The sequence below is a fragment of the Hylobates moloch genome, unplaced genomic scaffold (assembly GCF_009828535.3).
Source record: "Hylobates moloch isolate HMO894 unplaced genomic scaffold, HMol_V3 SCAFFOLD_13, whole genome shotgun sequence".
In the NCBI taxonomy this organism is placed as follows: Eukaryota; Metazoa; Chordata; class Mammalia; order Primates; family Hylobatidae; genus Hylobates; species Hylobates moloch.
In genome coordinates this window covers 65,602,016-65,674,104 of record NW_026652288.1, presented here as the reverse complement: position 1 = coordinate 65,674,104, position 72,089 = coordinate 65,602,016, and the positions used below count along the sequence as shown (strand labels likewise).

Genomic DNA, 72,089 nt, shown 5'->3' with positions numbered 1-72,089 from the left:
ACATGAAAAAGTAAATAAATGGGTAAATAGAAAGGAATATTATATATACATAAATATATAAGTATATATATAAATCTTTTAACATTTTTATAAAATGTAAGATTGCATAAAATGATAATTATAATCTTATATTGAGTTTGAGTTTATAACCTTGAAGTAATATATATGACAATAATAAAATAACAAAAAGAGGGGAATGCAGCTATATTGGAGCAAATTTTTATAATTTTACTAGAATTACATTCATATTAATTTGAAGTAGATTTTGTTAAATTAAGATGCATATTATAATCCCTAGAGCAAACACTAAAAAAATTTACAAAACTCAAAACAATGTCATAATTTTTAAAAACTAGCAAAGGAATAAAAGCAGCACACACAAAAATATCCATTTAACACAAAAGACAGTAAAGGAGAAACAAAGGAAGAAGAAACACATGGGACATGAATAAAATAGTAAAATGGAAGACAGAAATTGAACCATATCAATAACTACATTAAATATGAACAATCTAGATGCTATTCAAAAGTCAGAGATTGACTGACTAATGAAAGCAAGATCTAACTATATGCTACCTACAATAGACACATTAGATTTAAAGATAAAAATAGGTTGAAAGTAAAAGGATGGGGGAAAATGCCATAAAAACAGTACCATAGGAGAGTTGGACTGACTATATTAATAGACTTTAAGACAAGACATGTTACTAGAGACAGACGGATGCTTTATAATGAATATGTAACAATTATAAATGTATATGTACCTAACAACATATACATTTGTATTTAGAGCCCCTAAATACACAGTGTATTATGTATTTAGAGCCCCTAAATACATAAAGCAAAAGTTGATAGAATTAAAAAGAAAAACACGATTCAAAGAGACTTCAATACCCTATTTGATAGAAAATTAGTAAGGATATAGAAGACTATCAACCAACCTGATACAACTGACATTTTTAGAACACCACACCTAATAACAGCAGAATACACATTCTTTTTAGTGTACATGGGACATTCTCCAGAATAGACTGGATGCTAGGCCATGATACAAGGCCCACATTTAACAGAATTGAAATCATACAAAGTATGTTCTCTGACCACAACAGAATTAAATTAGAAATGAGCAATAGAAGGAAATTTGGAAATCTCCAGGTATTTGGAAATTAAATAACATGCTTTTAAATAACCCATAGGTTAAAAAAGAAATCATGAGGGAAATTAGAAAATATTTTGAGTTGAGTTAAAACAAAAACACAAAATCAAAATTTGTGGCAGGCAGTTAGTGCAGAGAGGGAAATTTATAACATTAAACACATACATTAAAAAAAGAGAAAAATCTTAATCTAAGCTTCCACCTCAAGAATCTAGAAAAAGGAGTAAAATGAACTCAAAACAAGCAAAAGGAAAGAAATAATAAAAAGTAGAAATCAATGAAATTGAGAGAAGAAAATAAAAACCAATAAAAATCATGTTCTTGGAAAAAAATCAACAAAATTGAGAAATCTTGAGCTAGACTAACCAAGAAGGAAGAGAGAAATAGAATATTTTCAAAATCAGAAATGAAACGGTTCATCACTACCAGTCCTATGGAAATTAAAGAGTTCACAGGACTACTATGAACAAATTTACATTAACAAATTGGAAAACTTAAATGCAAAGATTCTTAGAAAGATACAAATTACCAAAACTGACCTAAGAAGAATGAGAAAACCTGAATCTACCTATAACAAGTACAGAAATTCATTTAATAGATAAAATGCTTCCCATAAAGAAAAGCTTGGGTCCAGACAGCTCTGTATTCGTTTCCTATTGCTGTATAACAAATTACTGTAAATGTAGAGGCTGAAAATAACACCCTTTTATTAGCCCTCAGTTTTGTATTCCGGAAGTCTGACATAGTGAGACTAGAAATCAAGATGTCTGTCAGACTGAGTTCTCATCTGGAGGCTCTGGAGAAGAATCACTTCCAAGCTCACTTAGGTTGTTGGCATAATTCATTTCCTTGACCTCGTAGGAGTGAGATCCCCATTTTCTTGCTGGTAGTCCCTCAGGGGCTGCTTTTAGCTCTTAGAGGCTGCCTGCATTCCTTTTCATGTGGCCTACTCCATCTTCAAGCCACAACAGCTCATTAAGTATTTCTAGTGCTTCAGATTTCTAGCTTTCTCTTTCTCCATCAATCAAAAATCTTTCTGCTTTTAAAAGGTTCATGTGGCTAATCTCCCTTTCTTTAAGTCAACTGTTTCATATAACATAAGCTAATCAGAAGAGTAAAGCCCATCATATTTACAGTCCCAGGGCATCTTAGAATTCTGCCTGCTGCAGCTTCATTGGTCAATTCTATCAACTGTAGTTACAATAGCCAAAACAATTTTGAAAAAAAAGAATAAATTTGAGGATTTATACTATCTGATTTCAAAACTTGCTATATAGCTACAGAAATCAAGACACTGTTGTATTGGCATAAAGATAGGCATATAGCTCAACAGAATAGAATTGACAGAAATAGAGTTTATATTTACATTTAAAGGTTTTACATTTATAGTCAATTTTTGACAAAGTTACCAAAATCGTTCAATAGAGAAAGGATAATCTTTTCAACAAATAATTCTGCATCAATTGGATATCCATAGCAAAAGATAAATTCATACTGTTGTTTCATACTATATACAAAAATTAACTCGAGGGATCAGAGACTTACATGTAAAAACTAAATATATAAAATTTCTAGATGAGAACATAGGAGAAAATCTTCATGATATTGGGGTAGGCAAAGATTTCTTCTTAGACTCAATGTGAACCATAAAAGAAAACTTTGATAAATTGGACTTTGTCACAGAAAACTTTCTGCTCAAAATGAAAAGGCAAGTCACAGACTGGGAAAAGATATCTGCAGTACTTACATCTGATGAAAGATTGTGTATAGGATATACAAAGACATTCATGTTGGCTGTGATTGTGGTTACATGGCTGTATACTTTCTCAAAACTCAGCAAGATTTATTTAAAATGTGCATTTTAGTGAATATACCTCAATAAAGCTGATTAAAATATATTTAAAAGATATTTATTTATTTTTTGAGATGAGTCTCGCTCTGTTGTCCAGGCTGGAGTGCAGTGGTGCAATCTTGGCTCACTGCAACCTCTGCCTCCCAGGTTCAAGCAATTTTCCTGTCTTCCGAAAAGCTGGGATTACAGATGTCCGCCACCACACGCAGCTAATTTTTGTATTTTTAGTAGAGACGAGGTTTCACCATGTTGGCCAGGCTGGTCTCAAACTCCTGACCTCAGGTGATCCGCCCACCTTGGCCTCCAAAGTGCTGGGATTACAGGTGTCAGCCACCGCACTCAGCCTAAAAGGATATTTTAAATAATATTTACATGCTTTGATTAGTCTCCTTGGAGCACTGCAGCTTAACCATTTTTTGCTTTTTCACTCACTCAGCTTTTCCCCCTGGGGATAGGTAGTTTTTTAGCTAAGTGGAACAGAGGGACGCAAGGGGTTCAAATAAAAGATATATAGCCCTGTGGCATCTTATCAGAATATCAACATATTTGGAGGCTAGACTGGTGCAGTGGCTCATGCCTGTAATCCTAGCACTTTAGGAAATCGACGTGGGCAGACTGCTTGAGCTCATCAGTTCAAGACCAATATGGGCAACATGGCAAAACCCTGTCTTTACAAAAAATACAAAAATCAGCCAGGTGTGGTGGCATGAACCTGTAATCCCAGCTACTTGGGAAGCTGAGGTGGGAGGATCGCTTGAGCTTGGGAGGCAGAGGTTGCAGTGAGCTGAGATCCTGCCACTGTACTCCAGCCTGTGTAATGAGAGTGAGACCCTGTCTCTAAAAAAAAAAAAAAAAAGAAAAGAAAAAGAGAAAAAACATACATATATTTGGAGGCTAAAAGGAATCTGGGTTTTGGAGCTAGGGAACTGAGTTTCTACTGTGATTACATATCAAAAAATCCTAGCTTTACCCTTTGTGAGCCTCAGGTCTCTACTTGTCTACAGTGAAATGCCCTACCCATGGCTCAGCGATTTGTCTTACTCACATCATGTGAAGGTAAAGAGCTCAAGAAATGTTGGCCACTCTTATTCTAAAGAAATTCTCATGTAACTAGACAAAGATGTATAGAGAAACAATTATGATTACAGAAAAAAACTGAGTGCCATCTAAACATCCATGAGTAGGGGACTGTCGTGATATGACTTATTATACAACACTATGAAGCTATTTAGAAGAATAAAGACAATCTCTATGTTCTGTCATGAAAAGATGTTCGTGATTACCATAGATTTGTAGAAAGCAAATTGAAGAAAAATATGTTTAGTATAATCTCATTTATGGTAAATGAAAACACAAAATGTGTGTATCTCAATTATGTGCAGAGAAAACTTAGCAGTTTTACTCTGCAGAGTGGGATTGCAGATGATAGGGGAGATTTTGCCTTGTTTTTTTTGAAAATTAACTTCTTTATTGAAATATTTCAATGAGCATGTGCTACTTACTTCTTTTGAAGTTTTCTTTTTATTATACTTTAAGTTCTAGGGTAGATGTGCACAACATGCAGGTTTGTTACATATGTATACATGTGCCATGCTGGTGTGCTGCACCCGTTAACTCGTCATTTACATTAGGTATCTCTCCTAATGCCATCCCTCCTCCCTCCCCCCACCCCACGACAGGCCCCAGTGTGTGATGTTCCCCGTGTCCAAGTGTTCTCATTGTTCAATTCCCACCTGTGAGTGAGAACACGTGGTGTTTGGTTTTCTGTCCTTGTGATAGTTTGCTGAGAATGATGGTTTCCAGCTTCATCCATGTCCCTACAAAGGACATGAACTCATCCTTTTTTATGGCTGCATAGTATTCCATGGTGTGTATGTGAGCATATGCTACTTATTAAGAAAATACACAATACACCTTTTTTTTTTTTTTTTTTTTGAGATGGAGTCTTACTCTGTCATCCAGGCGGGAGTGCAGTGGTGCCATCTCAGCTCACTGCAAACTCCGCCTCCCAAGTTCAAGCGATTCTCCTGCCTCAGCCTCCTGAGTAGCTGGGATTACAGGTGTGCACCACTAGGCCCAGCTAATTTTTGTATTTTTAGTAGAGACGGGTTTTCACTATGTTGGCCAGGCTGGTCTCAAACTCCTGACCTCAAGTGATCCGCCCACTTCAGCCTCCCAACGTGCTGACATTACAGGCGTGAGCCACTGGGCCCAGCCAGAAAATATACATTTCTAACAAATAAACAATCAGCACCCATCCTCTTGAACTGAGAGTGTTCTGAGTGAAGTCTATTTGGTGTTTTGTGGATGGAGACTTACCTTTCTTCATTCCAAGGAGTGTATATTGTCATATATTGTTCTCTTTTGCCCATCCCAAATGGCCATCTCTTGAATCACAGAGCTGCCTAATGAAATCAAGTAGATGAATCAATGAATAGGAATAAATTGGGTACAGTTTCAACATAACTTTTTCCAGAAAAGGAGTTCTTTCTTCCTGTGACCTCTAACCTATTTAAGCACAATGGGGAGAAAAATGTGGGCTATGGCCTCCCATGGGCTGGAATCTAGTTCTACCACTAATCTGATCTGAGATCTTGGGCAGGTCACAAGCTCTCTGGATTCTCTGAACCTGTTTCCTTATCTGTCAAAAGAGCCAAATACTTGCTTTCCCAAGGCTTACTAGGGTAGTTGTGAGGTTCTAAAGAGATAAAGGAGGAAAAATACACCTGAGCCCAGGAGGTTGAGGCTGCAGTGAGCTGTGATCGTGCCACTATACTCCAGCCTGGGTGACAGAGTGAGACTCTGTCTTAAAGGGAAAAAAAAACCGAGGAAAAATAGATTTTTTGTCAGGAGTGCTGTAAAACTTGGTAGTGTTATTATTTGGAGAAGGTGATTAAACCTATCTAGGTGACCTTGGATTTATCACAGGTGCTATTTCCTGGGCCTAAAAATTGCCTAGTCTTTTTCCGAAGCTTTTGGTCAAAAAGCAGTGAGGAGAAAGAGCATTGCTTTAACCAGATGCCTAGAAAGGGGTGAGAAAGAAAGCAAGAGCCAGCATTTTGTTTTTTTTTTTTTTTGAGACGGAGTCTCGCTCTGTCGCCCAGGCTGGAGTGCAGTGGCGCGATCTCGGCTCACTGCAAGCTCCGCTTCCCGGGTTCACGCCATTCTCCTGCCTCAGCCTCTCCGAGTAGCTGGGACTACAGGCGCCCGCCACCACGCCCGGCTAATTTTTTGTATTTTTAGTAGAGACGGGGTTTCACCGTGGTTTCGATCTCCTGACCTCATGATCCGCCCGCCTCGGCCTCCCAAAGTGCTGGGATTACAAGCGTGAGCCACCGCGTCCGGCCAAGAGCCAGCATTTACTGCATGTTTGCTGTGGGCCAGATCCAAGTTACGTGATTTACATATTTTATATTGTTTGATCCTTACAACAAGGCTATGATTTGGTTATCTCAGGCTACATTTAGAGATCAGAAAGCTCAAGAATAAAGAATATGTAAGATAGGTGTGAACCCTCATTCATTCATTTAATAAGAGTACAATCATGTGCTGCATAACAACATTTAGGTCAACTGTGGACCGCCATCAGTGAAGTCACAGGGCAACGCTTTACTCACATGTTCGTGGTGATGCCCAATGTAAACAAACCTACTGTGCTGCCAGTTGTATAAAAGTCTAGCACATACAATTATGTATAGCACATAATACTTCATAATGATAATAAACAACCATGTTACTGGTTTATGTATTTACCATACTCTACTTTTTATCTTTTACAGTGCAGTCCTACTTATTAAAAAAAAAAAAAAAAGTAGCTGTAAGACAGCTTCAGGCAGGCCCTTTAGGAGGTATTTCAGAAGAAGGCATTGTTCTCATAGGAGATGAGTGCTCCATACATGTTAATTGCCCCTAAAGACCTCTTCCAGTGGGACAAGATGTGGAGGTAGAGGGCAGTGATATTGATGATCCTGATCCTGTGTAGGCCTAGGCTAATATGTGGGTTTGTGTCTTAATTTTCAACAAAAAAGTTTAAAAAGTTAAAAAATTTTAAAATAGAAAAAAGCTTATATAATAATATAAAGAAAATATTTTTGTACACTTACAGAATGTGTTTGTGTTTTAAGCTAAGTGTTATTACAAAGGAGTAAGAAAGTTAAAAAATTTCAAGTTTATAAAAGTAAAAAGTTACAGTGGCTGGGCATGGTGGCTCACACCTGTATTTCCAGCACTTTGAGAGGCCTAAGGGAGAATCTCTTGAGGCCAGGAGTTCGAGACCAGCCTGGATAACAAAGGGAAAACCCCCATCTCTATAAAAAATTAGCCAGGCACAGTGGCGTGTGCCTGTAGTCTCAGCTACTCGGGAGGCTGAGGTGAGAGACTGCTTGAATCCAAGAAGTGAAGGCTGCAGTGAGCCATGATCATACCACTACGCTCCAGCCTGAGTGACACAGCAAGACCCTGTCTCAAAAAAAAAATAAAATAAAATAAAGCCCGGTGCAGTGGCTCACGCCTGTAATCCCAGCACTTTGGGAGGCCGAGGCGGGCGGATCACGAGGTCAGGAGATCGAGACCATCTTGGCTAATACGGTGAGACCCCGTCTCTACTAAAAATACAAAAAAAAATTAGCCGGGCGTGGTGGTGGGCGCCTGTAGTCCCAGCTACTCGGGAGGCTGAGGCAGGAGAATGGCATGAACCTGGGAGGAAGAGGTTGCAGTGAGCTGAGATCGTGTCACTGCACTCCAGCATGGGAGACAGAGCAAGACTCCGTCTCAAAAAAAAAAAAAAAAAAAATTACAATAAGTTAAGATTGATTTATTATTAAAGGAAAATGTTTTAAAAATAAATTTAGTGTAGCCTAAGTGTACAGTGTTTATAAAGTCCACAGTAGTGCACAGTAATGCCCCCAGGCCTTCGTATTCACTCACCACTCACTCACTGACTCACCCAGAACAAATTCTAGTCCTGCAAGCTCCATTCATGGTAAGTGCCCTATACAGGTGTACCATTTCAAATCTTTTATACTGTATCCTCACTGTATCTTTTCTATGTTTAGGTACATAAATACTTACCATGTGTCACAGTGTAGTATCAGTACAGTGACATGCTGTACAGTTTTATAGCCTAGCAGCAATAGCTATACAATATAACCCAGGTGTGTAGTAGGCTAGATCATACAGGTTTGTATAAGTACAGTCTATAATGTTTGCACAATGACAAAATCACCTAACGACACATTTCTCAGAATGTATTCCTGTTGTTAAGCAATACATCACTGTACTAGGTACCAGGAATACAATTGTGAATAAATAAGTAGAAGTCTCTACTCTTACAGAACTTACTCAAATGGGGCCCAGTTTGAAGTTTCCCAGCTGTCAAAGGGCAATGAGGGGATTCTGATTCAATTTTATACCACTCAGCTTCTGTCTCTAAGTACTGGCACCCTCTCACCCCAAGTTTCCTAGGCTCTTCACTTTAAACCCCCTATGTAGGGCCCAGAGCCCCTTCTCCTCCTCCCGCTGGACCTCCCCTCCTGGGGCTGACATTCTCCTCCTCCTCGTAGAACTCCCTTCTAGGGGATGACATTCTTGAGTATCCTGGGGTAGAAGATTGTTGTAACCTTTTTTTCCCTCCCAGAGTGTGATTATCTGAGCAGAGGAAGCCTCCAGGAAAGCTGCATTCCCAGATGAGTCAGCTGTCATCACAGCCATTACCTAATGCTGAACTGGGATGGGTTCAGGAAGCTGAAGTCAGTGAATATAAAACTAAGACTCACAGGTTTGGAACTCAAGGTTGCTGGAAGCAAGAGGCTGGCGGTGTTTCCACAGCTATTGCCAAGTCTCTACTTGTTCACTCTCTCCAGAGAACAGAACAGGGAGGTCTTTTAAAGTTCCATTTTAAAAGAAGCTGATATTTCTGAGAAGGGACTCTCCCTTTACAGTTTTTCTCAGTGAATGCTTTAGCACGAATAGACTACTCGGGGCAGGATGGAATAGGGGGAGGGGAGAAGAACAGGAGACAATGCTGGCTGGAGAATGGTAGGTAAGAGGAGTCATTAATAGGAGGGTCCCACAGACCTAGGTTCTCGTGCTGACCACCTAGGTTCTTAAGCTAATGTCCCAACACTGAAACCTCTTAGCGGGTTCCTTATGGGAAAGACCATGAAGATGATAACAAAATTGGTCTCCATGGAGAATCAAGACACAGATACCAAAGGAAATAGAACACATCGGCACCAGAGTTGCTGATCTGTATTGCCTTGCTTAGAAGTATTGTTGCATGTTGGCCGGGCGTGGTGGCTCACGCCTGTAATCCTAGCAATTTGGGAGGCCAAGGTGGGTGGATCACCTGAGGTTAGGAGTTTGAGACCAGCCTGACCAACATGGTGAAACTCTGTCTCTACAAAAATACAAAAATTAGCTTGACATTGTGGCACATGCCTGTAATCCCAGCTACTAGGGAGGCTGAGACAGGAGACTGGCTTGAACTCGGGAGGTGGAGGTTGCTGTGGGCGGAGATCGTGCCATTGCACTCTAGCCTGGGCGACAAGAGCAAAACTCCATCTCAAATAAAATAAAATAAAAAGTATTGTTGCATGTGCTAAATGTTACCTACCCCATGCAGCCTTTCTTAGTAAACTTCCTGGTTCATGGTCAGATTGTAAGGAGAGTATGTCTAGTCTCTGTGTGGCAGAAAGTAAACCCACAAAAATCCACTGCTCATTTCTGTAACTCTTCACTCTCTGAATCCGTGGGCTAATTGACCTGCTCTTCTTACCTGCAGTTGCTTCTTCTGAACTAGCCCCTTCTCTGCCCAGATATGGGCTTTCCACCCCTATTCCCTCAAGATACTCTTCACTTAGAAGTTACTTCCAGACTCAGCAGTAAACAGACAAATCTTCAGGTCGCCATTTCCTGTTATCAACTTTTTGGGGGCTTTTTCCTGGCTTCTCTCTACTAACACCTGAGTCATAGCATCCAAAATCAACTCACTGCATTCTCTTTTCCTTCTTCCCAGAATAAAATATCAGAGTAAGTCTTCCCTAATTATGCCCTATTTATTTTTATTCCTTTGTAGGTACTCAACTCATTATTTTGAAAACTGGGAAATAAAAGGAAAGAACTAAGCCTCTCCCTTTCTTATATAAACTGTACCACAGGGTAGCTGAATAGTTGGTAAGGGCAAGTCTCTCTTTAGGGAAGTATTTCGCTAATGAGTGAGAAGGGATAATAGAATTAATAGGCTAATGGGTCTAGGTAATGACTATCAATGCTTCCAACATCACAAAATAGAGACAGACATTATATGATGGAAGTATATACCATCATTTATGAATTAATCTTGACAAAATGTAAATCTGATTAAACTTCTAGAACTAATTTAGGAAATACAGGGACAGAGGATTCTATAAGAATGCAATTAGGAAAACTCAGACTTCAGAAAAAGCTATGGGGCAAATAACTGAGATTCTTGAAGAATTTCAAGGTGAAAAGAGAGGTATGGGGAGCCCACATATTAAAAGAGACTTTAGAGGCATGCCAACCAATTGCAGTGTATGGACCTTATTTTGATCCACATTCAAACAAATACACCATAAGAAATTTATGATAATCAGGGAAATGTGGACATTGAGTAGATTTTTAGTGATATTAAGGAATTGTTCATTTTGAGGTGGGGTGATGGTATTTTAGTTATAATTTTTCTTTAAAAAATCTTTGTCCTTTAGAGGTATACTCTGAAATATATATGGATGAAGTCTATGATATCTTGGATTTCATTCAAAATAATCCAGAGAATCATGGATTCTTTCTAAGTATTGGCATTCTCTCACCCCAAGTTTCCTAGGCTCTTCACTTTAAGCCCCATATGTAGGTCCCAGAGCCCTTTCTCCTCCTCCCCCTAGAATTCCCCTCCTGGGGCTCACATTTTCCTCCTCCTCTTAGAACTCCCTTCTGGGGGGTGACATTCTTGAGTATCCTGGGGAGGGGAAATGAGTGGGAGTATAAATAATGCAAGATTGGCTATGAGTAGCTAATTGTTTAAGCTAGGTGATAAGTACATGGGAGTTCATTATACAGTTCATTGTTGTATATGGTTGAAAAATCCACAACAAAATGATAAACAAAATTGTAAGGTAACCACTGGAAGAATGTATATGGAATGTATAACTTCCCAACCAAAAGAGGGATCAAAAATGAATAAGAAACAACTGAATGAATGCCAAGAAAAGGGAAAAAGGGTGTGTGTGTGGCGGGGCAGTGGCCGGTGCGGGGGTGGGGTGTCTAGAAAGCATTTTAAGGAGAAAACATGAAATAAGATGGCAGAAATACATCCAAATATGCCACTCATTAAATAGACATGGATTAAATTTTTCTATCAAAAGACAGATTGGGTTAAGAAATTAGAAATTCAAGCCAGAAACAGTGCTGGATACCTGTAGTCCCAGCTATTTGGGAGACTGAGGCGGGAGGATTGTTTGAACCTAGGAGTTCAAAGCCAGCCTGGGCAACATAGCAAGACTTCATCTCTATAAAAGAAAAAAATTGGGAACACTTATTCTATTTTATGGAATGAAGTGTTGCCTGGTTCAAAAAAGAAAATTCAACTATATACTTTTTATAAGGGAAACTCTTTATTTAAAAAAAAGTGAAGTTAGAAAATTAAGAGATAGAAAACTACTAGAGTAATGAAATGATCATAAAGAGAAATTAGGAGTAAAGCAGTTCAGTAAGATATGGGATAGAATTAGCAACAAAGTGACCATCAATGACCTTGACAAGAACAGTTTCAGTGGCACAATGGGAGCTAAAGCCAGACTGCGTTTGTGATGAGCTGTACGTGGAAGAGGAAAATGTGGAAAGGAAGAGGAGGGAGCTGAAAAAGCAAGTGGAGGGAACACATTTTCAGTTAGGGGAGGTGGGCTACTCATTTATTGGCCAGTTATTTATTGAGCCCGTATAAATACTGATGTGAAAAAGCCATAGGAGAAGTCGAAGTAGAAGAAACAGGTAGGGGGGGAAGATATTCCTGGGGAGGAAAGATGCTGAACATGATGAGACCCCAGGTACCAAGGGAAACATTAGCAGCAGACAAGAAGAAAACACATTATTTTATTTTATTTCTAATTTATTAATTTGTCATTACACAAACAATACATAAATGCATATTCAAAAACATCAAACATTACAGTTAAAGCTAATGCACGCTACCAAACTACTGTTAACAGTTTGGTTAGTATCCTTCCAGACCTTCTCTCTATATAATACACAAATATGTACTTGTAGAAGTACACTATACAGTATTTGTGTGTGTGTGTGTGTGTGTGTGTGTGTGTGTGTGTGTGTGTGCGCGCGCGCCATGTGATTTAACATCAATAGTATCATGTGTATTACAGGTACTGTCTTTCAATTTTTCCCTCAAACTTTTAACATTGTCTCCTGGAGATCCTTCCATGCCAGACATGTAGGACTCTCTCTTTTTCATTGATACTTAATATTTCATCATGTGTACCATAGTCCATCCTCTTGATGAGTATTTTGGTTTTTCCAGTTTCATAGTATTACAGTAGTTCCCCCATCATGGAGGATATTTTCCAAGACCCCCACTGAATGCCTGAAACCACGAATAATACCAAACCCTCTATGTACTATGTTTTTTTATGATCTGATAATAGAAATGACTAATGGGCAGAGAGTGTACACATTGTGGATACACTGGACAAAGATATGATTCCTGTCCCAGGCAGGATGGAGAGGGATAGTGAGAGATTTTTATTATACTATGCAGAAAGGTTTGAAGTTTAAAACTTATGTTCATTTCTAGAATTTTCCATTTAATATTTTTGTATTGTGGTTGACCTTGGATGACTGAAACCTCAAAAAGTGAAACTGCAGATAAGGGGGTCTACTGTACAAGCAAAGGTGCAACTGACATAATTGTACAGGCTATCTTGTGAACACATGTATGTTTCTTTAGGACATTAAAAGTTGGAATTGTTAGGTCACAGGGTATGTGTCTTTTAAAATTTAATGGGTGATACACAATTGTCTTTAAAAGAGGCTGTGCCAATTTGTATGCTCACTAGCAATGTATTCCTGTTTTTCCACACCCTTTCCAGCTTTTGATTTGTATGCACGCTAAACATTAGCTGGATCTGAGATGGTTTCTTGTGTTTTAATGTGCACTTTCCTTATTTTGCTGAGATTGAGCATCTCTTTATAACCTATAAAATGCACATAAGCAAAGTAAAGTTCTTTGCTTATGTGCATTTTCAAAGGGACAGGGTATATAGCTTCCAGTTTCTAAAAGGGAGTAACCAAAAAGTAGAAGACTAACTGCTAGTCTAGCTAGAATTAATTTTTGTGAAAGATCTAACTTTATATTTCTTCTAAATCGTTATGCTATCCCATACTATTTGTTGAATAATCCATTTTTTCCTTACTAATTTGAAATGTCACTTTTATTACTTACTCAACATATATTTGTGTTTCTGGATTCTCAGCTGTATTAGAGATTTATTTTTGGCATCAGTCACCTGAGTTATTCTTAACTTGGTTCATTAAATGGTAGCTGATTTTGTCAGCCAATAAGTGTGTTGCTTATGAGACAATAGACAATATAATTCATGACACATGAATCCTATTCTAGTTAACTTTGATTTAAATCAATTTCATTATCTACAACTTAGAGTATTAAAAATGTGTAAACTTTTCTCAGATTAGTTCCTCTTTTTTAGGGAATACTTCACAGGCTCAATGTCGAGGTGGGAGGCTTTTCCGCTCCTTCTAAAAGTATTACTTGATGTTAAAGCTTTCTGGTGATTTAAAGTTGTTTCCTGGCAATATCAAAGGATTTTTACATGGGATGGCAATATTACTGTTGATTTATAAAAATCTTTCATTTAACAAATGATATAAGGTTCACAAACTATAACATATACTCTGAATAAACAATATGGCACTTTAACTTTTACACTTACACTGGACTGAGCTCATTGGAGCACACAAATCATGTCCCATTCATCTTTCTATCCCCAAACATCCAGTACAGGTTGCAGCACCTAAATTGAAATAGAATTAAATTGCATGTCAACTTTTTTTTTTTATAAAATAAAAAAAAGAAACCTAAATTTCTTGCAAATGTCACTTTTAGGGTTTTACAAAGTCATACATGTTTCTTTTTATTAGCCACTGACCTGTTATTATTTCGTCTCAAGTGTGGGGAAAATGTTCCCTTGCTGTCTCTGATCTTCCTCAGGTATGACCTATCTATAGATACATTGCATGCCTGTGAAATGACAGCAAGAACTGTGATCTGGATAACATTTGGATTGCAGCAGGCAAGAGTATTTTACAGTTGTTATATGGAAATATTGTAGGCATGCAAAAGAATGAAGAGATGAACTTAACTTTTTTATGGAAAAGTTGAACTGTGGCATTTGCCTTGTTTAAAAATTCAGTTGTTTTTATGATCTAAGTTAGCACACCTTTCCCTTCCCTCCAAAGGGATAAATATGGCTTCTGTGGACGATGTCGTAGTCTGTAAACTTAGATACCGTGGACCCATGACAGTAGACAATGGGAAAATTCCCCAAATTGCCTAGTCTATCAGTTTCCCTGCTGAGAATGAAAAATAAAGCTAACTCACTCACCATCCAGGTACGCTGAACAAATTCGACAACTAAGTGGACTGCGCCAGTGCAAAATACCAGCGTCTTACTTTGTCATCACCAATCTGAAAATCTGTCTTGTTTTTCTTATTTGATGATTCCATGGTGGGGTTCGGCAGGGGGGGGGGGGGGGCGGTGGGCAAGCAAGAATGTCTGTGAACTTTTAACTTGCTTCAGAGTGCCTCACTTAGCATTTTCATCTATGAACACAGTGTGTCATATCAATTGTACTCCACAAAAGATATAGTTACAGTAGCACTTGTATAAAGTAATCCTTGCAACCTATGAAGGAAAGCCATACATTTAAAGGGATCTTGCTGTAGAAATTCTATGAACTGGTACAGAAATACAGGACAAAGATGTATCCTGAAATGTTGAAAAGGAGTAAATAGGGTGCAAGTATACATCACTAAATAATAAACTATTACTATTGCTAGAAAATAGAAATATGGATTATTAAGAGGCTTGAAGCAGAAGGAGGTGGGAGAAAAGGTCTGGTTTTGGATAGGCAGGAGACCTAGAAAAAAGAAGCCTGCAGGACTGACCTATGTCAAAGAATTAAAGGCTAAAGCCTAGCAAAACCTATTCTGCCTTGGGCTGTCAGTACCTACAGTGGGGTCCACAACCTATATTATCCTTTCCAGGGAGCAAGGAATAGATTTTAGGGAAAGGCTTTGGAATCAACATCCTAATCCTAGTCACCATAAAAGGATTCCATTTAGTTTACCTTTAGGGTAGAGTTGACAGAGAGGCATAGTGACAGCAAAGGTTCCATTCCCCCACCCTTTTGTTAAATTCTTGAAATTCCTTTAAGGAAACAAAGACTTTCATTTCACAGATTTATGACTGTTGGAAGGAAAAGACCGAGTCAAACTTTCAAGTATGAGTTGGGACTCTTTAATCTTTTTTTGAAGGGACAAGAAAATAGGCAGCTGGGTGCGGTGGCTCACGCCTGTAATCCCAACACTTTGGGAGGCCCGGGCGGGCGGGGGAGATGACTTGAGGTCAGGAGTTCAAGACCAACCTGGCCAGCATGGTGAAACCCTGTCTCTACTAAAAATACAAAAATTAGCCCAGCATGGTGGCACATGCCTGTAATCCCAGCTACTCAGGAGGCTGAGGCAGGAGAATCGCTTGAACCTGGGAGGCAGAGGTTGCAGTGAGCCGAGATCTCGCCACTGCACTCCAGCCTGAGCACAGCAAGACTCTCTCAAAAAAAAAAAAAAAAAAAAAATAGGCACCTGATACCTGATACTGAGAATGGGATGTTCATTGTGGAGAGGACAATGATACAGAAAGACCCAAGACAAACTTCCTTCATGACCTTCACAAAATGGCCTATGTAATTTTGCCGTTTCATCATTTATTTTCCGGATTGTCATCCCTCCTAAATTATTTCTCATTTTCCAGTTTCAGCTACTCTAATCTACCTCCCATTTGCCACTGGAATTGTGCACATCCAGCATAATTTGAGCACAGTATCCCATTGCTTAAAACCATTCAATAAATCATTCTTGCTTTCTGAATAGATGCCAAACTACTAGGTCAGTGGGGAAGTCATTGCCTGCCTATCTCCAGTGCAATTCTGTGGCTGCCCTAGGAGCCTTGTTTATACTTTTAAGCCATTGTGTTCTCTTTTCTTGTGCTTGGAACACCCTTCCCTCTGGCTCTTATGACCTTCAAGACTCAGGTGTCATGTTTTTGAGGAAACCTACCCTGACAAAACCATCCCTGACTGTATATAGTAATAAGTATTTCTCACTGCATCATTAGTTGGCTTATTATGTCCTCAAATTGTCAATTTTGAGGGCTGGGTTTTGTCCTCTTCATAGGATTATTGAAGAAAATTGAGCCATGTCACAAAGTGCTTGCCACTCAGCCATAAAGCTTCTTTTAAAAATGTGATTTCAAATCTTAAAAATTGTTTCCAGACGATTAGCTATTTCTGGTTCTGCAAAGATAAATTTTCAAGAACAGAGATATTCTGGTTCTATTAAGACTTTTTTTTTTTAAAAAAGGTCCATGAATTACTGGAGTTTGCAACTTAGAGTAATATAATCATTCACCTGTGAAAATTCTTGTGAATAATGGCAGTTGTGATCCCCAATCACTGGAGGCTTGATTATAAAACGTTATCTCAATACTTCTAATTAGCATAGGATATTAGAAATAGAATTAGAAAAATTCAGCTATTTTGGACAATCAGGAGTTAAGGAAACTGTATATTTAATGCCTCCTAACCCCTACTATTTGGCGTGGCAAGCTGTGAGATCACATTGGAACAAACTACATTTTATTTGGGGAAAGTTAGGTTTGAATTGTAGACAATTATCATATCAGAAAAATTTCTACTTATGATTTACCAGCTAAATTAAAACAGAAAAGCTTATGTGGGACCTTGCTCTATGGGGATTACACTGACAGAATTAGATAGATGGCATTCCTGTAAGACTGTGCCTCCAAATTGGGATCTCAATCAGTTAATATTTACAACTATTTGGAGCAGGAGACTAAATCTCCAAAGCTGAATTGGAAGTTACTTAAGATCCTAAACAATCAGCTGGGGGAAGGGTTGAGAGCAGGGATAGTTTGGATTTTGAGGGAAGGAGGGGATGATGGGAAAGCAGAGGGCAGACACGACAATAATTCTGCATTTTTGAACAATGCACCATGAGTATCTTCTCCTGTCGTTACACTGGAAAGTTTATTATTTAAGGCTCTTGATATATATTGCCAAATTACTTTCTAAAAGTACACAGGAAAGCCTGTCTTTCTATGTTAAGTCCTGCTACTTAGGACACTTATTACAATTCGCTAAAAATATTAATTTGCATTTCTTAGGTTACTAGAGGTTGAACTTCTAGAAACTGCCATTTATCTCTTCTGTGAACTACCCATGTTTTCTCTCCTTTTCTACTGTTTTTCTTAATATAAAAGTAGTAATAACTGCTGTTACCATTTTAAACCTTAACATATTATTCATTTCCCTGGAGACTATTACTTTGTTTATAAAGTGTTTTTCCAGCCCCAGAATCAAAATGGAATCTATTTTCACAAAAATCCCAACTCTTCTTCTAAGACTAGTTTTTCTCCACCTGTATTAAATATCACATGTCAGTTAGTTAGCACTGGAGGGGCACAGCCAGCAAACCTTTTTGGTTAACAGTCCAATAGTGAAGTTTCACATTCCATTAAGTATCTCACCTGTAGCAGCTCTACTTGGAATCTTACTACACATCCTTAGGGTTGCTTACTCAAGCCTATGTACTTAGTTCCTTGAATTATTTATAATGTTATTCATTAACATTTTGTTCAATGTCTTGCAGCACAACTAGAATAGAAAATATTTGGCAATCTCATGTACATCCCAATTTTATGCCTTGTTTGTGGCTAATCTGATTAAATTTTTACTTCAAATAAACACGTCTTTTAACACAGAGAACTAACTACTGGTTCTCATTAACTGATTAGCTAGCTGGCTACAGATGCAGTGCATGTTAATTTCTACAGGCACCTTTCTGAATTCAAGTAAAAGTTTTGGTAGACAAGGATTTCCTACTAAAGTATCACTAACATAATAGGAATATTGAGTACAAATATTGCTCACTATTCTTGCATTCTTTAAATTGTTTTACTTTGAAAATTTAAGAACTATCAGTAAAGTCATTATTAACAGGTCTTTAAGGAGTATTTTGAATTGCGAAAATACAAATCTAGTCAAATTTTGAACACATATAGAGCCAAATATTTCAACAAAACTGCAGTTTAATTTCAGAAAATGTGTTAAAATATATATTTATACATCAATTTCTGACATACACTTAATGTGTTAGTATACACAAAATGATGCTTTCTTTTGAAACTGTATTTATGAAATGTACATTTTAATTTAAATACTCAGTATACACTGCACTTAATCTGCATGTTGCATTTATTAAATACATTAAAATCTGCAATGTAACAAAACGTTTTCTGCATACGAAATTCAAAACACCATTTTAAATGAACAAAAGATGGCTCACTTTTTTTTTTTTTTACAACTAGTGTATTGTACACTAGCTCAGCTCCACCAAACTACCTGTTCTTTCTCTTTTATTTGACATTGTTCACAGACTAGTACATATTACAATAAGAGTGCTGGATAAAAACATGAGGTACGAAAGTGGTTCAAAGATTATAGGTCATGCAGATCATGCTAGACAGTAAAGAAAATTGTGACTGAGAAAACACTAAATAAAAATACATAAAGAATGTGCATTATAAAAAAAAAAAGACAAAAAAAAAAAACAAAAAAAAACTCCATTACACAGCTTTGCTTCTTTGGTTACAAAGTAGGTTGAACAATTTCACAGCTTTTTATTCCCACCCGAAAAAAAAGTCATACGAAATGTTGAAAAGCAGAGGAATCGTGGCAATTTCTCTTAGAAAGTAGAAACAAATGAACAAAGTTTTCTTCATCAAAATAGCCCAATTATTTATTATATCACAATAACTGGTGACTACCTGTACAGTTGCACTATGTTCTTCATACTTACTTACACTATACAAATTTACATTCAAGCTGGGTCTTTACTACTGAAAATAAATACCATAACTAAATTGCCATTAGTGTTAGAAATATGCCAGGATTCTTTTGTTCAATTATTGCCTAAACGTTTTATCTATTAAATGCAATCCTGTCTTTCACTTCCTTTACTGATACTTATAATTATTCAAAAAAATTAAAAAAGTTCTGTGACATTGTTCATGTACATTATGAAAATAGCAGCCCTGTAATAAATAAAACACAAATAAATGAAAACTTATGTAGGCAAATGTTACTGAATCAGAAAGAAAAGTGGCTCTTTAGATGAACTGTTATTTATAATGTGATAGGAAGGCTCAGGGTAAATCCATGGGTAATAGGAAACATGGGAGAGCCACCAAAACTCTTAAAGACCCCACTCATGCGCACCAGGTAAAATGCAGACTTTGCTCGCTTTAATAAACCCCATCTATTATTCTCCTTGTGTACTGATGACACAGAACTGGACATCAACAGCGCTGCATGACATCTCAGAGAGAGGAAAAGCTCTTGTAGAATGATTGTCTAATACTGAAAAGGCCAAACACACAACCAAAGCATGGCTACTTGCTTTCGTATAAAGTGGAAAGAACACCAGTGGCACACAAGGATAGACTGCTTTCAGTTTTTTTCTTAATGAGGCTTAAGAAAGCTTTATGCTGAGGAGACATTCGGCTGCTGTGGAGGTTGCGTTGGCTGCGGAGGCTGTGCTATCACTGCTTGCTGTTGAGAAGTGCTACCAGGACTGGCCTGTTGGGTTGGGAGTTGGGATAATTGATCATTGCTTGAAAGAGATTTTAACAGTGCATTTTCTCGTTCAAGTAAAGAGTTTCTTTCAACTAATTCTTTTATTTGTTCCTTTAAAACTTCCACTTCTTCTCTTACTGCATACATCAAATGGCTTTTCACCAGATCCTGTGAAAAACAAAATTAGGAATGTCAAAAGAGTGAAAAGATAAAGGTGGTGCTATCTGGTTCTGGCCTACTTGGTGCTGTCTAAGTTTTTATACTAGTTTTCCTGCTCTTGCTTTTAATGTTTCTGCTTTATCTTGACAGAGCCTATGGAAGACGGGTTGGAAAAAATCCAGTTCCCAACTAGAGCAGTAAGCTCAGAATTTTCTTTTCAAAGTTTGGGATGATTTCCAAAAAATACTAGCTTCTTAAATTGTCAACTAAGCTTAGGAAAAAAAAAAAAAAAAAGTTTAAAATCACATGCTTAAAATGGTAGATCAAGAGAACAAAGGAACAATATTCCAACGGAAAGCTGTTTGATGTTAAACTAGTCATAGTACTGCTTTAAAGTGATCTGTAATTTGGGACTTTAAAATTTTAGTATTTAAAAAAAAATAGTTTGAGACTAACAGTCCTGTAAGGTCTCACACCTGTAATCCCAGCACTTTGGGAGGCTGAGGCGGGAGATCACCTGAGGTCAGGAGTTTGAGACCACCTTGGCCAACATGGTGAAACCCCGTCTCTACTAAGAATACAAAAACTAGCCAGATGTGGTGGTGTGTGCCTGTGGTCCCAACTACTCAGGAGACTGAGGCAGGTGAATCACTTGAACCTGGGAGGTGGAGGTTGCAGTGAGCCAAAATCGTGCCACTGTACTTCAGCCTGGGTGACGGAGTGAGACTATCTCAAAACAAACAAAAAATACCGATTTTTTTGTAGAGATGGGGTCTTGCTATGTTGCCCAAGTTGGTCTCAAACGCTTGGCCTCAATTGATCCTCCCACCTCAGCTCAAGTGCTGGGATTACAGACACAATCCACTCTGCCTGGCCTACTTATAGCTTACTTACAGTCTACTTCAATCAGACCTCCAGCTGTTTTTGCTTTAATACTCTTTTTTGCTCTAAAGTATTTTCAATGCTGAAATATCTGGGGAACATATTGTCTTTAAATATGTATGCCCCCTCACCAATGGCCCTTATCAATGATAATGCATGAAATGTGAGATATTCAAATGGAAGAAATATTTACTCAATTAATATTTCTAGACTAAAAATTCTCAATGTTCTAGCATCTTCAACTAAATCTCATTATCAAAAAACATGATTTGGTCATCTTTGGTTTAAATTATTTGTTTTCTAAAACTGACAAAAGCTAAGTGTTCCATACAACCAACAATCTATGAAATGGGAGAACTGTAAACTTTTACTTACCATTGCTTGTTCTATTTTGTTGTCAATGGCTACAACACCTCCCCCAGATGCACTGGAAAAAATTAGAATATGTTATTAAATTATTCTAAAAAATTTAACCTCCCTTCCAACTCTTAAAAGAACGTAAAAGACATTCGTGTTTCACTTAAAACCAAATATACAGTAATTTAAAATAGCTTATTCTGTTCTGACAATTTCAGTACTCAAAGCTCTCATTTCTAAAATGAAAGTCTCAGTAAATAGATGATTTCTACAGGTCCTTTGTAGTGCCAACATTTCTAATTTGCCTGTGATATATGTATGCTACTTTAAAACTAACTCTCAATTGTATTAAGAATTTCTCTGTTCAGTGGCTTTAAGAGGATACATTTTAAATGGGCAGTGTCTTCTCCGTATCTCTTAAATTTCTTCATTATCCAACTATATATTCTAATTGCCTTTCATGTAGAAATTCCAATAATTACTTATTGTGGTAAAATTCAGATGATGGCTTGACTTTTTTTTCTAGTCCCTCCTCTTAGTAAGACTTTTCTGCTATAAGTTTTACTTTACCATCTAGTTTTTTTTTTTTTTAAATTTAATGGCTTCTAAAAATGATTCAGAAAGCCTTTGGGCAGGATTGGTTAACAAGAAACTCAACATTCAGTAGGGCGTGGTGGCTCACGCTTGTAATCCCAGCACTTTGGGAGGCCAATGAAAGTGGATCACTTGAGGCCAGGAGTCCCAGACCAGTCTGGCCAATATGGTGAAACCCCATCTCTACTAAAAATACAAATAAAATTAGCCAGGCGTGGGGTGGGCGCCTGTAATCCCAGCTACTCAGGAGGCTGAGGCAAGGGAATTGCTTGAACCCAGGAGGCAGAGGCTGCAGTGAGCCGAGATCACGCCATTGCAATCCAGCCTGGACAACAAGAGCAAAACTCCATCTCAAAAAAAAAAGAAAGAAACTCAACATTCTGGCAGACCTACATGTATTTGATTGTAGGTTACTTGCTGGCAAAAATCACCTATAAGGTATGTGTGGTTTAGATCAGTTCTTCTTGGGAATAACTGAAAAGTTATCCAGCCTGTAAGCACATTCCAAGTTCAAATATCACCTTAGCAATTGTACAGTAATAACACAGAAGGCTAATTGTCCTCTTTGGTGGTTTATATTCTGCCATGTATTAAGTAGTAAGAATAGCTGGAATTTATACCCTTTTCTTGTTTTTTTTAATGAATTTTATTTCTAAAAACAGTTATTAGGTTTTTAAAAATTACTCTTGTAAAGAAAAATCTGATACTTTAGCTTATTGTATCAATACAAAAAGATAATTTTTATATGTTACTAAATAGTCTTCATAAAGTATACTCCACCTAAGAAGATTTTAGTGCTAAAATACCTGGAAACTACTTTACTTTAGATGGTGTGGACCCACAATGTTGTAACAGATTCAGGCTCAGAAATATCCTGTCCTATAATATCCTGCTATTCACTTCCTATGTGACCATCAGCAAATCACCTATTTAACTTCCCTGGATCTCAGTTTCCCCATCTGTAAAACAAAGGGGTTGACGTTAATGCCTCAATGGACTTTCCACTTCTAAATCCTTGAAACCTTGAATCATTACATGGAAAACTAAGTTTGTTTATTTGAGCATTAACCACATTAATTACAGCATACTACCACCTTCACTTCTTGCTGCTACTATTTCTAAGATGAAAAGAGGTTTTATATATCTAATATCTAGAAAGGATTTATGGATCATTAACAAATACTTTATATGTGCTGGGCTTTAAATGCTTTTAGTGAGCTGTGCAAAGTATGACTATATGTAACTATAAACTACAGAACCACTAAGTAAACCATAACGCTTCAGTATATATTTCAGTGCCAGATACCATGCAGACATCTTCATCACAAATACTGAACACATTTTGGCAAAAAAGACGGTGACAGGCATTTAGTTTGTTTGGGAATCCCAGATTATACTTTCTAAAAATATAGAAAGTATTGCCATTGACATGGCAAGGAAAGACTGAATTACTTTTAAGTCATGTCATGACTTAAATCATTTGATTCCTTCAACAAATTTGGTTTAAGTAGCACACCTTAAATACTAACTACAACATCAGTTTTATGTATTAACAAGCAGTAAAAAAAAAAAAAAAACCAAAAAAACCCTTAAAAAAGGGTTCACTGGGTTTTTTTTTGATAATTAAAATCAGTCAGCGAGTTTTAGAATGACTCCCGTAGCTAAGGAAGAATAGTTAGCATGCTATTCTTTGAATGTTGATCTAACAAACTCTTGTCCTAAGATCTCTTTTATGACAACAGAAGAAACAGGTTTGCAAGGTATAAATAGATCATGATGAAGATGCATCCCTTAAACGGTGTTAATATTTCAACTGTTAGGTGTTGTACTCTAATATAATAAATCAGTGTCAAATATAATTACTACCACTATAGTGACCTTTAACTATCTTGAAGGCTATTATTCAAGAATCCTATAACCTACTGCAGGGGTCTCAAACTTTAGCATGCACCAGAATCGTCTGGAGGTCTTGTTAAAGACACAGGTTGCTGGGCTCCCCACTCAGAGTTTCTGATTCAGTAGGCATGGAACCAGGAATCTGCATTTCTAACAAGTTCCCAGATGATGTGGAATCTGCTGTCTGACTATGCTTTGAGAACTGCTGGCTTACAAATGAAAGTTATAGGAGGAAAAATTAAGAAGCCTAATTCTATTTTTAAAACTTTTTAGCCTGGCATATAAAATTCTTTATGACTTTGACCTCTGCCTTATACAGTCTGTTTTCCTCTTATACTCCATCTGCCTATTGTGTTATGGTCTTATATGCTCACAGTTCCAATTCATCTGGCTATCTTACACCTGTCCCTTAAGATGCTCCAGTGCCATCTCTTCTGTGATGCTGTTTGATTTTCTAAGGTAGAGCCAATTACTCCATCCTTTCTGGGGTCTACCAATCTTCACAAACTTTTTATAGTGCAAAAAGGCAGAATAGCAAATTCTGGCTCCTCCATATACTAACTATATGAATTCCGGGAAATTATTTAACCTTTCTAGACCTCAGTTTTTTCATTTAAAATAAGGATTATATGCCAATTGTGAGGATTAAATGAGTTTAAATAATGCACAGTACTTGGCACACTGAGCACTCAATACAGACAGTGATTACTTTGAGTATTGTAATACTACCACTGTTGATCCTATTAGATTGAGTTCCTTGAGAAAGGTTCCATAACTTCTTCACCTTTGTGAATAAGTGAATTCAGTGCTTAGCACATAGTAACTCAATGTATACTGATACTAATTAGATATGATAGATTTGAAACAATTAATGGTTCATATGAGGAAGGCATTAAAATTTTTTGAGTTCAGATAAATCAGTTCTCAAAGTGTAGTCCCTGAACCAGAATCATCAGTATCACCTGGAAACTTGTTAGAAATGTAAATATTTGGACCCACCAAGACCTTGTTAGAAATGTAAATATTTGGACCCACCCCAGATTTACTCTTGGGGCGGGGCCCCGTAATCTATTTTAACAAATTCTCCAGGCGATTCAGATAGAAACTAAAGTATGAGAACCACTGCTTTAAATAGCCATATTTACAATGAAGATACCAATATGGTAGTCTTAAGCAAATAAGAGACTATTTTATTGCAAGATCCCAGAATATGGTTTAAAAATACTGTTTCAATGAGGGTATCAAGATGTTTTCTATTATGTTCAAAGTTATCATAGTGAGATTTGACTCTCTTTTAAAATGAGAAAGATCAACTGAAGCAGAATCAATACTTTCCTTCCTTCACCTAATGTTATAACACTATATATCTTGTTTTCTTTTTAATTATTACATTCAGCACATTATATTTTGATGGTTAATCAGTTTCCAAACTTAAGCTCCCTGAGAAAACGCTTCCTGTCTTTACTTCCAGCACAAAGTATATATACCCAGTACCCTACAATGGTGGTAGTATAAATATTTCAGATTAGTGTGTATGTATAGATACACACTCAAACTGAAATAAGTCAATTTTAAATCAAGTGTTACAATTACCGCCACAGAAACATGAGGGAAAAATGAGTTCAGAATTTTCTTTTTTAAACTATTATGGTACACTGGAAATGCTAAATAAAGTCAAAAGATAATTTTTAAAAATAAACTTTCTATTTACTATGAATCATTCTTAGAATAAAAATCATTTATTAGCATTACAGATGCATTAAAAATTGTGGATATGGAGAGAATGAACAGAAATATAGAGCTGTGGAAAGTAAGAAAGGCCTACAAGAAAATATTTATTTACTGGAATTGCTGCTCCAAAATAACTAAATGAGCTTGAATTCAGTGTTTAAAGCTAATTATACTTACACTCACAGAAAAAGTAAAACTCTAAGTATCAATGCTACAGTAAGGCAGGTTGGCTTTCCATGCTGTTCATCTTTTAATTGATCCTAACTGGCTCCCCACCACAGCTTTTCCTCCTAGGTTTCCTTACTCTTACCATGAGATTACTTGCAACATTACGGAGAAAGCAAGAGGACAGATGAAGAACTTCCGCTTTGTCACAAGTTAAAATCACTAAAGAAAAAGGTAATCTAATTTAAATCTCTCTCTCTTTTGTTTTTGAGACAGAGTTTCACTCTCGTTGCCCAGGCTGGGGTGCAATGGCACGATCTCGGCTCACCGCAACCTCCTCCTCCCAGGTTCAAGTGATTCTCCTGCCTCGGCCTCCTGAGTAGCTGGGATTATAGGTATGTGCCATCACGCCCAGCTAATTTTGTATTTTTAGTGGAGACGGGGTTTCTCTATGTGGGTCAGGCTGGTCTCGAACTCCCGACCTCAGGTGATCTACCTGCCTCGGCCTCCCAAAGTGCTGGGATTACAGGTGTGAGCCACCACGCCTGGCCTTTATCTCTATTTTTAAAAAACTATGAGAAACCAACTTTTTTCTTTACCTATAGTAATGTGGACAGAGACATCATGACTACTTATTTAAAATAAAAAAATTCAGCCTGGGCAACATAGTGAGAACCAACGAAAAGAAAAGAAAGAAAAGAGAAAAGAAAGCAAGCCCATGGTCCTAGTTACTCAGGAGGCTGTGTGGGAAGACTGCTTGAGCCCAGGAGCTCGGGGTTCATTACTGCACTCCAGCTTGGGTGACAGAGCCAGATCTGTCTCTAAAAAAAAACAAGAGAACTACTTCTCTTTTTCAAAATGGACATATTTTGACCACTTTGTCTTTCCCTAGATATAAATGCTAATTAACAAATCAACAAGATAGAGGAAAAGAACACTTAATGATTGTCTACTTTAGGACAGGCACACCTTTGTCTTAATGAGTCCTTACAATAAGCCTGAGCAACTTCTCATTTTATAGTTGAGGAAACTGAGGTCAAGTAACTTGCTCAAAGACACAATACTAAGAACAGGATTCAAAGCTGGACCTAATGTCAAAACACATGTATTTTCTTCCATAGTAGTAAGACTGTGAAAAAAGAATCTCTAATGACCTGAAATAAATCCAGAATTATGTATACTATTAAGAGTACTTTAACTAAAGTACCAAATGTTAAGTTGTGAAACCATAAGCATGGATCCAAAGATTAAACCATGCTCAGAATATGCCATTTATCTTATCTGGCAAATTCCTAGAAGAGGTTCAGCTCTGAGAATAAGGGAGGGAACCTCTTAGAAAAGGCACTTGCTTAGTGATCTTTTTATAGCTGATATAGTTTACCTATATCAGCTATTCATTGCTAAGAATGAAAATGTTCTTCTGGTTTGTCAGAAAGCTGAAGATGCCTTAAAAATTTTATGTATCTTTAATTAAAATACTGCAAAACATAAATAAATAAAATAAATGCCTTGCTTTACTCAAAGACTCCTCTAACTTTGCATTGAGTTACAATCACAACTATAAATGCACTACAGGAACTCTCCAAATTACACAATCAAATCTTTTGTAATACAAACTCCTTTAAGTTGGTAAATCTGGCATACTTCATGCTCACGCCCCCTTGCCCAAACCAGCTAAAACTGATTGTTCCGAAACTCACAAGTAGAAGGAAGCTATACCTTTCTTTGGGGGCAGTCCTAAGGAATCATAACACTGTTTCCAGTAAATCATCTATAACCTTTATTCCACCCACTCCCATCTCCCAAAATAAGCACTGTAATAACATCATTACTACTAAAATGCATTAATTCTAACCGGGGTAACATTTTGCCTATTCTCTAACAAATGCATGTTCTATTTTTTTTAGAAAGAAAATTAAGAAAATGCAAGTCACTGATTACAAAGGAATAAATCTAATGAATCTACAGTTCAGCAAGCTTGTGAGGTTAAATATAATTTTAAAAATCCACCACTCTTCTGTAAGAGGAGACTAAAAAATTCACAGCTTAATTTAAGAACAAATAACAATTTTCCTTTCAAAAGGGCCTAAATAAATAAAATTCACGCAGACAATCTCTGGCTGAATGCAAACCTCTATGGTTAAGAATAAAAACTGGGTGAAGTTATTAATAAATTAAACTAAGAACTCAAAATGTTATGTTATTCTAATTATTGACCATCAGTACAGTGTAAAACAAATAATGTTTAATTTCATGATTAAAAAAAACCCAAAATGCCCCATAGAGATTATTATTAGCAGTAACACAAAATAAGTTATTTTAAAGCTATTATTCATCCTGAGCAAGCAGGTAAAATTTCTACTTACAAAACTTATGTTACCTTTTACAAAACTTATGTTACCTTTTTCTCAAGTAGCCAGTCCTGCAATGGTGTGATGAACGCTTTTACCAAGGAACTATTAAAAACTCAGTTAAATATTTATATAATGACTGATATTTACTGTCAGCATCTTCTACAAAAACCTTGTTCACCAATGTCCTCAGCATATTTTATATTTATCTTGTTAATTTTAGTCCAATGGCTAGCCAGTAAAGCGTAGATTAAAGAGCATGCAATCTATACGAAGTCCATCTCCTACCTTAGACCCCCTTTGTCTAGAGTCAGTCTTATCATCTGTACTAAGAACTTTAAATAAACACATTTAATTAGAATTTCTTTAATACTTTGGTGGGAAAGGACTATGTAACTGCATGCCTAATTTTTTTTTTAAAAGTTAAAAAGTCTCTAATAAATTTTCCTAAAATCTGTTAAGACCAGATGCCCAATAGAAAAATGGGGAGAATTCACACTAAACATTAAGAAAGACATGAAAAAATACTCAACATCTGAAACATAAAATAAAAATACAAATTAAAACTATAATGTAATACTATTTTCCAAAACAGATTTCTCTCCTTTTCCCTCTCTTCTCTCCCGACCTCCCCTTAATTATTCACTCTCTGAGCCAGCAATCATTCATCTTGGAATTTATCCTCTAGATATTTTATATACGCAGCAAATAATGTTAACAAGGCTACTCATTACAACACTGTTTATAACAGCAACGCTTCTGGTTAAATGAATCATGGCATAGCCATCCATTCAATTAAATAGTATGCATCTATTAAAAAACCATGAAGATACTTTTCTAGTACTGAGATGGGAACAATGTATTCTGGAGATCTTTAAAAGTAAAGGTACAGATGTGTGCACAATACATTATAATTTACATTAAAGAAGATAATATGCATTGATTTGCTTATATACACATAAAGAAGGATATACACACATTAAGAAAGTGGCTATCTGTTTGGGAAGGCAGGTGGATGCAGGACAGAGATAGAAGCAAGAGTACTTTTACTACATCTTGAAGAACGATGAAAAACATGTTCTAAAATGAAAATGACTCACGAAGGAGTTATCTTGTACAGTGTAAACTCCAGACATGAACAAATGGCAGACAGGAAAAGTAATGACAGAAAATAGGAAAGGGAGAAAGGAGGGAAGAGGTGCCAACTCTATTTTCTCTAGGAACTATTTCATTCTGCAAGATAAGGTACTATATTCAACAAACAAAACAATGATCAACATAAGAGATATTTGTGATTTATAAATATCCTGTTTCTTGGTTTAGAGTGAATTATAACCATCTGCGAATGTGATGTAAATTAGGTTTACAGCTCCCAGTACAGCGATTTCTGTTTATTCAAAGTAAATCTGGTAAGCAAATGGTAAAAATTTGTGGTAAAGATCTATAATACAAAAAGTCATGTAAACTTACACAATAAAAATGTTACATTAAAAATTTATCCCCCAATTATATATATATATATATATATATATATATATATATATATATATATAAATTTCACGTTTCCAAGTTATGATATTTTGGGGGTATCATTTTAATATTTGGTAGTAAAATTCTGATAAAATTACTTTTTTCTTGTAGAGCCATTTTAAAGAAACTTCGTTTTAAAACTAGCTGAACTAAAAATCTATTAAAACATTCAAAATGGAAGAGATAAGAATTTAGTCTGGAAAAATTGAAGACTGATACAAAAGTAAAATTTGCACAGCAATTTCACTATTGCAGTCCAAATATTCCAAACAAAGTTTAATTAATGTCCTATTTCAAGTTAATACTTAAATGTTATAATAATACGGAATTATATTTAAGATACTTGACTTTGTGTGCTAGCTAGTTGTTGTTTTTAATAGAGATGGGGTCTTGATCTAATGCCCAGGCTGGAGTGCAGTGGCATGATCATGGTTCACTGCAGCCTCAAACTCCTGGGCTCAAGCAATCCTCCTGCTTCAGTCTCAGTCACCCGAGCAGCTGGAACTACAGGTGTGCACCACCATTCCCAGCTGATTTTTAAAATTTGTTGTTTAGAAACAGGGCCTCACCCTGTTGCCCAGGTTGGTCTCTAACTCCTAAGCTAAAGCAATCCTCCCACCTTAGCCTCCTGAGTAGCTAGGATTACAGGAACCAGTCATCCTATGTAGCATTATTTCTTATTAGATGAAATCATTATTTCTTAATAGACTAACAATAGGCAAAGTTTAACGGGTTGAAAAGATTATTTCCTTCCTCTGAGTAAGACCTAAGAAAGGACAGGAGAAAGGGATATGAGGAGGGTGGCATTTTCTTTGATATTGAAGTACTTAACATTTAGAGCAGGCTCTCTTGAAAGAGATTTCATTTTACTGTTTACATAGCAGCAACTACCTAATCTGATGACAGCATATTATTGAGGAGTGAATAATACATACCAAGGGATGTAAGCCCAAATTAAAAACTCAACACTATAATACCTGCTACTTTAAATTATTTCTTGGTGACTGGAAAAATAGTGTAAGACTGACAGTTACCTAGACTTAGATGTACACTGGTACCTCAGAGGAAAAAAAGGGTGAGAGGGATTAGAAAATATTTCAAGTTTCAATTGAAGCACACAGAATCTTGAGAGATCAGTGAGATGATAAGGGAAAGAGACTATCTGTGACAAAGAAAATGCTAAGGATGCCTGGGGCTTTATTCTTGGAGCAACTAGGAGTTGGCTGGTGTATCACAGAAAGGTGGCTAGATTTGGGGGGGATGAAGTGGGGTGGGGAGTAGGTGGTGCAAATAAAGATGTGCAAATAAAGCACTGCAAATAAAGACGAGAAAAGAAATTTAAGTTTCACTTGGGACTACTGAATTTGGAGACATGGAAATGTAGAATCCTGTTGGAGAAATACAGAGAGAAGGCTGCTGGAAATAGGTACTGAGAACTCCTGAGTAATCTCTGGCCTAGAAGTCTAGATTTAAAAGTTGTAAGAATGCAGTAAATTTGAAAGTTGTAAGAATGCAGTAGGTGACTCAAACCATAGAGAAAACAAACTTGCATAAACAATGAAAAGACAAGTGGGGCCAAAACACTGGAGAACACTAACATGTAAAGAGTCATGGAAAAAGATGGGCTTGGGAAGAAACTATTCTTAGGAATGCTACTTACTCTTTTCATCTAATGGCCTCACATTTGCCTCCTCTTTCTCAAGCATTCAACGTATTATTTCTTTTTATTAAAGTCATTTTTTGTTTAGACACCTTGTTTAAATATCTTCTCAATCCCATTTCTACAGTGAGGCTTGACTAAAGTAAAAATGAGACTATCCCCTTTGGCATATGTATATACCAAAAGCCAAATACCAGTGAAAAGCACATAATTTTTGCTCATCTTTCCATTTTGCCTATTTCTTTTCTTTATGCCTATTTCTTGAAAGTGCAGAAATGTTAAAATAGCATTCTAGAAAAAGCATAATTCTATGAACAATATATTTGACAAAGTAAAATTATATTAGGCTAGTCACTGGGATTTCGTGACTAGAATTTGCTCCAAAGTTATTAATTTTTCTTTGCTACCAAGTCTCCTTCCTAATCTGTCCCCCAAAGTCCAAGTACAGTAATAAATAAAGGTTGTCAAGGGACCGTTTCAAAATAGGGCTAAACTCAGAAGAATATCATGGGGGTTTTTAAAGAGACAGTTGCTTGATTCTAATTTAGACTAAAGGGAGAACACAAGCATGGCCATCATTCCCTAATGAAATGAACAGAATATATCATATTGGGGGTGGGGGGAAAGCCTAGTCTTTATTTTTAATAAATCAATGAATGTTTTCCATTTGGAATGTTTTTTAAAATTATAGTGGCTTGGGTTTGAGCAAAGAATTACATCTTTCTTTTTAAAAATGTTTTGACTTGTTTGTAGAGACAGATCTCACTCTGTTGCCCATGCTGGTTTCAAACTCCTGGGCTCAAGTGATCCTCCTGCCCTGGCCTCCCAAAATGTTGGGATTATAGGCGCGTGCCACTGTACCCAGCCAAGGATTACATTTTTCACTTTCAACAAATACAAAGGCAACACTCTAAATATAGGCCCTGAAGAATTAAAGTTGTCTACGTTTCAGTTCACTATTTCTTGTCTAAAGTACTTTTTGTTCTCTACTTCATTCTGGGGTCAGACATTCCGAGGGGTAAGACAGCTTCTCATTCAGCAGTTGTCTAAGCAAAAACTTGAATTCACAAAGAATAATAAAATGGCTTAAAAGCATAGGCTTTAGAATTAGACTAGCTGATTTTTTTTTTTTTTTTTTAAAACGGAGTCTTGATCTGTTGCCCAAGCTGGAGTGCAGTGGCACGATCTCAGCTCACCACAACCTCTACCTCCCAGGTTCAAGCGATTCTCTTGCCTCAGCCTCCTAAGTAGCTGGGACTACAGGTGTGCACCACCATGCCCAGCTAATCTTTATATTTTTAGTAGAAAAGGGGTTTCACTGTGTTGGCCAGGCTGGTCTCGAACTCCTGACCTCATCATCCGTGTGTCTCGGCCTCCCAAAGTGCTGGAATTACAGGCGTGAGGCTAGCTGACTTTTAATCCAAACTCCAACCACTTACTAGTGGGGTGATCCTAGCAAGTTAACATACTGAAACTAGTTTCCTCAACTATAAAATGGGATACAGTTGTACATATCTTAAAGGACTGCTGTAAGGAATATGTGAGACTGTTTACAACAGTACACACAACAACCCAATTAGTTCCTTTTATCATTTGGATCAATTTGGACTTTGACACTTTATAAGGTCTACTCTCCCAGTGTATCTTGGGAAAATTAAGTAAGAGTTAATCTCCCAAGGCAGTGAAACATGAATAAAAATCAATTATGATTAATATTAAGAAACAGGTTTTATGTTTCACCCAAAATAAAATCCTAGTTATTCCTTAATAAATTGATTTTTTTGTATTCAATTAAATGTTAAAGATTTAATGCAGTCACAAACTATATGTTAATAAAAATTGTTTGACTTGAGATTTACATTTACAAGGCTTATTATTATTATTTTTGAGATGGAGTCTTGCTCTTGTCACCCAGGCTGGAGTGCAATGGCACTATCTCTGCTCAGTGCAACCTCCGCCTCCTGGGTTCAAGCGATTCTCCTGTACAAGGTGTATTAAACACAGGATTCCTGTGGATTGGACATTAATAACGTTCTTATGGATCTTCTTTGGGATCTCGATGTTTCATCAGAGTAAAATAATCTTAACTTACTGTGGGAAATTTTTCCAAAGCCCACTGAAATATAACTAATTTAATTCAAATAAAAATTTCCAAAAAGAGTATTTAAAAATATCCCAAGTCTTCCTTTAGTAGTGTTATATGAAAATTCAACAATAAATATTACTAAAAGCAAATAAGAAAAGTGGTATAAAGTGTTGTTTGCTTTTAAACAAATTATTACCCTAGCTGAGAATCACTGCTTTAGAATTACCTTATTCAAAAAGGGATTCTGACGTAAAGTAAAAAATAGCACTACTATAAAATCTAAAGGGTCATTAGGTTTTTTTCACTCAAGGAAAACTGCACTCAAGTAGGCACATTTTCAGAGACAAAAAGTTTAACATCTAAGTTTTTATCATTTCAGTCTAGACTCACGTCCTTGAATTCTTTTAGGCAATAACAATTCTAATAATTTAGACATGGTGAATGACAGAATTTTACAATAGTTTGTGTGAAATCTTTTATGATGAATTCTACATTTACATCATGACCTGAAATTTGTTAAATCGATTTAGATTCCAGATAAGACTGTCACTTGAGATGGAATGCTCCACCTACATTTTCCTTAGCCTTCTTCCTTTCTTGCCAAGAGGCTCCACTTCTCTGATTCGTCCATAATCTTTTTGTTTTTATCAAATGTTCCTTTCTCTTGAATTAAATCTTAAAAGCAGAAACTGTCCATCTCCAGGGTCTACTTATTACAACACTACTCTGCATATAATTGATAGTAAACATATTACTTGAAGAAAAAGACAGAATACAACTTACAATATATTATCTAATTATATTTTATAAGTTTGGTATAAACAGATGTTATATTGGGCTCATCAGCCAGGACAAAGATCTAAGAAATTAACCAACAATAGAAACTAATTAAGGGTATCGCTGGAACACAGTAAAATATGGGCAGACCTCGAGAATTTTTTTGTCCCTAATAAAGGTAGGTTTTTGATGTTCCTTGCATCTGGTTGTTACCCACTGAGAAAGAAGGAAAGTGTGCCAGTTTCTATATAATATAGGCAACTGATATAAATAGAAAAATGGTTTTAAGTTTGAGTAACAGAAAAGGGCTAGGCTCTATGAATTTCCAGGTTACTGCTGCCATGGCCAGTGAAACCTGGTAACTCCATATACTGATCATGGTGATGACTAAATCATAGAAGACTTCATGGATAATAAAGTGGATGTTAAAAACTTAATGATCTTAAGATAAAAACCTTGACAGAGACTTTTTTTACATCAAAATCATGGATTTAAGGAGAAACCATTTGTAAATCTGGTGAAAAGCCTGATTGTATAATCATACCTCATAAGTATCTATGCATTCTCTCAGCTGACTCATCTCACTCTCTATTTAGTCAAAATTAAGTCTAAAGGGAGAATTAATCCTAAAGGCTTTTGGTCAAATAAAAAAGACAATTCAAACTACCATGCCCTTAAGCATGACTCATGAATAAGTGCAAGTTCTATGTAAACTAGATCCAGGAGTCTGAAGTCATTCACATTTATTTCACTCTTTTTACACTGAGGATCAGGTCACATATAAAGGTTTCCCATGAAGTCCTTGTATCATCACTAGAATCAATAAGTAGAGAAATGTCCTTGTGATCTCTAAGGTATTAAGCAATGTCTCCTTATCCATTTTTGAAAAAGAACTTTATGACTATGTACTAAAACCAGTGACTTACGGCCATGAACTGGAAACCACATTCTTGATTATAGCAGCTATGAAAATACAGAAATAACTAGAGGATGTACCTAGTTCAATGTCTCCACAGACTTTTTAGTGCTGCTTATATATGCTTTAAGTGATGGCAATCATCTGATTTTTCTGCTTCACATTTTAAGATTCCCTGTTTTACAGAAAGGGTTTATAGGAGGTTTATAAATACAAGGAGACCAGGATGCAAAAGTAAGACATCACTGGAGGTATTCAGAGGCTAGATGACAACTTGGAAGAAACACTGTAGACATGATCCAAGTATAGGACAGGTGGTTAGAATAAATGACCACTAAATTCCCTTCTAGCTCAGTTTTGTAATTCAAAACTCAGAAGATAAATTCTGAGAGGTGATATTAAATAAAAGGGCATTGGTTCTGGAGTTATACCCAGGTTTGAATCCCATCTCTCACCTTATTTTATAACACACAGTCTTGCTGTCTCCCAGGTTGGAATGCAATGGCGCTATCATAACTCTCTGCTGCCTTAAACTCCTGGGCTCAAGTGATCTTTCTGCCTCAGTGGGATTACAGGCATGTGCCATCACGTCTAGCTAATTTTTCTTTTTTGTGGGTAGAGACAGGGTTACTCAAGCTGCTCCTGAACTCCTGGCCTGAAGCAATCCTCCTGCCTTGGACTCTCAAAGTGCTGGGATTACAGGCTTGAGACACTGCACCAAAACTCAGATACGACTTTAGACAAGCTAATATTTAGCCTCCCCAAAGGACAATAATAGGACCGGGTACTGGGATTCAGTGAGATAATGCATTAGTATCTGGCACATGGTAAACACTTACTATGTTACCTAATAACTTGCAGTAATAATTTATAGTGGTCAAAACCTAAATGTCATGAAATACACAAGAAACACTGACTTAGGAGTTAGGTAATGTGGTTTCTACATTTGAGTCTTGTCTCTAATTGTATACAATAATCTCTAACATTATTTTCAGACACCAAATTTTGTGATGCCACATTCCAAAGGGGTTGTAATGAACTTAAACATTTATCAGACCCTGGGGATACAATGTCAAATAAACATAATTCCAGAGTTTGTGAGTTTACAATTAGTGCAGGAGATATATAAGATGTTAAGTGTGATAAGTGCTAACACAGAGCAAGATTTTAGAGGGTGTTCTGGGGACACATAATCAAGCTCTTGGATCAGGAAAGAATTAGTAGAGGAAGTGCCACAGTTGGGTGGAGAAAAAAAAGATAGGTACAAAAAAATGTTCCAAGTAAAAAGAACAGTAGGTGCAGTTGGCCACATTAGAAAACTCAAACGACAAGGACTAGTCACAAGGTTGTTGCATTTTCACATAAGAAAAGATAGTACACTGAATGGGGACAAGAGATGGGTAGGCTGGCAAAACACTCAGGAGGCAGACATGGCAGTACTTTGTGATTAACCGGCTATGAGAGAGATCAGGGAAGTTTGAATGTAAGGAGAGATGCCTAGGCTGGAAGTAACGGGTTTGAGCACCTTAGAGCATACAGGTGACTTCCTACAGCATAAAGATGACATGTGCATGGAAGCCATCTATAAGCTCTTACCAAGATGAAGAATGCAAGAAGACAGCATTCTGATGACTCCATTCATTCATTCATTCATTCATTTATTTATTGAGACTGAGTCTCACTCTGTTGTCCAGGCTGGAGTGGAGTGGTGCGATCATGGCTCACTGCAGCCTTGACCTCTCAGGCCCAAGCAATCCTTCCACCTCAGCCTCCCAAGCAGCTGAGACCACAGGGGTACACCACCACACCCAGCAAATTATCTATGTAGAGACGGGGTCTCCCTATGTTGTCCAGGCTGGTCTTGGACTCCTGGGCTCAAGTCATCCACCCACCTCAGCCTCCTAAAGTGCTGGGATTATAGACATGAGCCACCATGCCCGGCCTCCAATAATATTTAAAAGAACAGACAGAAGGGAAAGCCTGCCAAATGGTCTGAGAAGCAACAACCAGCAAGGTAGAAGGAAAAACAGGAGGGAATGGTATCACAGATGTCAAAATATCAAATATCGGTTCAGAATTAAAAACCTATCACGTATCAGTATTAGCTTTAGTTTTAACTAAATAGTTTAAAAACTATTGAAAATCTACTTATCTACCATGATTGCAACTATTAATATATATGTATTGCAAGTCTGGGAATATGCAAACACTAAGATGGTAATTGTGTTAAAAACTTGGATTAAGTATGATTATTCTTATTCTATTTCCCAAACTTCCCAGTTTGAATTTTGAAAAGGCAAATATATTACTACTACAGAAGCTGGGGTACAAATGTATTTTATATATATATATACATGTATATATATATATAAAAAATACTTTGAGATAGAATTCTCATATTCTGATGACCTATCAAGTTGTTCGTGCATTTTTAACCGTGGTGCTAAAGAAACAGTTTATACTAGCTCTGCAGACTATTTCAACATCGCTCAGGAGCAAACAAATTCTTATGGTTTTAAGCAGTACTATTATTGTAAATTCAACCTTTTATTATTAATACTTAAAAATAGAGAAAAGGTTATAAGATGTGGAGCTAATCTGAGAGTAAAATTAAACCAACAAAAAGGATATGACAAAGTACAAAAGAAAACAAGACCAAAAAACCTAATGTATCCCAAAAAATTAATTTTGCCTGATAAATGCTTTAAAAGTGGGCAAAAAGGAGGTTTCTCAATAGAATTATTCGCAACTAAAGGCAAATGGAAAACTCTCATGTAGCATTTAATAAGGGTTTTACATGCAATATATCCCACTATCCCAAGAAATACTTGCAGTTCAAAGCTGCTTTTTAAATTAATGCTTCCTAGTGTTTCCTGTTTATAAATCCTAAATATTAAAGGGTGAGTTCCTTAATACTATTCTAATAAGTACTAAGACTTTTCTAAAAAAAAAAAAACACATATATTTGCTTATATTCATAAGTATTAAATCTGAAAAGAATTTATTTTTTAATGCAATTAATACTTAACTTTTAGATAGTAAGCAACCTCCAACATTTTTTTTTTGGCAAATACTTTAAAAGATAGTTTTGTAATGGAGGATGACCCATTGCTACTTAAGTTCAACATAAATCAAATTTACGAATTCACATCTTCATGCAATATAAAATTCTCCTTTATCTTATCCTTCAAATTTTCAGAGGATACCAGCATACTGATACCCAGGTTCCAGTTAGTAATAAGATTTGAATTCTAGCTCCACCACTCAATGGCTATGTGACTTGAGCAAGTTACTTAACTTCCCTAAGCTTTCAATTTTCTTCTCTGTAAACTGAGGATATTGATAATATCTATTAATATATGACTTTGTGAAAATTAAATGAGATAATGTGCCAAAAATATTCAGCACAGTGCCTGACACTCAGTAGCCAAAACACAACTACTCTGCAGAAAAATCCAATTGACCTTTGAGCACAAAGACTGACAGTACGAAATTCCTAAACTAAATGTGGCTTGGCTCTGATTTGTCCCATCAGTCTAATGGGCATTTATAGTAACCCAGCATTGAGTAAACATCAGTAAGAGTCATAGGACCAATGTTCTCATTAGAAATTTCTTTCACGACTCATACTTAGGTGTCTAACAAGGATTGTCCTTTTGACACAAAACATTCACTAGCAATGTTTCTTAACTGTTTTTGACAGATGAAAATTTGACAAACGCTCTGAAAAAAAAAAAAAAAAAAACTGACAAATGCTCTGAACCTTTCACAGAAAAGTGAACATAAAAAATTCTACCCAAAATCCCACATGATCTCCTGAACCCCAGCCACTGACTACTACATATGGATATCCTATACCAGAGAAATTAGAAGTTATTTTCCTGATTATCAAAGTTATGTAGATTATAGAAAATAAAGAAAAGTATATGGAATAAGAGATAACTTAATTAATTTGTTGTATTTCCTTCCAGACTACTATTGATTGCAATTACTGGCTTAAGGGACTTAAGCTTATAGAATGTAATGAAGTCATGGAATACTGTATCAGAAACAATTTAGAATATTATTCAAAAAGCAGAATGGGCAAAGGATAAAATAACATATCTCTGGTTAAGGATAAAGTTGGAATATATATAGTGGCCTGTTTAGTTGATATCAACCCATACCTTCTGGCTTTTTTGGAAAATAAATAATTTCAAATAATTCTTGACTGATATGCAGGATATGCATACCACACTTTAATGAAAATATGAATTCTACAATTATATGACCTATGACAAATAATCCAGACTCCTTTTCTTCATCTGCAAAATATTATGATCTTCAGATTAAAAGGTAAAAAGGTCTTATCCTGAGCTAAACTCTATCCTTCCAATGGTCCGCCTACAAAATGCAGCTGTGTAAAACAAAGCAAAATAAGAAACTGCACAAAACAAAGTAGTTTTTTTCTAAGCAGAATACAATTCTGAGAGAAAGTTAATTTTCAGGGAATATAAAAAATGTGCAATGACTTCTAATATATTATTTTCATATGACATTGGCATCTTAGGTATTCTCAATGTAAGAATTGAAAAAATTTTCTTGGCTTTATTTTAGACATTTAGAGGAAACATGTCTTTTATTAAGAAATAAAATCCCCAAAGCAATAAAATTAAGCTATATGTTATTAAGAAAATGGATTTTTTTCTCAAATATTTCTAAGTATAACACCTAGAAAGTATTTGGGTTCTTCACTATATTGTAGGCATCTACAGCAGATGCAATAGCAATATTTTAATCATCTTACTATAATACAGGATTTCACTTCCTTTTTTTAAACTGATGTATTTACTAAACACCACTGCAAAGATTTGGCCTTCAGCCTCAAGAGACTTTGAAAGGCTTACATACTCCAAATATTTTAAATTCCAGGTTTTAACTTATATTTAATACTATACTCTTACACAATGTGCTCATTTTGTTCATAAATATTCATCTCAATACAATAACATCAGGTATAATACATAAAATCTAAGCCATTAAGTCTTACCAATTTATGACCTGATGACACTCTTGTGGACAACATTCAGTCCTTAGAAGCTAGAATAACCCTCCAACCATGTGAGGGCATCACAACTTTTAAACTTTCGGCTTTCGATCATTATTATGTCACATTCCTCCTCCGATGCTGAATTCTAAAAAAAATTCTAGCAAAGAGTTTAAGTAAATAAATGTTTTAATCAAATAGCCTTTAAAAATCTTTTATAGCAAAATTTTATGTTTTACCATGATTATACAACTGATATTTTGTACTTTAAAAAATGAAAATAAATTTCATATTTGATCTGGAAAATTCAAACTTCAAATTTCAACATGGATTTTCAGGCCATCAGGATACTTGTTAGTAAAGAGTAAAGTAGAAATGGAACCAATTAAAGGTTTAAGATCATGATCCAGAAATTATGATTTAACACCATAACACTGCAACCTCCACCTCTTGGGTTCAAGCAATTCTCCTGCCTCAGCCTCCCGAGTAGGTGGGATTACAGGCACGTGCCACCACGCCTGGCTTTTTTTTTTTTGTATTTTTAGTAGAGACAGGGTTTCACTGTGTTAGCCAGGATGGTCTCCATCTCTGACCTCGTGATCTGCCTACCTCGGCCTCCCAAAATGCTGAGATTACAAGCATGAGCCACCATGCCTGGCTGAGTTTCTAGACTTATAGCATGGATGGCTGGATCAGTAACAATCCATACCGATCATTTAAGTGCTTAAGACAGAATTCCATTTCTGTATCTAAATCTTCATCTGTCTCTACTACCCCCGATTTTGAAAATAGACAACATAATGGCAAGAATTAAATTTTATTATGTGCTTTATGTAACTGACATAACAATGTATCCTATGCAGCAGTGGTCCCTATTGCTCACCTGTATATGGGCACAGAAGAAAACTGGAGGTAGGAAGATTTAATAATGGCAAAAATCACTTCATTAAAAATATCCTGTTAAATTTATTAAATTTTACCAGAAAGCTTTCAATTGGGCATCTATGTTAATCACTGAATAATATCATTAATAACATTTTCTGTCTGATAAGAATGTACATTTATATTTTTAGTTGCCAGTAACCCACAGAAAAGGAAACCCATAGATTTGTCGGCATAGTTTTGCCTAAATTAATCCCCTAAATAAAACACTATAAAGGGGCGAAGGGGATGGGGGAAAGAAAAGGGCCCTTACTGAGGATGATCAATACGCATAAAGCTATAGAAAACTGAAAGACAGCATTGTAAAGGAAACTCTGCAGCTATCTCAAAAAATACTTGACCCAAATGTACAGGCTGGGTCATGCTGTTACAGATTTTAACTTTCAATGGAACTTCATTGAAAGTGGAACTTTCATGGTCACTTAAGTCTCTCACGTAGTCTGAAAAACTATTAGAATTTTTCCAATATAATCTTTCCAAATGTAATCTCACAACACATTTGACTTCAATATAAATCATACAACTTTGTCTTCTGTGAAAGCACAGCCTTATAATGTAATCACCTGGTGAAGGCAAAAATCCATATTTATGAAGTAGTCGTTTAAAGTTGTGGTCATTTCATTAATGTATTACCAAATGTTTTAAGAAAGTTTTAATAAAATTCTTATCTCCTATCAACCAAAATACTGTAATTTTTAAAATCTTTTGAAGATTTACTTTTCATAGGACAAATATACAGTCATATTTAGTAAATACTTCCTGAAATACTTATCTATAATGCTGGTAAATCTGCTTGTCTGCAAGGCTTTAATTTAAGGTCATTTAAAGGGCCGACTGCTTGACCCTTTGTTAAAGGGCCTGCCAACAAAAAAGCCTTGTTATGGTAAATGCTTGGAAAGTCTTTTTGGAAGATACAATTAAACCAGTCCTATGAAGCAGTTATTTTACTACGAAACTTACAAAAAAAATTTTAAGGGTGTATACATTACACAAATGTATGGTTAAATCAGGACTTTAGAGCTGTATACATTTTAAAAGATACAAAACTTATATATCAAAATTTTCCTAAGTATATATTTTCAAAATTAGTTGTTACGAAGTACAGGGTCATATTTCAAGAGTTTAAATCATTAAATTCCAACATGTAGGACATCCTTATTAACAACCTGAAATGAAATTGGGTAACTAAAGTAGTTACAGATGAACAGCGTTCAGATTAACCAGATACCCTTCAAAATTTAAAATTAGAATTCTTCCTAAAAATGAATATTTAATGAGAAAACTGTATTAATATTATCAATCATAATCTTGAATCTCTGGCAAGACTGCTACCAAAACCAAATCCCAAATATTCCCTACAGTTATTTATCATTTCCTTTTGTGAGAAGGTGAAACTATATTAAAATAAAAAAACAGTGAAAGGGAAAGAAGGTAGATGATTTATAATTTCCAAGTAATTACTTCAAAATGGATATGCTAAATCAAACAGGTCTAAAAGAGTTCCTAAAGGAACTTGGTTTTTTAAGGAATGTGCTTATCTTAGTTTGATAGAAAATTTTGTTTTCAAGTTTAAACCACATTTCCTTAAAAGATTCTGAAAATTCTATAACACTATCCACTAATATAGCCAGATTTTCACCCTGCTATTCAAAAAAGTTCACTACATTGTTTGGAGAAATCCTAGCCATGATAAACCAATGCTTGGTCAGAAATATTTTTAAATGGAGAAAGGGGGGAAACAGGGCAACCCTTTATGTCCTCCAATAAATTACACAGAGTCATTCCATAGGTTACATATATTGAAAAAATAAGCTTTAAAATATCAAAGATAAATTTACTTTAAAAATTAATACAAATGTAACTAAATAATGTAAAACTGCTGGGAAGACAGCATGTTCCAAAAAATTAACATATAAAAAGGCCGGATGCAGTGGCTCACGCCTGTAAGCCCAGCGCTTTGGGATCCCACCAGATGGTGGATCACCTGAGGTCAGGAGTTCAAGACCAGCCTGACCAACATGGAGAAACCCCATCTCTACTAAAAAGTACAAAAATTAGGCAGGCATGGTGGTGGGTGCCCATAATCCCAGCTACCTGGGAGGCTGAGGTAGGAGAATTGCTTGAACCTGGGAGGCAGAGGTTGCAGTCAGCCGAGATCACGCCATTGCACTCCGGCTTGGGTGACAGAGCAAGACTCCATCTCAAAATAAATAAATAAATAAAAAAGACACATATAAAAAGACACAACACACAATGACAAGAAACTGCATATATCTGTGGTTGAGCCAACATATAATTTAAGACACAATCAGCTATGCCAGAAACGAAATATATATAAGCATATGTATACATATATAAGCATATGTACATATATACACATATAAGCATAAGTACATGTATACACACATATATAAAGTGTTTGGTATGTTATGCATTATATCAAATGCACCTATTGGTAGAAGAAACACAAAATACACAGCTTAAAGAATTTCATTAATACACCTTTGAAAAACAGCTCTAAGAAGATAGGCTATTGGTATTTTTAACATGTTTACTCTCAAATGATTTATACACTTGATCCTTTCAAAAGGAGTAGAAACAGCTTATAAAGAAGGCAAAGGAAAAAGATACTGAAATTAAAGGTAGAGCTCCCTCTAAAAACGGAAAATCAAAGTAAGTGGAAGCCAGTTACATAATACTCAAATGTATGTATAATAAGGAACAGAAAGCTGAATATTTGGGTTGGACACAGCCTGGCCAGGGTGCTGAAACCCTGTCTTTATGAAAAATACAAAAATTAGCAGGGCGTGGTGGTGGCACCTGTAATCCCAGCTACTCGGGAGGCAAGAGAATCACTTAAAACCAGAAGGCAGAGGTTGCAGTGAGCCAACATTGTACCACTGCACTCCAGCCTGGGTGACAGAGCAAGACTCTGTCTCAAAAAAAAAACAAAAACAAAAACAAAAAACCCTCCTATTTTTTGACTCTGAGCTTAATAATAGCTAACATAAAAGAAATGGAACATTTATTTATACATTTATTTGAGACAGAGTCTCGTTCTGTGGCACTGGAGTGCAGCGGTGCAATCTCGGCTCCCTGCAACCTCTACCTCATGGGTTCAAGCAATTCTTGTGCCTCAGCCTCCCAAGTAGCTGGATTACATGCATGTGCCATCACACCCGGCTAATTTTTGTGTTTTTTTGTAGAGATGAGGTTTTGCCATGTTGCCCGGGCTGGACTCAAACTCCTGAGCTCAAGCAGTCTGTCCACCTTGGCCTTCCAAAGTGCTAGGATTACAGGCATGAGCCACCGTGCTCGGGAGAAATAGAACTTGTAAAGAGACCATATTATGCTTTTTGAAGAGTTGATATCTCTTATTTCTTGAAACAAAAGTAGTTATGACTACTCTAGAAAAATACATTTAGCAACATTTTCTGGACTAAGTATTATCTAAAATAAAAACAAGCTACTGCAAATAAACGCAGAAATTTTCTGAAGACCAATGGTTAGCATCACTGTAAACAGGAGTGTTATCAGCCAGAAACTGCAACTCTTTTCCCTCCTTGTTCCCCTTCCAATAATGCGTAGGACTAGGGAAAATATACCTTCTGTATCACCAGGCAGATATGTAGAGAGATGTTTCTGTCTTCTACGACAAAGGTTACATATATTCTGAACATCTTGCTATTGGTAGAAAATATGTAGCTACTATGGATACCACCATTAGCATTGATACTGAAATTACAAATAAAATTCTCAATATGTGGCCACATAAATAGCTGGGGACACTGACAGCCATGCTGTCTGCATACATACTTTAACTTAGTGAAGAGAACACTATTTTTGGGCCAAATATCACACAATTAAAAAGTGAAAAATACAATAGCACCTTCCAAATCTTTTGGTACTTATAACCAATAATCTTCAAACTTTGAAACACCTGGGAGATAAACTGGCATAAAAATATTATTTCTTGAGGATATTTACTAATGGATAAACATTCTAAATTATTATCACTTATTTAAATTTATTTCTGTCAAATATGAAAAATACTTTAGAAGTAGCCAACTAAAGTTTAAACACAGGAGCTAATTTTTGGTAAGCTAAGGCATTTAAAAGCTCTGTATCAATCACAAAAATTTAATATATTCCCTGATTTGAGTAACTTGGAATATTACTATGAGCATGTTTACACACACAAACAAAAAGAATGTCAGGCTAGAATACAAAGAGTCAGTCATCTCTTTCTTCTACCTCTGCCTACCACCCCAAATCTTAATAAAAATAAAAAACTAAAGTAATTCCATTAATATTTCATTCTTCCCAAAAGGTTGCCCAACTGTGGATTTAAATACACAAATTCACTGAAGAGGTGTGAATTTAAAATTTTAAATTGCTGAGGACTAGAATGGAAAAACAACAACAATGACGAAACCCAAAAAGATGTTCTATGTTTATCCTGGTTCAACAATTCCAGGTTCCTTAAATTTCTTTCTTGTCTGAACAAGTTCAGTTAGTTTTTTTTTTTTTTTTTTTTTTTTTAAAAAGCTCTTCAATAGAATTTTAGATTTGGTAGAAAAAAATACATCGAATTTGGTGAATTAGTTCACATGTACACACATACATACTTTTCTGTTCTATTCAAAGCCTTCGTTTACTTAAAATCTATTTGATGAAAAGTAAAAAAAAGAATTGAATAAATGAATAAATAAATAATAAAGAGACCTTACCAGCTATTCCCACCTTTTTCAAAACTGTTTCTAAAATTTCACCTGAAAATAATTATCAAAACATCTCAAAATAGGCTGGGGTGACTCAGGTTGAGAAATTAAATAACAAATTTACTAAAGAGGAAGGTGGTAAACATATGAGCAGAAAGCATATATAATGGTGGGTGAGCAGTTCAGAAATAATTTCTCTTTGCCAATTCTGAAACCTGGTAATGTGCTGAAAATAGATGTCAGAATGTTTAGTGTCCCACACTTCAGCTAGCCATAGAAAAGCTAAGAGAAGAGATGTTTAGGGTCCAGTGAAACACCACTTCGAATAATGAGATTTAGATTTGTGGTTAAAAATCTCGCAGCAGACAAGCCACCTAACACAACTACCAGAATAAAACTAAGAGGATACAACAGTATATACAGGATAGCAATACATAATTTGCAAACCCATGTGGTGATGTAAAATGTCTTCAAATTATACTATTTTTTCCAACTCAAAATAATTAAAAGCCCAATTTAATACATACATATAAAAATCACAGCACAGAAAGGGAAGTATATGAATATACTTCAATTTCTCTTCTAAGGGACACATTAATATCCAAATGTTCTCTTACTCTTGCCACCCACCACCCCAATTCTGAGCAATAAAAGACCTCCCCTTGTAAAACTTCACCAATTCTAGTAGTTGTTTCAGCTGGATTTTAGGCAGTACTCCCTTGCCTTTCCAATACGCCCAATAGTACAAACTAGCTAAGCAAGTACATTTTTTTCTAGTATTTTATCCAAAATGTTAATACTGCATTTTTTGTAAATATTTAAATTTTAAATAATCCTTTAGGTGACTAAGTACTCACATATTCAAACAAGACAGGAGGGGAAAAAGACAACTGTTTAATTAAGTATAATTGGTGAACCTATACTGGCTCTTCTAACAGGTTAAAAAATGGTTATGAAGGACATTATTGTAATAACTGACAAAATCTGAATGTGCACTGTATATTCATATTTGATAATAGCACATTAATATAAGATACCCTGAATTTGGTAATTATATTGTTGGTAAGAGAATAATCTTCTTAGGAAACATAAGCTGAAGTATCTGAAGTTAAATGGATATGGTATTTCCTATCTACTCTTTTGAGACAGAGCCTCACTCTGTCACCCAGGCTGGAGTGCAGTTGCGCGATCTCAGCTCACTGCAAGCTCCACTTCCTGGGTTCACACCATTCTCCTGCCTCAGCCTCCTGAGTAGCTGGGTCTATAGGTGCCTGCCACCATGCCTGGCTAATTTTTGTATTTTTAGTAGAGATGGGGTTTCACCTTGTTAGTGGTTCCTAAAATAATATGTTAGGATGATAAAGCAAGTATGACAAAATGTTAACAAACATTGAATCTTGGTAAGAAGATTGAGTTCTTTGTACTATTCTTGTAATTTTTCTGTAAATATGAAATTATTTCAAATTAAAGATTCAGACATTTCTCTTCTTTTTGATTAGAAAATAATATCCTCAGAATGGTCTAATCTCTAAAACCAATCATCCTCTTCAGACTTCCTTCTGTTATCTAAATGCAGGTGGCATTGCCTAAGGTCCTGGCTTGACCTTTTACCCTACTCTAATCCTTGGCAACCTTGGCCTTTCCTAAAGCTTGAACTCTAATAAAACATTCTTAAATCTCAACTAGCTTTAATTTCTATACCAAGCTGCAAGTCTGCAGCCTCAGCTGCACCCCAAATATTTTCACCTTGACTTTGTACCAGCTTATCAACTCATCCAAAAAACAGCTAAAAACAAAAACTCATCACTACTTTCTCCTTCCCAAACTAATTCTTTCACTAATACTTTCTAACAGTACCAGCATTCCCTCAGTCAATTAGGTTTGGCACTTTGGAGTCAAGTACGACTGCTCCCCTATCATGACCAATCAGTTGTAAAATCCTGTTAATTCCTATCTCATCCCCATTGCCTAATTCAGGCTTCAGTACCTTTCTAGAATCTCTGTCTCTAATCTAACTGCTCTCCTCTCCTGTCTTCAAATGTTATACACCCACCAAATTTAACTTTATCCTTATCATATAAGCCCAGTACTTCCATAGTGGTGCACAGTATTTCCTCTAACTGGAATGTTCCCTTCCCCTCAGTTCTTTAATTCTGCATGACCAAATTCTACCCACCTTTCAGTTTCCAACTCAAAAGCCACCTCCTGAAGAAGGTTTGACCAATCCCTCCAGCTGTACTTGAGAGACATGAAGTGCTTACATTTTATATGAGTTATTAGTTTCAATCATGTGATAATGTATTTACGATTTTCCATATTAAGACCAACCTCACTGAAAGCGGTTACTAAATCTTATTGTTTCTTCTAGTATTTAATTATAGGAGAACAAACTTTTGCTGAGTCAAGTAATTGCAAGCATTCCTGATATTTTCCCTTAGCTTCATTCTGAACTACTCTAAAAAAGTGAGATTTTTAAGGTTTTAGAGTCTTTTGGTTGGAAAACGCGATCTAAGACCGCTGAAGATGGTAACAGGAAAATGCTTTAAATAGCAAGTAACTATAATTGGGGACAAACACATATTGTTAAAGAGACTACTTTATAATATGACCAAGCATCTAATACTTTACTGAACTTCCCAAGTAGCTTTTCAGAACACTGTAGGCATGAGTTTCAAACAGTTTTAAGTGGCTTCTTTCATCTTCCATTAAAATCCCAATGACCTACCTTCACTACACTCTACATACAATTGATTTCTTTCCTACATACTATTCTTATTTCCATATCAACAAGAATTTGAATTATATTTTGAGAGCATCAATTTCATAACCAAGCATGTGGCTTTTAAAAACTTGCAGGCCTGGTCTTCCCTATAGTCCTATGACTATGACCTAGACTGATGCCCATTTATATATATAGTCCACGATTTCTAAATGAAGTTAACCTTAAATTCTGCCAGTCAGTCTGTAATGTGGTTATTTTTCTCCATGAGTTACTCTACCTCCCCTTGGCACCTAGGTATGAAGAATTCACTAGTTTTTAAGATGCTGTTGAAATCACCAGCATGGTGATAACTGGTGCCTAGTTATTTGTGGGGCTTCATTTACCACCACTACCTATGGCAATTCTCATTTCCAAATAAGCTTACTGTCACTCATTTTCTTCTGAGGGAAGCTCCACTGGTTTCTCCATTCAGACCAACATTTACTACCTCTGACATGGAATTCTTTCCTAAAAGAGCAGAATAGTTTGCTAGCCTTCCATTCCTTAAGCAAATACACAGCTCTTTCAGGTTTACTGATAATCACAGCCAATAATAACAAAACAGAAGTAAAGGAGTTCAATTCCAATGCTTGTACTTACCTCTTTTCTCTTCCATTTAGAAAAGTTGGGGAAATAAAACTCCAGAGTAGGCATTTTAAATGTAACTAAAATTAAATTTCACTTAAAATCAGCATCCCTGGTTAACAGACAGGAAGATAGTTTTATTATTTCTAGTGATGGCAAGACCATTTCCCAAGGGATCTGATCTGTTTACTTTTAAGTAAGCTCACTAGGCCTGCCTGTTGAAATACCCCTGGATATGCAAGTAGAGTATAAAGAAATTTGGTCTTCTAGTTAGTTTTGTATTTAGAACAACTGTGCTGCAGAAATGGAGTACAACAGATTAGTCACCATCATTTCTTACTCTAGTTCTAGAAACATCACTTAAAATCACATTAGTTTTTGTGGCAGCGCTGTCACTTGCTAACCAATACTACAAAATGCCATTAACACACATAACTATTTTTTTTTTTTTTTACTATACCTAGTCAACCTAGGTTTCAACCTCCCTGAATTTACATATAAGTTCTTCCCATTTCTTGATTTCTGTATTTGTTTCAGTTAAATTTATAAATGCTGTCATCCACAATGGCTATCACTTCCTTGATTTAATGTCATCTGAACATAACCATGCCGTGAGGTTTCCATCTAAAGCAGGGATCCAAAAATGAGTTTTAGAGGGAATATATGAAGCTTTCATCCTCTAAGTACCAGTGATTACCTGCCCCTCCTACCCTGGGCCTGCCCCATCCCGCACTTAAGAACTACAAATTAAACTACTGATGAAAACATTTATATACGAGTCCTGTGAGAAGAGCAACTGTAGTAAGCACTGCAGAAGAGGTGGAAATTTGTAGGCAATCTTAGTTAACTGACTCTTCACACCAATAAGACCAGACTTGCTACACCCTATGTTCAATAAAGGAACAGTGCTATGTTACAAATTAAAATGGAAGACATAATGACTAAACACAATGTGGAATCCTGAATTGGATCCTGGAACAGAAAAAGGACACTTAGAAAAGTGGAAGACTTGGTAAAATTAAAATAAGATCTGTAATTTAGTTAATAGTATTCTATCAATGTTAACTTCCTAACTTTGATAATTGTACTAAGGTTGTACAACATGTTAACATTAAGGGAAGCTAGGTAAAGGACATACGAGAACCCTCAGCACTATTTTTGCAACTTTAAATCTAAAATTATTTCAGATTAAAAAGTAAAATAAAAGGAAGGAAGGAGAGGAAGAGAAGAAGGAAGGAGGAAATGAAGGAAGGAAAGAGGGACGGAGGGAGGAAGAATAAAAGGCGACAATCATTAAAAAGCTATACTCTAATTTTTAGCTTCTTGGACTATCCTCTACTAGATGTCTTTCAGTGGAATAGGTTGAAATATAATCAGATAATAAATTATGTAAGTACTAGGTACAAATTAGTAAGGAATATATTGGGGCTGGTCACAAAATGGTTCAGGTACATATCCTCAAGATACTTACGCATAATCACTAGGAGAGAACATTTAACCATTACCAGTCTCCAACAAATAAGCTACTTGAGTGATTCTTTAAAATTATATAGTCCATATCTACAACTATGCCGAACCATACAGATGAATCTCAAATACAATACTGGATGAAAGAGGTCAGACACAAAACACATATAGTGTATGGTCCTACATATATAACACATTAGAAATTAGGATTGGGAGGGGAAGTGACTGATGGGGGGCATGAAGAGGACATGAAAGGGGCTTATAATATTCTATGTATTGATCTGGGTGCTGGCTACACAGGTGTGTTCAATTTGAGCTACACATTTATGAACAGTGCACTTTTCCGATACAAATTATACTTCAATAAAAAATTTTTACAAGTCCTATCACCAAGCATTCAAAAACTAGATCAGCTAAGTTGTACAACTTGAGTTTTACCATTTGGGTAGCAAGTACTGGTGGATGTTAATGATGGACCCAAGATTCTTAGAGATGAGCAAAACAAAATAAATTGTCTCATATGGTACTAATGGTATTTATGACATAAACAGCTTAGTTCTAATTTATTCCTAGCTTCAAAAAAAAACACCTCATAGGGAACAATGATAGAAAATACTGGAAGGCGTTCCCTACACAAAATACTTGAGGCTATTTAAATAAGAAGACTTTTTTTAATCCAATAATTTTAAAATTAGAGGTAATAAGTGAATAATCACTGTAGAAAACAATTTGAGAGATCATCAATTAGCTAGTAAAAAAATTTAGGATAAACTTACTAGACTTTCATTTTAAATTAATAACCCATGTCTACTACTTTCCTTATTAACTTCTCTCTAAATACTGGTGCTATCATAAGGACAGATAAGCAGACTCAAGGGGATGTACACCTAGCAACTGTTCTCTCACTTGTTTTAACTACATTTATGCATTTCTTAATGAAGACAAAGCCCTGCAAGTACTTATCAATGAGGTTAAAGCCTTACAAGCTACCTGATTTCTTCCTTTAGTCTTGCTGAAGTTTATTCCCTTTAGTACTCCTTTACTTTAGAGACCTAGTATTTAGAAGAGGGTAAAATTGTTCGCTATAAACCCTTACGCTGAGCTTTTGTAAACAAAGGACTCCCAATGACAACCTGCTCGCTGCTCCCCAGTGATCATCAGGATAGGTTTCTAAACTAATTCTGCCAATTTAACAAAGCAATGCCAAGTATTAACTTTGGAAAACTGTTCTTTAGAAAATAGGAAGTCAAATTTTAAAGTTACTATTCTGAAATTCCAATAGGCTAGGATCTCAGGAAAAACTAACTCCTCCATAGTAAGATAATCTCCCAGAAAGCTAACTATGGAAGTTATAGTATTTATTTTAATAAAGAATCAACTCAAAACAGTTTGGGCTACTGAAGAAAGGGTTGGATTATTTTTGAGTTATCAGTATTTACTGTCCCTACATTTGAAGATGGTTTCAGCTGATTGATTCCGAGGGCTCTGCAAATGGCAAACAGAGAAGACAGAAACCATGATGGCACCTACAGAAAAAGGGAAAGGAAGGCTTGAGGGTAGCTTCAATTTTAGTACAATAACTGAGTAAAGCACTGGATATAAATGGAAGGAGAAATATCTAAATATAGGCAGAGGCAGGCTGCTTGGTGAAAAGTCTATTAATTTGCCAATTCTAATTTAAATATGGAAGGAAACAAAGGGGCCATTAGAGAACTTTAAGTCAATATGAGAAAGGTATATTAGTTACTTACATTTTGATTAAAAGATATTCTGCTAAACTGAAAGATTCCTGGGGAAAAAAGGAGATTCTTGTCTTTCTAGTTAGGCAAAATCAAACTAGGAATATTCAGCTATTTAGAGTAGGTCTACTGAAAATGGGCACTTAAAAGCTGCCCCTACTGAAAATGATTTCCAACATTTCATAAATAGGAGCCTAAAATTTGTTATCTAGCAATAGCGAGACAAATTTATGCCTCAAAATAAAAGATAATGTAGAAGATAACGTTAGGGACTTGCAGTCCCTTAACTTTCCAAACATCTCTCTTTTTCTTTTTGAGACGGAGTTTCGCTTGTCACCCAGGTTGGAGTGCCATGGTGCAATCTCAGCTCACTGCAACCTCCGCTTCCCAGGTTTAGGCAATTCTCTGCCTTGGCCTCCCGAGTAGCTGGGATTACAGGCGCGTGCCACCATACCCAGCTAATTTTTGTATTTTTAGTAGAGATGGGGGTTTCACCATGTTGACCAGGCTGGTCTCGAACTTCTGACCTCAGGTGATCCACTTGCCTCAGCCTCCCAAAGTGCTGGGATTACAGGTGTGAGCCACTGCGCCCAGTCAACGTCTCTCTTTAATAGGAGAATCACCCCCGCCAAATACCTATTTGCCAAATTAGTAGTAAAATAAAAAATAATCCTAAATTTATAATAGTAAAAATGAACAATGTGATTTGGTGATGTCCAAAACAAACAAGGTCAGAAGTTATATTTAACATTTTTTAAAGCTTAACACATACAAATCTTCAATCCGTTTGGAATAAACGGTCTCACGATACCTTATTAGCTGATATACCTATCAGTAATTCTGTAGATAGCTGCCAACTGAAAATGTAGATTATTAAAACTAATAAAGTTAGCCATAATTGCTCCTCTCAATGGAAAATTTAATAAGCTAGTTGAAAAGTTAAAAGAAAGCCACTAGAGTCAGTTTCCATTGGGTTGGGCTTGTCACCTTAGTACCAACAAGACTAATTTACAGTGAAGAATGGCTGATCTGATTATATTTTGATTTTATTACATTTTGGCATTAACACACTACAGACAAATATCCACTAACTTCTTTGGCTCTGAACAACAGGCTCCAAGGAGGAGAGAAAATAAGTATTTTCAACCCATGAGAAACCAAAGATACGCAACTTGCTTCATTTCTGATACCTTAAAAGTTTCAGGTAGCTAAAAAAGAAAACATATAAGGAGTATTTAGCTGTAACAACAAATGATGTACAGGCAACTTCTATGGTTGTTTTATTATGAAACAAAATAAACCTTTCAATATTAGATTCAAATTATCAAAAATATAGTTCAAACCTTTCTACACTGATAAAAATAATATATATCATTCATATCGACATCATGACAGCTCAAAGTTAGCTATTTGAAATAAGTCATCATACTTTTGAAAGCTACTCTTATTACATTTCTAAATAGAGTGCTATTTTTCCTTTTTCTAAGGGAAACTATAAAGCATACCCCACATTCTGGCTACATTTGGAAAACTATTTGAATGATTAAACCTTCATGTTTATTTCATCTCACAATTTACATTTATGTATTAATTTAAATGGCTAGAGAACTATTTAAAAGTTTATTTTATAAACATGGTACTACAAATTTTAAAACTTCCTGTTCTAAAAGTAACTATTTAAAAACATTTCTAGAACACACCATCAAAAAGATACTGTTAGAAAATTTCCCTAGAGTGACACACACAAGCAAATCAAGCCGAAGAATTAAGACTGTTTTAGCATTTCTAGGCAATGTGTATCATGTCTTAATATGACATGTACATGCACTTAGCAATACTCTTTTCTAATGAAAGAGATGGAGTTGAGTTCATGAGTGTTATCCAAAACTATGCCAGAAGACATAAATGCGTTGCCAGGCAGAGTTAAAAGAATCTAACGAGCTTTGTGTGAATTTTAAAAACATTGTTTGAACCCAACTTCTATTAATTAAACACAAAATGATGGAGTGCTAATAAATATTCAGCAAAACGATTGAACAGAGCATACACTACTTAAAACATGTGTTAAGCAGAAAGATAAACCAAAGTATCTTTTGCCATAAAAGAACTCCAAGACTTCATTCTGTATTTTTAAAAGTTAACAGTAAAATCTATACAACATTTCTGTAAGAAAGCAAACTGTTTTATGGGCTTACAAATCAGTAATGCAGACCTAGTGAATTCTAGCAAACAAACTTAAAGTTTCCTGCCAAAAATTAAATAATGATTACTTTGATACCTTGGTCTTGTTCCTCCTCCAATTTCATAATTTGAAATAACATTTTGCTTTGAATCACTATGGCTTTTACAGAAAAAAAAAAAAAACATAAAATAGTACAAAAATTAAAATATAGTTTATTTTATAGAGTATGCATTTGCATTAAAATACACTGGGGAAGTGACTATTTCATATCAAAAATTCAACACAATATGAACCCTTCAAAAATACAGATAAAGTACACAGGATGCAGAAAAGTATGTTTATTTTCCATATAAAATAGAGATTGTCCTTTTGGTTTATTTTGCTGCTTTGTCCCATGCTAGATACCATGTGATTTCCCCCTCTAAAATAACAAAGATCAGTTTTAATGAGAAACCAGTACAGTGCAAAGCAATTCATGCATACAGTTTTGCATGTATGCATTCCATATGTAAGTATTCATACCTATCCCAGAGGCTCTTTGATTCCTGTAACGTGTTCAAATGGAACGCTTGGTAGAAAGCAGTTGAAGGATTCCTGTGAGATCCGAGAATCAAATGGAAATGAGGTTGAGAACGTACAGTATAATCACTACTTTTCAAAAGAAGATGGAAGATTTTAGATTTCTAACACACTGTAACTTTTAATAATAAAAAGATTAAAAAACCACATAAGTTTGCTTAAAACAACACTTTAAAAGAAATTAAAAACTGGACAAAATCCAGCAGACTTCAACAATAATTTAGGATCACAGTTATAAAATAAAGAGGTAATGCAGATGAAACTAAATACTAAGTAGCATCCAATTTTGTGTGTGTGTGCATATAAATGTGACTAATTCATAGCCTAATCAACACTCTTCTGTATCAAATGCCTTTACAAATATCTATATTGTTTAGCAGTTTAACAAGGCTGTTCTTAGGGTCATATAAAGTAAGTTAAGCTACATCTTCACAATGTAAAAACTTTTCTTAGGCTCTGTTAAAAGTAGCAAAGGTTTGATTAACAATGAAGAATTATTTCCTGGGTTGGACTTGACATATTTCCACCTTCGAAATCCATTTATTTATGTGTTTTTTTTCTCGTCTAGGGCAAAAAATGGCGCTGCAATTGTTTGGCAGCTTTCTGGCTTTCTGATTCTAATATTGGTACAGTGTCACTTTAGGGGGTAAAAGCCTATTTATCATAATTATCTTTCATTTCTACCATTCCTAGGGCTTTCACCATAGACTCTTAACTGATGGGCTCTTCTGGACTATCTCCCAGTAAGTATGATTCACCTCGTATCTAGGGACTGGTTCCACGGGGATTTAAACTTTTGACAAACCTGTTATCTCCTCCTCAGCAACTTCTATAGTCTCCCCCACCTTCAACCTGTACGTCTGGAAGCTAAAGAAACTTTGCCACATAACTTTTAAAATTCTTAGCCCATGCTGTAGCAGAACAGCAGCAGTTAAGAATGTGTTTATTAGGTACCACACACTATTCTAAGTGCTTTACACTCATTAACTAAATTCTGACAACAGCCCTAAGAGGTAGGCACCATTATTATTCCCATCTCATAGAGGAGAAAACTGGGTCAGATAGAAGTAACTTGCCTTGTATCATTGAGCTAGTAGGTGGCAATCTAGTTCCAGAGTTTATGCTCTTAAACCACTATACTAAACACATAGCAGTGTTAAAGTTTGACCTCTTTAAGTCTGTCTCTTTATCTGTTAACTGGTTACATTACTACCTAGCTTTGCAGGCTAAAGAATTGAGACTAAATGTAAAGTTCCTGGCATAGAGTGAATCATCAATAGCATTATTTTAATCTACAAAATGAGGTTTAGATAAAACATGGCAATTCTGCAGTCCTATTAAGAGCCTTAAAGTCGGTGCAAAATTATTAGTACAATAAAAAAAAAAATGACTTCCAAGATGCCAGAGAATCACCAAAGTAACTGTTTGATTAATTAGGAGAGTAATACGTGTATTTCTCATTGCTTGCCCTACTTCAACTCCTTTCTATTCTTTTAACCCTTTCTCCACTTTTCTCCTAACTAGGTCTAAGGCAATCAAAGGCACTGATTAGACCTGCTAATAACAAGAAAAGCTTAAGAGGCTTCTAACTACTGTTTATTTAACGGCTTACATCCTCTTAAGATGTATTTGTCAGGCCACTTTTTTCGCTGTACTTAGAAGTCAGTCTGCCAAATCAAATGAAAACTAATTGAGCCAATTGAACATTCAATCTGGTTTTTTTTGTTGTTGTTGTTGTTGTTTCTGTTTTATAAAAAAACAGGCTTGCCCAGGAACATATGGGAACTAGTTTGCTATCCTCAAAGGTCTGTTTGGAGACCTCCAGTTTAAATGGAGTGACTCAAAGAGGAAGGTAGTATATACAAAAGAATAAGAAAGAGTATCTTGGAAGTTATTCTGCCAGTCTACAATTCAAAATTCATTAAAGAGTACTCACAATATATTTATAAGGATGATATTCTTTAAAAGAACTTTATTATTTTTTGGAGACAGAGTTTCACTCTTGTCGCTCAGGCTGGAGTGCAATGGCACAATCACGGCTCACTGCAACCTCTGCCTCCTGGGTTCAAATGATCCTCCCGCCTCAGCCTCCCGAGTAGCTGGGATTACAGGCTCCAACCACCACACTCAGCTAATTTTTGGTATTTTTAGTAGAGATGGGGTTTCACCATGTTGGCCAGGCTGGTCTCAAACTCCTGACCTCAGGTGATCCACCCGCCTCGGCCTCCCAAAGTGCTGGGATTAAAGGCATGAGCCACCACATCTGGCCTCTTTAAAAGACCTTTAGATCCTCTGACTTTGGAAATAAAAATATTTAACTTGAATCAAATTCATATTCCAGGTAAATTGGTTCCAAATGAAGTCATATGACTTGTTATAAAATTCCAGCAGTTTTACAGAATAGTGAAATATCTCAAGTCAAACGTAAAAGTGAAAAACAAACATATTTGTAGTTAGTAGTAAATACTGGGATGTGGAAAGAACCTGTGAAATAAAATACTGTATAAATAGACCTAAAGTTTTTAGCACATATTAGAATACACTTAATTTGCAAAAGCTAACAATTAACAATCACTCTACATACATTCAAAGTGAAGAAGCCACAGTACATGGTTTTCTATAGTACATAGTTATACAATCTATGTACTACATAAAACTTTGAACAGTCTAGATTTTAAGGGTAAAAATTTAGATAGTCTTATAAGCTATGAAATTTTGTTTCTGGGATACTGGGATGTTATCCATAAACTGAGGGGTTCGTAGCAAACAGCAACAATAATTAGTCTCCAAACACTGACTAACAGATTAAAGGAGTCAAGTCTGTGAAATCACTGATCAAGGAAGTAGAAGGGAAAAGAGCCATTTGTAAAGATTGAAGGGCTTGATCATCAGAGAGACTTCTATTTTGGAATGGCATAAAATTGAGGAGATTAAGAGCCCAAGGAAAAGGCTGTTAATGGGATCATTTCAAGGTTACAGTCCATGAAACCTGAAAGCATGAAGGGGCAACTGAAATTAAAAATTTTATTAGAAGGAAATACTGACTTTTTATGCAGCTGTGGTCACAAATTCTCTTCCACTCAAGAAGTAAAATTTGAAACCAGCTTTCTAACAATTTATTTGATATTAATATAAACTACTATTCTAAATATAGAGCCAACGAAGCAATTCTAGGAAGACTGAGATGTGGTTTACACTGTACTTCAGCCACCTAAACAAAAATGCTGTTTTCCTATTTGTAAACATTCTTCAACATCACTAAATAAAATATATTCTTTTCTCCCTGACTTTATATACTCAATAGTCCATCGCATTAATTTCCAAGTATGTGAAAATACTACATCAGAAAATGACTCAAAGCATGTGGCATGTCTACCTGTTTTTGCAAGACACTATCTTTGTAGGGTAGCTAAGTACAACAGGGAGAAAAAAACAAACATTCCATACCTCAAAACTAAGCTACAAAAATTGTCAAAGCTTAAAGCATGAGGTACTTGAGCACTCAACAAACACCTCTTTCTCTTAATCTATGCCAAAATTCTACTTCAGAGATCTCTAAATAGAAACCAGGGACATACAATATGAAGAATATCAACAAGCACCATCTCCAGTATTATTATCTGGGGAATTCAAAATGGTTAAAAATATTCTTTAGGTAAAGGGTTACAACACAACAAATCAGTGGCTATGGTAGCTCTTCCTTCTTCTTAACTTATTGTCTGCCAAGTAATAAAACAAACTTCTAACTCTGGGAATATTCAAAAGCACTGGCTTTAGGTTAAAGGTCTGAATATGAGTCTATGCTTTGTCACCCAATACCTAGGTGACTCAAATTTTCAGAGTCTCAGTTTCCTTAATCCATAAGAAAGGGGGAAGGGAAGAAACCACTTTCTTACAAATTGTTGAAACGATCAAATGAAAGTCTGTATACACAGGACCTGACACAAATAAGCTTGCTTTGTGTTTAAGGTTAGTTTCCAAATTATGCTGCCTATAAGTCAAATTTTGGTAGAGTATCTCAACATATACCAAATGTTCTGACATTATCAAGGTAATATTGAGGGAAACAGAATACTTAAACTTAGAGCTAGGTGTACCAAAATATTTAGCACATTTCATTAGATAAGAATTCTGATTTTTGGGACTCAGCGTTCCGAAGGTATTCCCTTAACACAACTTTATCATAAGATTGTAACTTAAAATGCAATAATCACTAAAAGGATACTGAAATCATTTCAAGATATATATTATTTTAACAATAAAAGCTTCAAGAAACACCTTTAACAACAACTTACTATAAAAATCTAAATTTCTTACCATGACATTTAAGTCCTTCACTCTGGTTCTTGTCAAATTAATAATACCATTTTCCAAATGATAGATTCTCACTCTTTCACATCATTATACAAACTGCCTTTTACCTCTGCTTGGAAAACTATCCCCTTCTCTTCTTAGTGACCTAATCTGAATGACCATTTTAAGATTTAGTTCAAGAGTTAGCCTCAAAAGAATGTACAAGTAATAATGGGTTACTTCTAAGGACAAACAGGGTGGCTGGAGGACAGAGGTAGCAGAGAGGCTTTCGATTTTACTCTTATATATTTTGAGTTTTGAACTATATAAATACCTATGCAGAGAATAATTTTTAAATAGAAGTCAGTCTACTACCCTCCCAATCCCAATCTGATCTGATGTCTCAAACTGTTCCCATTAGCACCTTATATTACTCCATCACCACCTACAATGTATGTCAAAGTATACATCTGATCATCATTTTCATGATGATGAAAATGCCTGAGATCTAGGAGGGCAGGATAGTCTCATATTTGTATTCCAGTGCTCACTACTCGCAGAGCATCATGAAAGCTGAATGACTGATACATTGTTTAAAATGTTTTCTTGGGCAATCAACCTACTTAATGAGTATTTACAAACTTCATTTATTGCCACACAATAGTCAAGTGGCAGGAAAGGGGTAAAAAGAAGAAAGTTTAAGTTTGCAGTTCTCTCATGAAGCACACTTGAATGTATGGACTCATATATACATAAGGCTAGAAGGAATCTTAAAATTTGACAAAGTCTCAAAAAAGAAAAACAGACAAGTGAAATGACTTGACCAAAGAAACCAGCTAAATGATAGAAGAGCCAGGACTGGAACACAATTCCCTATATTTCTTACAACATCATGACTCCTCTAGACTAAAACATCATCTCCTTTTTTCTGACTACATCCATACCATACAATTACGCTTTCATATTAAAATGGAAGATTCTTGGTATGATTTATAGCATGTAAAGGGGTGATCTGGGAGAGCAGTTTGGACACTGAAATATTAACATTTCTATGATATACGTTTGCCACATATATTATGTTAAAGACTGTTCAAATTACTTGCATACATCATTTAATCCCTTAAAACTCTCCCAGGTAGGTACAATCCCCATTTTTCATTAAGAGGAAACAAGGCATCTACTCCAACTAGCTCAAGGTCAAATGTAGCAGTTAGATTTTGGCCCGGGTATGTCTGACTCTGTCTCTGTAATGGTCATTCACATGTTAACACGTAATTAAACACGCTATTGGTTTTATTTGATCAAAACAGCTCCTCCCTCTGTTTTGTCTTCAAATACCAGGTAGACGGTATACCAAGGAAAGATTTATTTTGCTTTAACATACAAAACCACTGGATAAAAACGAAATACTAACCCTACTTTAGAAACTAGCGGGCTTTACACTTACCTTTGGGAATCCTTTACTCAGATTAAATTATATACTTGTGTAATAATGAAGATGAACAGCCTAAAACTAACATTTAAAACTATGCCATTATTATTTACAATAATTGACACATTAATCACAAACTCCATCTTCTACAAAGCAATATTCTTTAGACAAATTTTAGTAAAGGCTTATGGGAAAAGAAGCTTTAAGTAATTTAACATTTAGACTTTACTTATTTGTCCTGCTTACCCTAATAATAGGTATATGTCCCAGGCAAACACTAATAAAATTAACTCAATTATCTGCAGAATTTTCACTAACATCACAAATAAATGTACAACTTAAAAGGATGGAAGCACTTTTTAAACAAAAATTAGCTTGGGTACAAAGGAATCAAACTAAATACTAAATACTAATTATTTAAGTCTGATTTGAGGCTTTAAATTTGAGATAAGCAATCTAGATGAAATTTAATTCACCTGATTTAAGAGCAGAACTCATGCAATACTTTCATACAGGAAACAATCCATCAATATACCTTTAATATTACTAAGCCAAATTTGAAGAGTATACCTCAAAGTATGCTTACTAAAGTCACGGAATAATGTATAGGAATGGTGCAAATTGGCTACTGTTCCTACCTTTTTATGAGGGACACCCAGTTTTTGCCCTAAGCAATGCCAGATTAAGAATATAACAAATATTGAGTAATTTGATATGTTCAAGAATTGCTGTGGGAAAGACATTATACCAATGATTCAGGTATACATATTCTTTGTGGACTCAATACAATACCATCGAAAATAGTAGCCTCAAATCACAAGCCCATTGGTTTGGTATAAAGAAAAACCATATACTTAAATAATTTATTCTAATTTAGGAGTTTTGCTACACAAAACATACCCCTTAAATATGATTAATATTTCTTACTAAAAATCTGCTTTTCCAATTAAGGAATTACTTACGGAATATCATTCAGGCTATGTTTAACCAGACAGACCTGCTTTTGTAAGGCCTCTCCTTCCTCATACTTTAAGTATTTAAAGAGTAATGCAATTAAGAAATAAACAGAATCTTCAGAAAAGGAAATATACACTGGACTAAAACAATTCTTCAAAGAAAGAATCAGAACACCGTTCCTCAGTATTCACAAGTGTTCCTATTTCTTTTGAGACTGTATTTCATGCCACTCCACTGTATTTTCTTCCATTTTGGTTATCTGCTATCATTCTACACTTCCCCTCCCCTGACTCCTGCCATTTTAGGAAAGGAAGGTCAGGTTCCTTTTATACTTTCCTAACTACCATTCCTCTATTAGGAAACAGATTTATTTGGGTTTCTTTACTACTTGATTGGTGGGGCTGCTATTTGTTCATAACTGCTTCTGATCTTTTCTGGTGCAGAGAAAGATAGACTCCCATTCCTAATTGGGAAGTACCAGATTCATAGATCCAGTACCATATTTCACTATTTCCAAATTAGTGCTATCAGAATTATTTTTTTTCTTTTTACAGACAGGTTCTTGCTGTGTGGACCAGGCTTCAATGCAGTATTATAACATAGCTCACTGTAGCCTTCAGCTCCTGGGCTCAAGTGATCCTCCTCCTACAGCCTCCCCAAATAGCTAAGACTATAGGTGTGGGCCTCCAGACCTGGCTAATTTTTAAATGTTTTGTAGAGACAAGGCCTTGCTATATTGCCCAGGCTGATCTCAAACTCCCAGCATCAAGCAATCCTCTGACCTTGGTCTCCCAAAGTGCTGGGATTACAAGGCATGAGCTACCGCTCCTGGCCCAGGATTCTTAAATAACAAATGAATTGGCATTATATTTATTCTCAGGAAGTAGAGGACATATATATCCCTACCACCAGTTCTATATAAAATGACTTCTCATAAAGGTGATTTAGTTCAGGGGTTGTGATCGCCTAAAGAGAAAAAACAAGTGTTACTAAAATAGTTAGTTGGAATCTGTATTATTCACACACATATAAGCCATCACGTTTTCTAAAAAAATTTACCAGTGTTTGGCCTATATGATTTAGTGCACATAGAATTTTATACAATATGTGTCACTGTGAATATAAAAGGCCACACTCTACAGATAAAGCTCATGGTTTAGGAATTTCGGGTAGTTTGGAAAATCGTAAGCCTTTTTGGAAATCTGTCATTTCTTTTATTTCACGCCACGTTTATGAATAAAGTATGTTTTAGTAATCTATGTGGTGCCCCTGACAAATACATCAGTATCAGTTTTTATACTAAACAATAATATCACATATATATGATTTTACATTTTTATTACTAACTCCTCAGTAAGAACACTCTTAAACGTGTAGATAGGCATAGGATAGTCTCTAGTATGTGATTTACACATCAACTGTAAACCTACAAGAGCAAAATTACCTTCACAATTTAACAGATAAATGTCAGCTTCCAAGAAACAGAGATTCAAGTAAGAAATTTCCATCTTTAGAGACTTCAATTCAGTGAGACTTTCATACAACAGAGGTCGAAGACTGAGACAGTTCTGCCTCCTGGTATACATTTACTTAATCCTCTCACTTAAACTTCAAGTAAAAAAAGCAGCAGAATTTTGTTTAAAATACATATAAATGTACAAACAAAATGTGTATTTATGGCACATACCAGGACACACCACTTAACATTCACAATGTATAATACTTTATCAGTGGTCATTAGCAAACCACACAAATAAAACCATTAACAAGACATAGAAATATCTGCCACCAAAGGATCCTTAGAATCAGGTTTTCAACAGTCTTTTGGCCACAGATTACAGCTCACAATTGCAGCCATTCATAAGAGTTCCTGGAATGCGGCCTACAGAGTTCACATTGGTCGGCTATCTACGGAAAGTGATCTGTACTGTAAGGGCCAGTAATATTTTGCATCTCCTCTCATTTACAGGAGACTGTTAAGTGTGTACAAGTTTTGTAAAGTTCACTATAAAAGTAGCTACGTATTTAAGAACGGTATTTTCAACCATCACATCCACCAATTCACACAAAATCAATTTGAAGAGTCTTAACAACTGACCATAAACCTTTCTAATGAAAATGGCCAGAAAGATAAACTTTATGGTAATTAATAATGTAGAGTCAATAGGCAATGCTAATTGAGAACTTTTTGCATATACAACCATCAGCCTTTTAAAGGTGTGATAATATTAAGATGTATTACTATAAGGCCCGGTTCTTTAATTATAAATGATCTCAAAATTAAGCCAATATAGAACTTTGTATTAGGTAATGGAACCAAAATCTCAAGACAGAGTTTTCAATGTATCAACCTAAACCAACTCAATCTTTTTGTTAATTTCCCATGTGCCTTACTTTTCTCAAATAGACTGTTTACTAAAGTCCTAATTTTTTTTTAAAAAAGCATACATCTTATTTACAAATATTTCCTTAGGATCTGAAATTTGTCAAACTACTTGCAAAGTTTAAATCATAATTACTCAAGACCTCTCACTCCAGTTGGTTTTATTTCAAATTTGAAAATATGCAGATTTTAAGTCGGCAATCCAAAATCACATTAAAATTAAAATTTTCAGTTAAGATAGTAGTCTCCTCAAAAGTACTCATCTCAGTAATGTAAACATATGCCTGGAAAACTGTAATTTAATTTCAAACACAAAATTTTAAAATGCCCTGTTTTTGTTTTGTTTTTTACCAAAGCTTTCTATTAAAAAAAAAAAACCCCAACTATTTCTACTTAATGGATTTATTCCTTCACCAGGTATGTTGGACCAGTGACAAAACAGTCAAATGTGTAAGATTACATCTTGGAAACTAGCATGTCAAGTTAAAAACCAATGAAAGACTATAACAAAAATTAGAAATGAACATTTGGTAAGCAATATAGATTTTAAATGATTGGGGCAAGGGAGGGAAGTGTCATGTTTGAAATAGGACTGCACATACATCAAAACCCCTGCACTGAATTAACTGTTCCAATTGATAAGAACACTGATACAGTAGCATCTGTAGGTCAACTATTCACAAATTTGGAAATGAGATTTTTCAGATTACCAACTCTTAACACAGTAAGAGGAAAAAATAAATGCATTTTTGATGTCATACTCTAAAGAATACATTTCAGTTTCCATCTATCAACAGAACTCTCTGCTTCATGCCTTATCATCGTACTAAAGTTCTGAGGAATCTAAGTATGTATGCTGTAAATTGAGAGAGGTGTGCAGAGGAGGGAAAATGTAATCTGCATTCTTGGGTGGACGGGTGTGTGTGTGTATAGAAAGCGGGGTAGGTCAGAAAACCAGTCATCATTTCTTGAAGAGATATGGGGCAGTATACAGGAACAGAGGAAAGCAAAAGGTTATTTGCCAACTTATCAGGAAAAAATTGGCTTGTGGCAGCTAGAAAAGGGAAGATCCCTGTTGATTATTACCAAAGGTGAAAAAATAAACTCAATCTGCATTACAGGTGTGTCCCTGTGTGTGACCATGGCAGCAACTATAAAAGTAGAGGGATTTTTCTGAGTGGCTTGTGGAGTCAGTTTACTTGGTAGTCCCATCCACACAAAATTTCTCAATGACTAGCTAGCTGAGCTCACTTATGGACACGTGGTATTCTCTAAGCGTTCTCAAGTGAAGAAAGACTCCCCATAAGCGAGTCACCTACAAAAAAAGACGAACTTTAAATTACAAAAAGCAGAGAAGATGAATGAATTTCAGTCAGTGAGTATTTTTCAAACCAACAGAAGTATATAACAAAAATACAAGGCTAATTAGAAATGGGAGGTTAAGAAATGTGAAGGAACTCAGAAGAAACCATAGGAAGAGAAAGCTTTAACATGTATGTCATTGTATTCTTCCACATACTAATTATTCTGGAAATCCATAATATTCGTCTTTATCTTTTAAAAACACCTAAAATTAGCCTCTCGCTAAACAAAAAACCCCAGCAAAGAAATGTCTAACTGTGAAATTCCTGAAACTTTTTCTATAATTTTTAAATATAATTTTAAAACATTGCAACAAGTCAGCTTTTAAAACTTTGCAATATGTATGTCAAATTTACATGTGACATTTCCTCAAAACCACAAAACTCCTCATTAAACCATAACCAAACATCAGCTGTTGTGGCACTGGTGTAGCAATACACCAATTCTAATTTAGGCCATTAAAAAAAGCATCCCTAAATACAGGGAGCCAATTATTAATATTTACACTTTTATTATAAAATTACTGTTAATTTCAAGAACTATAGCTTTCACTACAGTTAAAGGATCGATCTCAACCTCCCTTTCCTATAGTAAATAGACTGATGGAAGGTAAGAACATCTTTCCAGTACTTTTTTTGCTTAACAACAAAAAAATAGTATCTTAGAGAAGTCTCTGGGAAGACTCATGACCTTGTACCTCCTTTAATCAAAAGGCTGAACTAAGTATGATCTTCAAAGCCGGATTTGACATTTCACCATTATGTCTCCAGCCTTTCCAGATACACTGGAGAAGATTCCCTACGTGGATTTTTTTTTTTTTCCACTAGAAGGCCTTCTGGTTTTCCAGAAAGGAAAACTTGTAAGTAATATTATGTCTCAGCCTCAAAACTCACACTGACAAATCTCTCTGCCTTAAGTATTCAAGTGTGATTGATATGTAAGAAAAGGACAATTCTATGGGAGCATAACACACTAGCTATCACCATTAAATGGTAAGGATTAAGCTTAAATTCACCTTTTTTGAGTAAACAATGTTGCATCCCTACCGATTTTAGTGCTTTTAAACAACTGTGACAAGACCAATTCGCTCATTACACCCTTTGACATCAGCATCAGCAATCTAAATCAATTTTACCAAACACTAAATTTTGTTTAAGGGCCTCAGTTGACAACAAATCTCCCAAAGTTGCATCCTAAGCTACAATGTTGGCCAAGCATTTCTATCAAATATTTAAAATAGAGATTTCCATACCTGTCTTCATCACCATCAACAGGAATAGCTATGCTGAATACAGAGGTGGCCAGACTGTTCATAGGTGTTAACTGAAGGGGGTTTGCCAGGGAATCTGCAACAGGCGGCTTCACAACAGGCTTATTTTCAGCAATGAGAGAAAGTGGTGGTTGAGGTAGGGGTTCTGATTTTCTTCTAGTATCGTCGACTTGCCCGACTAAAGGCTGGGTCTGAGTCTGAAACTGGCTTAGGTCAGACTGTGGTAGACTTGTTGGTGCACTGTGTGTGCCTGGCGCTAAGGGCAGCCCAACGTGCTGGATTATGCTGCTGCTCCTGCTGATTGGCGTATGGCTGCTCAGCTGTTGCGACTGGGCCAGAGGCGCGGGTACATTTGGCATAGTAACAGAAGTGGTAGACACACTAGGCACGCTTGGAGCGGGCACGGCTGCAGGCACGTTTGGAACTCCGGGCACCACGGCATGAGGGCCACCAGGTACGGCTGACAGCGGACCACTGCCACCCATCTGCGGCGGAGGCACGGACTGGGGCTGCCCAGCCCCGGCAGGACCCAGGCACGGCTGCACCACGCCTCCCACAGTAGCCGGGGGCACTCCAGTCGGCTGACAAGGCGCGGCCTGCCCGCCTTGCGCTGGTCCCGTCCGGGGGGCCATGGCTTCGCTGGGCTGGGAAGACGCGCCCATGAGCTGCGCGCCCACCAAGGAAGCTTTCTGGCCGGTGCCCACGGGAAGGCTGGCCGCCGTGGCGGGGCTCGCTGCGGCGCCGGTGGACGAGGGCTGCGCGGGGCTTGGCGGCTGCAGGCCGGCCACGTGCTGCTGTAGGTACTCACTCTGGCCGGAGGGCTGGACGGGCAGCAAATGTCCGGGCGGTATCTGAGGCTGAGGATACGCGAACTGCTGGGGCTGCTGCGCCGCAGAGGCGCCGACTGCAGGGCCCGGCTGCGGAGGCAGGGACATAGCCGGCTGCGCCAGGGTTACATTCGTCGGCGGCAGAGTCTGTCCCCCGGGCCCCGTTCCCTGGGGCTGGCTGGGCTGCGTGGCTGCCATCATTGACTGCGGCCCGGTCGCGGCTCCCGGGAACGGCGGCAGCGGAGCCGAGCTTTGAGCCACAGCCCCACCTACGGGTGGCGGCGGCGGCTGTGGCTGCCCAACGCTAAAACTCTGCGGCTGGGCGGGAGTGGGCTGGCTCATTTTCTCCGACGGGGGTAGCTGTGACACAGCAGTCAAGGAGCTGTCAGTTCCCGACTCGGGCCCGTGCGCCCCCTGCATGGAGGCCACTACTACCACCACCGACCCTCCGGTGGCGCCCAGGCCGCTGTCCCGCTCCGCAGTCTGGTCAAAAGTACTGCTGTGTCTAATGCAATCCCCGGACCTAGTCAGGACGCTGCTGTCTGAATCCCGCTCATAGTATTCCATACACGTCCATCGGCCGCGTCGATAGGGCTCTCCGCTCCCGTGGTCCAGCTTGATCACGCGAAAACGGGAACTACATGTGGTGGGAGGCTGAGATGGGGCTGCAGTCACTGGCCCGGCCGATGAGCCCGCGAGCTGGGGGCCGCCGGGTGCTCCGGGGGCGGGGGCCGAAGTGGCGGCCGCCGCCAGGGTACTGGCGAGAGCCCCAGACACGCTCCGGGCCGAAACGACTCCTCCTCCGTTGGCGGGAGCAGCAGCCGCCGCTGCCAGCTGCCCATCCAGGAGGAGGTTTGGGGAGACGGTCCCGGGAGTCTCCGCATCCCCAACATTGTTAAGCGTCTCTTCGGAAGAGCTGCGCTCGCAGACCTCCTCAGGGCCATAATCCGTGGCCCGAGAGACGTCGAAAATCTCGGAGGAGACGTCCTCTGTGCGTGACTCGTCCGGGTCGTCCAAGCTCTCGGTGTCCTCGGTGATGCTAGTGGCCACCTGGGCCGTGGTGACACTGGTGATCTGGAAGCAGCTCTTCTTCTTGGCCGGCATCTTGGACATGGTGAAGAAGGCTGGAGGGCAGAGAGGCACGCCGGCTCCTCTGGGTCCTGTCGGAAACCGGGGAGGGCAGAGCACGGGCCCCCAAAGACAAAGTCCGAGTCTGCGCTGGGGTCTGAGGCCCGCCGCTGTTAAGAGTCACGGGCTGATCCAGGCGCTGGCCGCCCGGTGAGACATCCTCCTCCTCGTTTCCTTCTCTGTGTCGGTCTCTTCGGCTCTGCCCCCGTCTCAGTCCCGCGGCGGCTCCTCCTTCCTTTTCAGCTCCCGCAGCCGCGGCGCCTCAATTCAATTCTCTCAGAGGCGGCGAGAGCGCGAACCCAGGGGAGGGCCGGCTGCTTCCTCTCCCGTCTCCGGGCAGCCGTGGTCAGTCCAGCTCGGCGCTCGGCGCGGTCAGCAGGCCTTGGCTGGGGGTGGGAGTGGGAGGGCGAAGAGGCGGAGGCGGTGGCGGCGGCGGCGTGAGGGGCGGTGCTGCCCCGCTCGGGCTCCTCAGGCCGGTGCCGGCGTCAGCGCTGGGCTCTCTGACTGAGGGAAGGAGCGGCGAGTCGGGAGTCGGAGATGCCTGATTCAGCCGGGAGCCGCGGGCCGGGGCTGGCTGAAGGTCCGCGGGCGGGCGGTGGGGCTGTGGCGCGGGCAGGCGGCCCTCCCTCCCCGGCTCTAGCCGGAGCTCAGCCCCAGGGACATGTCGACTGTCTCAGGCGGAAACCCGCTCTGGGGGAGGGGAAAGCCGGCTCGGTCCTCCCCTTACAGGGGGAACCACCCCTGCGGGCGGGCGGCGACGGCGGTCTCGGCCTCCCCTCGCGGCTTCTCTCAGAGAGGGGCGGCGGCGGCAGACCGCTGGCACGGGACTGGAGGCGCCCCGGCTGTGTGAGGTAGCGGTGGTGGCTTCTTCGGCTCCTCCTCGGTGCGCCCAATTCCTAAACCCCGAACAAACTGAAATTCAAACTGCTGAAGCGGCGGCTGCAGCTCCCTCCGCTGGGCCAAGATGGGGCTGAAATGGCCGCGCCAGGGATGCTGGGAGGAGCAGCAGCCCCGCTGCCGCCGCCGCTGCTGACTAAAATGCCGCCGCTGCCGCAGCCACCGCCAGCGCCGCAGGCGCCGCCGTTCCGTGACGCACCTGCGTCGTGACGTCACCGCTCCGCCCCCCTCCGGTTTCCTGCAGTTTCGCGTGGAACCTGGGGTGGGGGGCAGTGGGCGGGGCTAAAGGTTAAAAAAGGGAGCGGTTTCTTTATTTAAAATTTTTTAAATTTAAATTTTGTGTTGAAGGTTCTTTAAGAATTGACGAGCTAAAGACCATTTTAAATTCTAAGCCTAGGGAAGCTTACAATGGAACTAATCAGATGTTTTTATGTCGGTTTGTTCCGAGACATTGGAAGACTGGAGGTCATGTGCTTGTGTCTAATGTTTAGCAAAATCTTAGTGAAACGAGGGCGATAGGAATGGGGGCTGGGGAAGACTTAGATGGGATAAAAAGAGGTGCGGCTGGAAGAACTAAATCACTTTAAAACTTCTGAAAATAAATGTTGACCATTGTAGTCAGAGGAGTAAAATGTTCAGAGAAATGGGGATGATTAAACAAGAACAGCAAGCCAGATTGAGTCAGAAAATTATCTTCCTGCCAGAAATTCTGTCTCCAACAACGGCATCAGGGGATGGTTACTTGCCCAGGGTGAAGTCAGTTTTTAAAAAGCTTAAGGGTTACCAACATATTCCTAAATTTCCTGAATTTGCTGTGATTCCAGGATTCATTTAAACTCTTCAGACTGTTTTACTTTCGGCACGAAATCAGCTCATGGGCTTTATAAATGTAGAACCTACTGCATTATAGTTCTTCTTTTTGTTTATTCTAAAACTATTAGTAGCAGCCAGGGTATTATATGATTTGGATTGGGCCATGAACAACCATAACGAGTGATAAAGCACCCTTTCCTGTTCCAGTACAAAGAACAACTATGAAAAGAAAGTACTGGCAAATTTATCATCTTGTAGTTAGTTCCTGGCCAAAGAAAATGGTAAGGCCGTTCTTTTAAGCAGTTAAAAAAAAAAATGGGGATGGGCTCTTAAACTTTGGCATACTAAGGCCATTCTTTTAACCAGTTAAAAAAAAATGAGGATGGGCTCCTAAACTTTGACGTACTAAAGCAGTCTTCATTTAGGTAAAATCTAAGTCTTAATGGAAATCGTGATTTCATATCTACTGCAGCGTTAACAATCACGTAATGATAAATCAGTAAATCGTTGAACTCGGTTCTCTAATCTTTGAAGAATAGAAATACTTTTTATCCCAAAAGATGTTTTGAGAATTAAATTTGCAGATAATTTTTTAGGTCTTTAGTTGTAATTTATAGAGCTCGGTCTTTTAACTTTAGTGGAAACCATGCCCTCCAAACCCAAGTGACTGGAGTCAGAATGTGAAATAAGACCACATAAAATCCCTATTTCTTAAGGGGGTGGGCAAAAGTAATGGAACAAAATGTAACGTTATACTATTGTGGAAGAGATAGCTAATGGAATGTTTCATTTCTAAGTCTGTAATTTCAGTAATTGATAGAGGCAGTTTTCCATCAATAAGTTAGATCAAATGGTTAAACCCAATATGGATTTATAAGAGCTTAATTTAATTTTGGATTGATTTACCAGATTGTTTAAGGTGGTTATAATGGGTAGTGTTGATGGTGGTGCTTTTGGAAAAATGAGTATTATATGCCTGCTCATCTCTTTACATTATCTTATCATATAAACTTCTTGATTACTCGTTATGATACTCTTAAATCATATATTTAAAGGAAAAATCTTAAAGTAATCTGTAAGACCATTTCTCCTTAAAGTGATATATTAAGAGATGAAAGGAAAGATAAAGATAATTTAGAAGAGATCCAGAAGTGGACTAAATTTCTGGTAAGGAGGGGGCCAAAGATGTTAAAAGACATCTTAGGAAAAGCATATGATTTATAACTTTTAAAAGTGTCATTTAGATGGTTAAGGATTTGGGTTTGTGTTTAATAGTTCTCTTGAAAATATTGTTTTCCAAAAGTTTAAAAGCCCTAGCTACTTTTATACATTTGCCCTTAAAAAAATGTACAGAATTTATTACATCAAACTGCTATGCAGAAATAAGAATTCTGATTTTTGCAAGTAAGTTGGAAATCAATGTAGAGGACAAAAAGTGGCATAGCTATATCTAAACAAAAAGGTATGTAATTCAAAAGTTGGTCCACAAAGAATTGAAAGCCTTTAAATAAGTAATTTAAATGATAGAAAGCAGGATGTATATGCAAGTACATATGCTGCCTGTATAGAGAGTTGTTAGTAAGTAACATGGTAGCCTAACTCACTGGAATAAAGAGATCCTTGGAGTCCCAAACCT

The 72,089-nt window shown here is 37.0% G+C and overlaps 1 protein-coding gene across 6 annotated transcripts; it reads right to left on the bottom strand.

The window, feature by feature from the left end:
- Window positions 1-18,421: 18,421 nt before the first annotated feature.
- On the bottom strand, window positions 18,422-69,796 carry TSC22D2 (TSC22 domain family member 2). Of its 6 annotated transcripts, none has more exons than XM_032173833.2 (4): window positions 66,771-69,796; window positions 55,035-55,106; window positions 21,402-21,453; window positions 18,422-20,153 (listed from the first exon to the last, which is right to left on the bottom strand). In XM_032173833.2, exons 1-4 carry the CDS (start codon window positions 68,726-68,728, stop codon window positions 19,893-19,895), a joined length of 2,343 nt encoding a protein of 780 aa, XP_032029724.1. In that variant the 5' UTR covers window positions 68,729-69,796; the 3' UTR covers window positions 18,422-19,892. The 6 variants fall into 6 exon arrangements, 4 of the variants coding, with proteins under 4 accessions (XP_032029724.1, XP_032029725.1, XP_058282346.1 ...); XR_009209308.1 differs by lacking the exon at window positions 18,422-20,153 and adding an exon at window positions 65,408-65,471 and having other exon boundaries at window positions 21,444-21,453; XM_032173834.2 differs by lacking the exon at window positions 55,035-55,106.
- Window positions 69,797-72,089: the final 2,293 nt, after the last annotated feature.

Excerpts from the sequence above, each read along its gene's own strand:
- TSC22D2 (XM_032173833.2), bottom strand. The coding sequence starts at position 68,728 with ATGTCCAAGATGCCGGCCAAGAAGAAGAGCTGCTTCCAGATCACCAGT. Across the intron at positions 55,107-66,770 it reads GTTGATGGTGATGAAGACAG|GAATCCTTCAACTGCTTTCT; the intron begins GTATGGAAATCT and ends CGGATCTCACAG. Across the intron at positions 20,154-21,401 it reads ACAAAATAGAACAAGCAATG|GATCTGGTGAAAAGCCATTT; the intron begins GTAAGTAAAAGT and ends TGTTTTTCACAG.